At 42.0% G+C, this 60,948-nt stretch overlaps 3 protein-coding genes across 6 annotated transcripts in view; all 3 read right to left on the minus strand.

Annotated features, from left to right (window-relative positions):
• The window catches only part of LOC113141449 (oxysterol-binding protein-related protein 7-like), a 17,008-nt gene extending 11,318 nt beyond the window's left edge, over nucleotides 1–5,690 (minus strand). For 2 of the 3 annotated variants that reach the window (XM_026325866.1, XM_026325864.1), the window contains exons 1-4: nucleotides 2,049–2,238; nucleotides 701–917; nucleotides 246–392; nucleotides 1–41 (exon numbers count right to left, since the gene is read on the minus strand). The exon at nucleotides 1–41 is cut by the window's left edge and continues 13 nt beyond it. In XM_026325866.1, coding sequence (XP_026181651.1) covers nucleotides 1–41; nucleotides 246–392; nucleotides 701–868 — 356 coding nt within the window. In that variant the 5' untranslated portion in view covers nucleotides 869–917; nucleotides 2,049–2,238. Of the gene's footprint in view, nucleotides 42–245; nucleotides 393–700; nucleotides 918–2,048; nucleotides 2,239–5,645 lie in introns of those variants that run through there. The other variant, XM_026325865.1, reaches the window with a different exon arrangement.
• A 20,246-nt stretch (nucleotides 5,691–25,936) lies between these two features.
• Nucleotides 25,937–36,164, minus strand: ube2z (ubiquitin-conjugating enzyme E2Z). The gene is made up of 7 exons (XM_026325314.2): nucleotides 35,275–36,164; nucleotides 34,836–34,908; nucleotides 31,992–32,179; nucleotides 31,056–31,167; nucleotides 30,281–30,393; nucleotides 30,100–30,190; nucleotides 25,937–26,836 (listed from the first exon to the last, which is right to left on the minus strand). The coding sequence occupies exons 1-7, from the start codon at nucleotides 35,730–35,732 to the stop codon at nucleotides 26,654–26,656; spliced, it is 1,218 nt and encodes a 405-aa protein (XP_026181099.1). The 5' UTR covers nucleotides 35,733–36,164; the 3' UTR covers nucleotides 25,937–26,653.
• Nucleotides 36,165–41,415: 5,251 nt separating this feature from the next.
• Nucleotides 41,416–50,097, minus strand: atp5mc1 (ATP synthase membrane subunit c locus 1). 2 transcript variants are annotated; one of them, XM_026325657.1, is made up of 5 exons: nucleotides 49,958–50,097; nucleotides 48,659–48,706; nucleotides 47,609–47,689; nucleotides 46,762–46,940; nucleotides 41,416–41,877 (listed from the first exon to the last, which is right to left on the minus strand). In XM_026325657.1, exons 2-5 carry the CDS (start codon nucleotides 48,695–48,697, stop codon nucleotides 41,763–41,765), a joined length of 414 nt encoding a protein of 137 aa, XP_026181442.1. In that variant the 5' UTR covers nucleotides 48,698–48,706; nucleotides 49,958–50,097; the 3' UTR covers nucleotides 41,416–41,762. The 2 variants fall into 2 exon arrangements, with proteins under 2 accessions (XP_026181442.1, XP_026181443.1); XM_026325658.2 differs by lacking the exon at nucleotides 49,958–50,097 and adding an exon at nucleotides 49,840–49,934.
• Nucleotides 50,098–60,948: the final 10,851 nt, after the last annotated feature.

Consider the following 60,948-nt stretch of genomic DNA (forward strand, 5'->3'; position numbering starts at 1 on the left):
TTCGAATACTTGAGAATTCCTTTCTCCAGCATGAAATATCTCTGAAAAGGACCAATCACAGTCAGATGTTAGAAAGAAAAAGACTGAAGAAAAAGCTCCAGTGGGAGATTGGGTTCAAGGTTAAATACCTCTGTTTCAACTAAAGTTTCATGTTAACATTTGCAATAGATGTTTTACAGTAATAATATATAAGACCTGTGCAGATTAGAAAAGTTCAGATGTTGTCCAATCAGTGCCATGCTCACCTTATGCCAGCCCTTGAGTGGGTACTTCCTTCTCTTCATCAAGTAACCCTCACAGATCCCAGGGATGCTAAGATCCCCCACAGAGGAGCCAGGGACTGAACCCATATCCATGTGCTGTAAGTCATCCATCACTTCCCAGTCACGAGACTAAAAACACAAGCCAAATCAAAGATGTCTTCTGTGTAGTTGCAGAAGACTCTTTTCCATAATATGATTTTGTGGGGATGTGTTCATTTTGAGTAATTTGACACAAACAAAAGCATTCTATTTAATGAATTATATTTAACCTTTTCAATGCCAGCTGAGAGGAAACCTGTTTAAAGACCATAACACCAAGCGCAGAAATACTTGTACTCTTAAAAAAAAATCCCTACTCTATAATCATTAACATGCAGTCAGCAGAGACTGAAACAGGAGTACAGTCAGACTGTGTACCTGCAAGATGTAAGAGTTACCTGCTTTGCAAGTTTGGCAGAGCCAGTGCTGCTGTTCCTTGAGTGCCCAGCTTTGAATGTGCTGATTGGAGATTTGTCATAGCTGCTGATCACCGACTGGCTGCTGCTTAGAGGGGGCGGACACACCTGAGGGTCCATTGGTAAAGTGTGATGAGGAAATCGCTGCATGGTGTCAAAGAAGCTTCAGGGGAGACTGTCTCATGACAAGGTACACAAACTGCAGAGGTGAAGACGAAGTGTCAGTAGTGCTCTAAATACCTTATTGCAGTAAGAACTAAGAAAGCTGGTCTCAAACTTTTTAGATGAGATAACAGTAGTCAATTAGCAAGAAGAAAGATGAAACACTGAAATTTCTACTAAAGGAAAAGAAAGGTGCATTGTCCTTTAAGTCACAGTGTAATAATCATTGCAACCATGGCACAAATATTTCAGTCTTCTATAAACAGCTCTTGAACCTGTCACACAGGTCACTTCTATCTTCTAAGATAATGGAAGTAATGGAACTGACCGACCACTTATAAGATCAGGCTGGACAAGTTAAATATAATGCACACATTTCCAGTATACATGTGTAGTAACACTACCACACTAGTGGTTGTGTAGAATGTATGAAAGTCAGACTGCTGGGTGGTCTAGCCAGACAGAAAATGAAACTAGTATGAAACTATAGCCATCAGAAATGGCTCTTCATACTTGTCTTAAAACAAACAAGCACAAACAACCAACAGCCCTGCTCAACTGCTGGCATTCCCATTTCTCAATCAGCAGGTGATAACAGTTTGTAAAAGGAAGTGTCTGCAGTGGAAATTCCAGTCTAAAGTTTCAAGACGCCCGACCGGGTCCTTGTAACAAAATTATACTTCCCAACAAAATCAGAATATTTTTCACTTCAGTTTAAAATGACCTTCATTCCACCAAAAATCAGCTGTTTTCGAATTATTCTACTTGACAAATAGATAATATGTAAACTATCATCTATGTCTGGAGGTACATTCTGAAATAATCCTGTCTCAGAAAACACTGATTAAGGGCTGCTTCCCAGACCCATAGGTGTTCAACTGGGTACAGATCTGGTGACTGTTAAGGCCACAGCATATGATTCATACAAATCCAAATCAGTGAGCCCTTCAGAGAGACCCCTCCAATCAGAGCTGGTGGGCCCAAACCATATACAATATAATAGCCCATGACAGCAAGTTTTATCAACACAGTATCAGCCATGTATAACACTGAAGATAAATGCAAAGCAGGTGGTAATACTGTAATTCCAACACATGAAACAATAATTTAGAAATATAACAGCAACAAGTTAGGAATGTCTGATAATACAATATCAAACGAAACACACCTGTGGGTCCTTTTCGCAAGCAGCTCCCCCAGTGGTCCACAAGAAATTCCTTTGCCTTTCTCTCAAGAACAAATGCAGAGCTGCAAAATTCCTCCTTTGTGTTAAAAGAAAGAAAACATGCCACTGAAGAAGATTCTCCTATTAAGAAGCCTTCAGCATCGAACTCTCATCTGTGTTGCACTGAGAGTAAAGCCACACCTGACTAACGATGTGCCTGTCAGACAGGTGCATATCAAAGCCAGCAGGTATCTGGGCGGGGCTAAAAGTAGAGCGACACACACTCCCTGACCGAACAAGCCCGCCAACTTTGTCATCGCCTTGATGACAAAGACCTGTAATACATTTGTTGCCACTAGATGCATAACAGAAACATAAGGAACTACACTATATACAATAATCAATTCTAACCTACAAAGTACAGAGTCCTCATACATGTACAGTATCCTGCTCCCACAAACATTCACTAGATCACCAAAGGTTAAATATTCCACTGCTGAAAACAGTCTAACATATGCACTATTCCCTTTTGAGTCAAAAAAAAAAAAAAAAACTAGTGTCCAACTGGTTTAAGAAATTACTGAGCATTTTATCCATCGATTTAATGAAAACTTGCAGCTGTGGGGCATAAAGACCATAAAAACCTTTTCAGTAGGAATCAACAGGCCACAGACAAGTCAGGGTGAGTAAAAGTACTGAGAGACAGACTAACCCATTATTGGTTTCCTGGAAGCTGGTAACAATAAGAAATACAGTAATTACCATGCCAGGGCAGCACAGCATGGTTTCCTCCCACAGTCCATAAACATGTATATCAGGTTGATTAGTGACTCTAAAATGCCCATAGGAAGCTGTGACTTGACCCTTGACATCATTGCTAATTGCTATTGCCTGCTTTGCTTTTGGTGATTCTGTGGAGGAGAACAACATTCTGAGTTACATCCTAGTTGCCAAACATCCAGTGAATCATTTAGTTTCATAAAAGGAGTTCTCATCCCTCAGTGGTCATAAAATCACTTCACTTTTTACACACTTTATTGTGATGCAGATTTCAATTTAAGTGAAAGAGGGCTGAAGTGTATCTATGAGCTTGTTGGGAAACACCTTCTGATGAACAAAACACCCTCACTGTCTAGCATCTATCTCTGGTGGACATACGCACTGGCACATCTTCACAAAAATACCTAACAACTGAGGTCATAGCCCAGGACATCTATATGCTGAGTCACTAGCCAGGCCAGAGGAAGATGTTCACAACAAGCATGAGAAGTATGTGGTTTGACCAGTAAACCAGAGAGCAGGGTCTGAGAAGCTAGCCTGAGTGAGTCAGAACTACAGTGTTACCTTTGACAGGAACAGAAAGCTAGACCAGCAGTCAGAAGGAAAATTTGTTGTTTGAAAATCAACATGTGCCCTGTAGGGTGACTGCGGCTTTCACAAACAAACAATAATCTGGGCCTAGGACTGAAGGACCCATCTGACACAGTATCTGCCAGTGTTGGAACATTCCTGCCATAGTTATATCATATTCATCGTATCTGAGAGTATGTCATGCATGTCAGTAAGGGTGACTGTAGTCCAGCTGTAAACTCTTTAAGGTTTTGGAATAAATGTAGTTTCAATGCCAGTTTTTAAATATAGATTGTATGTGGACTTAACCTGTTTTAACATTTCAGTTACTCTGTTCAACTGTACTAGGCTACTTGTTGAAATACAATCAGGAAACACTGAACGGTAAGATTTTTAAATATAAAACAGACATCCAATATTGTACCCTACAGACCTTTTCAACTGCAAATCAACACATGGGGCATATTACTGGGTCACACTGTGAGGTTCCTTATCTGATTGATTTCATCCACTGCTGCTGGAAGGAACTTTTGTCCCCTAAAAATGTACGATCACAGCTTAATCAGTTAGTAATTGGAATTAGTAAGTAAATCCTGATACCCTACAGGATGATGAAACATATGACTTAAAGGTCACCCAAGGAACATGGAGACATGAAACAAGGCAAATGACAGCAAATCTTATTTGATCTTATTTAATCTCATTATTAAATCTTAGCCAAAATTTCTAGTCTACAAATATAGTACAAGCTGACCGAAATACATATCAGATTCATAAACAGATGCAGAGTGTGTGGCCCTGAACAGTCATTTCAGTCAGGAGAGAGCTGAACAGGCTGGTTCTCTTTCACTAAACATTCATTTTTCACTCCCTCCCTACTTCAAAGAATGTGCTAGAGCAACATGACTAAAGTTCTCTCTATGTTTAGCTACATGTCCATTTGGACTGAGATTAATACCCAGTTCTGTTCTGGTACAGACCAAATTGTGTCTGTGGTAGAGATGAATAAAAACTAGTTAGCATTATTTAAATGAGTCAGTTAAACCTAGAGTATGTCAGATCACAACACGCTCATGATCATTTCCAGGAGCCCAAGGTGATGAGTATTGTCGTGGTTGACCAATAAGGATATTTACCTTACAATGATACAGAACAGAGAGTGTGTATAAATCTCAAAAAGGAGGAGGAGTAAGCAGTAAAACTGTTGCTGAATAATTTTCTACAGGTTAATTGACAGCTGAGGTGTTTTAGTGTGAGCTTGATTTAAAGCTAAAATTTGGGAACTATTTTATTATTGGGATTTATGAGTGTCATTTATATGAGAACTATAGTGCCACTTCGTGCATTTATAACTGTTACATCCATGTCATAGAGCTAAACATCCAACCTTTCTAAAAAGATAGCCCCTGCAATATACGAATAACCCCAAAGTCATCTAACCAGAAATCAAAACAGCCCCTGCTGTTGTTTTATAATGGCCAAATATTAACCACTGGGAACTTGTTTCCATATCCAAACACAGATGGCAGCCAGAAATCACATCTGTATATGTGAAAATGTCAATCTTCTTTTATAGGACGCCATGCGGTTTGTTTGTGTGTAACAGAAAGAGCAAGGGCATGTCGTGTTACCCCGATTAGTTCACTTGCAAAACGGGTTTAAACAAACCTGTTTGTGTGCCAGTCTTCCACAGCACTCATCCTCACACACTCTCCTGGGGATGCTCCGCTTTGACCACTGCCTGTCGCTTGGGTGTGTTTGAGCTGGCAGATTTCTGCACTGCCCTGTGTGCAGCTGAATTACTCTAACCCTAACCCTAGTCCGAGCCCACCGCTCAACTGCTACTTCCCAGAGATTCTCCTAAATTAAGGCTTTGGCATCTTTTGCACTGACATGTAATTTAAGTGAACACCACCCAAATGACACCTCGTTACAGCCTGACAATCACAGCACCACATAGTCCATCGTTATTTGGCCCGTAAATCGATTTATTCTAACGTTTCCTTTCGTGTAAACGCGCAAATCAGAAGGCTTCACGCAGAGAAAGCTACACTCCAAAATGCCGCCCAGCGTGGTTTCTGTGGGTTTTCTTAAAGCGAAAGACATTTCCTAAGTCATTCTAACACAGAGTCCCCTGGCCACACAAAGCCCACAATCACTAGCAGACTCTTTTCTTTCCTCGTAGACACAAAAACAGTGTCAAATACTTGACTAGACGTCAAATGAACCAAATGTTTGTGCAGGACTCACCTGTGCCAAGCTCTTCCTGTGGGGCTGCGTCCTGCTAAACTAATCAACACAGGTGCATCATGGGAACACCTATTTCCTTCGTTTGATTCTTTTTTACTTTACAACCAACTCAGATTTATAAAATCTATGGCATATCACTGTCACTGATTGTAACCATAATTTATAGCAGATTGTTAATAATAAAAAACAAAGACAATGAGCTACTTGATAAAATCACTCAAGTTTGAAATGAATCGCCCTCCTTCATTTAATTAGATCACACTTTTTCATGAGAATAATGAGACTGATTATTAGGCCCGATTATTAGGGGATTAGGGATTATTATAGGGATTATTAGGGGAAAGGGATTATTATAATCACTCAATGGGCCAGGAGTGCAATACTGAGAGGGGTCCCTCCAGGTAGCATGGGGCACTGACCCACACACCCCATGACTTGGGGATGTGCGAGACATTTTGAAAATGTATATATTATGATTGACAGGTGGACGTGGGCCTGAAAAGCGTTAGGATTATTATTTTTTTTATATATCATTATTCTTTTTATGCATAAAAACCTTTAATTTGCCATCCTGAACATATTCAAAAACTCACGAAAACATTCATTTGAGCTGCCAGGCGCTCATGGAGGGCAGTTAGCTTCTTTAGCCAGTAGTTGTGGATCATGTCAGGCCCCGGTGCTGTCCAGTTCTTCATGTTTAAGACCCTTTCTCGGATATCTGCCGTTGCGATGGTTCCTGGTTCCTGTTCAGGGAGGTTGCTGTGGTCTGCTCTCAGGTCTGCCAGCCACTGGGCATTGGTGTTATGTGATGCCTCCCTCTCCCATATGTTTTTCCAGTATTGTCCAGTCTTCAGCCTTGGTGGGTCTGCTCTCGTGTTACTGCCCCCCCCCACTGAGAGTACACTTTGGATGGTTCGGTGGAGAACATTCTGTTTATTCTCTGTGCTTCTATTTCTCTGGTGTACCTCTTCAGGCGTGTGGCCAGGGCTGTGAGTCGTTGTTTGGCAGTCTCCAGGGCCTCAGGTATGGACAGCCTGCTGTATTTCTTACCCAACTTCATCCCCCTTCTCTGCAGTTCTGATAGTTGGCTAACTTCTCTCCGTGTTGCCCTTATTTTTGCCTCTAACCTCCTTCTCCATGCAGGGTACTGCTCCTTGGTGGTGGAATGTATTTTGTGGCCAAGCATCTCAAGGATCACTGTTGCCATGGTGTATATCAGCTTGTTGGTCTCGGTGATGGTCGCAGTGGGGATTGTTTGTAATGCTGCATTCACATCTTCTAGTAGACTTTCAAAGAGTACTTCACTTAGTCTTGGTAACCGGCTGCGGCAGTTCCAGGTGTCCATCTTGCCTACGATCTTCACTCTCAGGTTAGCTGCTCTTGTGTTGAGCGTGTCGGGGCTTGTCATTGGGGCTTGATACCCAATCTCGGGTGGAGGTGGTGTTGTTTCCCCCCTGACCTGGCGTCCTGGCTCCCCCTTGCCGTAGCATTTGTGTTGTATTTCTTCAATCTCTAGTTGTGATAGCAGCTGCCTTTTGCGGATGTTGGAACACTGAGCTACTAGATGCTTTGGCCCTAGTGTGGATGGTGGGTTTCAGAGTTTCCATAGGTCCCACATCCTCTTCATGTAGCCCCTATCGCTGGGGTTACTCATGTAGTAGCATTCCAACAGTTCTCTGTTATCAGCCCTTGTCCACGAGTGTCTTGTTCCAGTAGCCCATTTCTCATCAGGTTGCCCTGGTGCCCTATCACCTGACGCGGACCTTGTTGACCCGGGCGACGTCCGAGCCGGTATGACTCCAGTATCTGTATCGCTCATTTGTGATGAGGTAGGCTAGTAGTGTTAAGGACCTTGCCTAAGGGCCCACACTGGTGATATGTTCAGTAGTCTTATATATATATATATATATATATATATATAGAGAGAGAGAGAGAGAGAGAGAGAGAGAGAGAGAGAGAGACACTATAGACACTAGTGTTTTTTCAACTTTGTGTCAGCTGTTTGTCTTATCTCTTTCCCCATTCAGCGTGAAATGACTGGCCTGCCCAGATCCCTGACCTCAGTCCCATCCAGCACCTTTGGGATAAGCTGGAACACTGACTATCACTGACTATGAGCCCAGCCTGTTGACCCTCACTAATGCTCCTGTGGCTGAATGGAGGCAGCTTATGAGCCACAAGACCTGGTAAGAGAACAGACTACAAAAACACACAAGAAGCAAAACTCAATAGACACAGGACAGAGACAGAAAGACAACATGAACACTAAGGAGAGAGAGAGAGAGAGAGACAAGGAAGATATGAAGCAAACTAAACCTCTGAATCAGGCACCAACAGCCAGAGGAGGGAGAGTGGGCTCAGGATGGCGGAAGGTCTAGCAGAGAGAGCATGAGTGAAATGAAAGGAGAGAGAGACAGGCACACAGCTTGGATGCTCATGCACTTTATAAAACAAACAGAGCTTTAGAGACAAGCAGAGGTTTTCAAGTGGTTTTCAGAAATCTCATTGACAGGACAACATGTTCTGCCCAGCACACAGGTTTAATGGATCCTTTGAAATGTGGAAATACTTGGTATTACCAGCGTCCAACTGGCCCACAGTAATGTGGTCAGGGTATTTCAGCTGATGTTGGAGTAGACTGTTGTCAGCAGCTATTTCTGGAGTGAGGCTACCCCCTGGTGTTTAACATTCAGCACAACAGTTGTGGCGACTTCCCTCCATTTACAACAGCAACAGCAGGGGTTACCACCAAATACATAACACACCCACACACTGGTAAAAAAAAATACAGAACAGTCAGAAATTTCTGCCTGCTGACATGGTCTGGTTTATGTTGGACACATAATTGAATTTTTAAGGTTCATAGATTATTATTACATTAAACAGGGTGTGACCAAGGCTCAGCTGTCATTTATGTCCAGGGGAATAAAAAAACTGTAGTCATCCTTTAAAATAGACATGCTTGATTCATTCTCTTTGGAACTGAAACTGTGGTGCTTCCTCTAATTGATCATACCTGTTTGATGCAGAGCTTGCACTTTCTTGCTTTAGCTGTGTGACTGGCTGATTTGCTCTAATACCTACTCAGCCCTGCTATTGGACTAGGGTCAAACTCCTGACATCAACTGGGATTGGCTGACTTGAAAACAATATGGCACATTTATAGTAGCACCTAGTTCAAATACTGAGTATCCTATTTTACTCACATATACTGTATATGCAAACTGTTTGTGTCATAAAATAAAATAAAATGAAAGTGTACAACGAGCATAATAACAAACGCGAACCGCCGGCGCGAGCGACCCCAGGCCGGCGAGAGGTCAAACCGCTCCTCCCGCGCGAAGCGGCTCGCCGGAAGTCCTTCGAACAAGAGCGGGACTCAGAGCCGGAAAGCCGAGGCGGGGGATTTTTTCCGATCAACGTTTGCCTGACAGACAGACAGACAGACAGACACCAAAACACTTTACATCTCAGCGGTAACCAAAGCAGCAGTCGTAATCGCAGAGGCACACATCCAGACGTACTGAGACACAAAAACGCACAGACACACATATGAAGACATTAAAAAATACATTCAGCCACACACACCATTGCACACACCCGTGGAGACACATAGAACCAGCAAACCTACATTTGAGGTGTAGGATTTTGTAAATCACTCCAGAGGCTACAGTTGGGACCGAAAACACACATTTTTCACAACATCACAGTGAAAAGAGTCTTGTCTCATAAAAGCAAAGGATTTATTCAATACCAAGGTCAACAAGGCTATCGCCTGCTATCGCCAAGGCAACATCGTGTAAAATAGAGCATGGTTCTTACTGGCTTTTTTGATTGGGATGCTCTAAAGGATTTTTGTGCAAAATTTGGTACAGTTCTGACAAACTAAAATGTGGCTCTCCATGCAAATGTGAAAGCCCTTACAAAGGGGCGCCACTGTGCCTACTTTGTTCGATCACATGGGTTCAGGCCCGTGGGGAGTGTAAGTGATTAAAATTTGACAACACAGCAGCTGCAGATATTGCTACAGCATTTGCATCTTAAGTTTAAAACTCCCTTTGGAAAACAATGGTTCAATTCAATTCAATTCAATTTTATTTGTATAGCGCCAAATCACAATACAAATCATCTCAAGGCACTTTACAAAAACTAAAACTAAAAACCCAACAATTCCCTTATGAGCAAGCACTTGATGACAGTGGAGAGGAAAAACTCCCTTTAACGGAAGAAATAACCTCCGGCAGAACCGGGCTCAGTTTGGACGGCCATCTGCCTCGACCGGTTGGGGTTAGTGGACGGAGCAGAGAGAAAAAAACAGCAACAATAAACAACAACTAGAAAATGCATTTCCTGCGGAATATGCGTGTGAATGCTGAAAGCTGAATGAAGCTGCCCAGCAATGCTGAAAATGGCTGAAATGCATTGCTGAACAAGCTGAAGGCTGAAATGCAATGCTGAAGAATTGTGGAAGCTGAAATGTAAAAGTGGAGTTGGAAGCTTAACCTGTTTAGCTAAAAAAACTTTTGAAAATTGTTGAAAATGGCTGGAATGCATTGCTGAATAAGCTGAAGGCTGAAATGCAATGCTGAATAAAGTGAAGGCTGAAATGCAATGCTGAAGAATCCTGGAAGCTGAAATGTAAATGGATTTTGAAACTTAACTTGTTTAGCTAAAACACTATTCCACATTGCTGAAAAGGCTGGAAAGGAAATCATATGATGTAGAAATTGCTAAAGAAAGAAGTTAAACTAACATGAAAAAAGACAGTGTAGTGAACGATGGAAGAACTAAAGGATTTGAATATATGAGTTAAAAAAGGGAAGAATGAAACAGCAAAAAATTGAACTTGTAGAAAGACTGTAGAGACAGAAACAATGTATAGTTTAAAAACTAATAAGTATTGCCGAAAAATAAAGAAGGTAAAGGCTGTGTAAGCAAATCACGAGTATTTGAAGGACGGTTTTCTTAGAGAAAGAACAGAAGATGGAAAAAAACCTGATAAAGGGAAGATATGAAGCAATATGAAGTAGTATGAATAAAGAATAAACAGATGTGCAGTGAGAAAAAAGGCTGAAGGGAAAAATGTGCTGGAAAATTCAATTCAATTCAATTCAATTTTATTTGTATAGCGCCAAATCACAATACAAATCATCTCAAGGCACTTTACAAAAACTAAAACTAAAAACCCAACAATTCCCTTATGAGCAAGCACTTGGCGACAGTGGAGAGGAAAAAACTCCCTTTAACGGAAGAAAAAAAACCTCCAGCAGAACCGGGCTCAGTTTGGGCGGCCATCTGCCTCGACCGGTTGGGGTGAGTGGATAGAGCAGAGAGAAAAGAACAGCAACAATAAACAACAAATAGACACTGCAAGTTGGTGGGGCCAGTAACTGCACATCAGCGATAAACAGCTCCAGGACCAGGGACACCTGCAGAAGGTACAGAGAGAGAGAGAGAGAGAGGGAGGGAGAGAGCACAAACTAGGGGAGAGAGAGAGCACAAGGTTAGTAACATTCAATGGTGGAATATACATGAGGTGGGAGAGAAGGGGGGGGGGGGGGGGTAGGGTAGGGGAGCTCAGTGCACCAATGGTCCTCGGGCAGTCTAGGCCTATAGCAGCATAACTAACTAAGGGATGGTTCAGGGTTGCCTGAAGCCAGCCCTAACTATATGCTTTGTCAAAGAGGAAGGTTTTAAGTCTAGCCTTAAAAGTACAGAGAGTGTCTGCCTCCTGAACACAGGCTGAGAGCTGGTTCCACAGGAGAGGAGCTTGATAGCTAAAGGCTCTGCCTCCCATTCTGCTTTTGAGAACTCTGGGAACCACAAGTAGGCCTGCACTCTGAGAGCGAAGTGGTCTATTGGGATAATATGGTACTATGAGGTCTTTAAGGTATGAAGGAGCTTGATTATGAAGGGATTTGTATGTGAGAAGAAGGATTTTAAATTCTATTCTATATTTTACAGGGAGCCAATGAAGAGAAGCCAATATAGGAGAAATATGATCTCTCTTGCTAGTTCCTGTCAGGACTCTGGCTGCGGCATTCTGGATTAATTGGAGGCTTTTTATTAAGATATTAGGACATCCAGATAGTAATGAGTTACAGTAATCTAGCCTTGAGGAAACAAACGCATGGACTAGTTTTTCTGCATCATTTTGAGACAGGATGTTCCTAATTTTGGAAATGTTGCGCAGGTGAAAGAATGCAGTTCTAGAGATTTGTTTTATGTGTGAGTTAAAGGACATGTCCTGGTCAAAAATAACTCCAAGGTTTTTTACAGTAGTGCTGGAGGCCAGGGCTATGCCATCTAGAGTAGCTATAATTTTAGAAAAATTATTTCTGAGATTTTTCAAAAGAGCAAATATTAGCATTTATCTTCTATTTTGAAAACATGAAATACAAATGCTTTTATTTTAAAAGGCAGCCTGCTGCAAGACTCATGTAACCATGACTTAAGATCTGAACTTTAATTTTGATTATTTGTTATTCTTTGGAACACTGCATTAACTTCCTGTAAATAACTGTAAACTTTTATTGTGAAAGTCTGACCACGTCCTGGTCGCAGGCACCATGGCTGATACTGAAAATGGCCTCACTTGGTGCCTGAAGCTGTATGACAATAGGCCGTGATTAAACCTGAGATGATTCATCACACTTGTGGTTGTTTTCTGAGAATTAGCAACTCTCAAACTTAAAGAAATTTCTACCACAATTTGGCGACGAGGATGGGATGGGCAGGCCACTGACCGGCACTTGTTCTGGACCGAAGGAACCACCGGTGGTAAAATTTAAAAATGAAGGGAAAGTTCCGCTCCGACAAACGGAGGGCTGGAATCCCGTCTGAGGTCAGAACGGGTTGCGGACAGTGGATGCTCCATTCATTTGATAAGTGAGTACAGTGTTATGAATCATTTCTTGTGTATGCCTGTTAAGTGTTGATTTATGTTTTTGGTATGTTTTTGGTCTGCGGCAAAATGAAAAACCCTAGGTGTGTGTGTTTGGTAATCACGTGATCTTTGTAATCCCTCCTGGTAATGAGACCAGTGTGTCTGAGGGACAGACGCCAGATGATGAAAAAATAATCCTAAAAAAACAAAAAACAAAAAAGAAGAAAAAAAAAGAAACAACGAGAAAACCCCACTGGCTGAGGATTACAAACGTAAGTCTTCCTTCGGGAAGCCATATGGTTTATTAAGGAAACGACCCGTACGTGGAAAACATGAAAAAATTAAGACAGTACTGAAGAAGTAAGCTCTATGAGAAGTTCTATAATGTTGTTAATGTGAACTAAGCTGTTAAATGAGAAGTAAGCTATTGTTGTTAATGAGAAGTGCGCTATTGTCTATGAGGAGTAAGATGTTATTGTCTATAAGAACCACCTTAGAAATTGTCCCATATCATGAACTGGGCATATGAATGAGGTGATAATGTCATAAGCTTTGTGGTGACTCCTTCAGTGTCTTGTATGCACAATGTGTGTACAATAAGGGGACGTTGCTCGGAACGAATGTGTCATACAAACTACCTGGCTGAAGAAAGTTATCCAAAGTTAGTGTTTGTCTGATAAGATCTGACCATACGATGAGATGGGAAGATCAGTGTGAATGAGAAATTATTGTGTGTGTGTTATAAGCCCAATGAAAGTGTAAGCACCAGCCCCAGTGCTAAATGATGGTAGATAAATGGGTTAAAAATGTGGTTATAGAATGTTGTTGAGAAGGAGAAGAGGAAGTGAAAGAAGGAAAACAAAGAAGGAAGAAATAAATTGGCACTCTTTTCAAGAGTTAAGAAAGGGAGGCAGAAATAGAAGTAAGAAAAATCTGCTGCAGAATTAAGGGTAAAGTTAGAGAAGTGATGTTGAGGAGAATAAGAAGGTAAAAATAAATGTAGGGTGAGAAAGTAGAAGTTATGTGTTACAGGTTTGTCAAACTCCGATGGGGACACATCAGACCCACAACACGGCACCAGTGGGATCACAACAATTCACCGCTACGATGGACACCTTGGATGAAGCTGTGCGGACTGCAATTCCTCTGAGAGTCTGCTGGTTTCAGATTCATGATACTGGACAAAAGGGGGATGAGTGAGTCACCAGCTGATTATTGCACCCGCATGGTAACTGTATTCGCTGCACACTCCGGATAATGCAGCATACAGTCACCTGTGGAAAACTGCATTAATAAATGTCTCAACCTGGCCCAAGGAGCTGCGTCATGATGTCATGTGTCGGCTGGGAAACAAAGACTTTGAAAAATGTATGGACACATGGCTTACATGCAGAAAGGAACCGAGAGAAGTCAGACATGGACCAGATAAAAAATAAAATTCTCCAAACTGCTCACCAGCAGGAACCTACACCACCTCGCAGAAGGAGCCTGTGATCTCGACAGAACAACAGAAGGAGACGTCAGAGGAATCAAGAATTTCTGCAGAATCAGCTTCAAAGACAACAGTTTCACACTTTAAAGGACATGGACACATATCCTATAACTGAATCAACAAAGACTGATGAAATACAATTGAATGATTGGACCTCAGGAAACCCATATGATGACAGTGCTATAGAAATACCCTGACTAATAATGTAATGTAATGTGTTTTTTTCCCTCTGATTAGTAATTATAATTGTGTTGACACTTTGTGTCAAAAGGGGGGAATGTGAGGATTTTACAACAGAGCAAATGGTCACCAACTTAAACCAATGTGGGGGCTGAATGTTTGCTTGACCCTTTCATGGTATGTGGTTCTGTCTGTTTTATTGGTTTAGTGTTTTAGGGTAGAAGGTTGTAAATAACTGCCAACAATAGCTGCCTACAAGAATCTGGACTTTATTTTGAATATTCCTTATACGTAACAAAAATGTAATATCTTCCTTTAGATAACTGTAGACTTTTATTGTGAAAGTCTGAGCATGACAGAAACCATGGCTGACATGGAAAATGGCCTCACTTGGTGCCTGAAGCTGTATGCCAATAACCAACGTCCGTTTTAATACTGAGTTGCTGTTTCAGGGCTTTTCTATTGAGAATACGCTATTTCAGGGCTTTTATTTTGAAAGGACAAAGTGCTGCAGGAGACTCTTGGGACCTTGTACAAGAATCTGGACTTCATTTTGAATATTCCTTATAATTTACAAAAATGTAATATCTTCCTATAAATAACTGTAGACCTTTATTGTGAAAGTCTGACCATGTCAGAAACCATGGCTGACATGAAAAATGGCCTCTCTTGATACCTGAAGTTGTATGCCAATAAGTAACGTCCATTTTAATATTGAGTTGCTGTTTCAGGGCTTTTCTATTGAGAAAATGCTATTTCGGGGCTTTTATTTTGAAAGGACAAGGTGCTGCAGGAGACTCATGGGACCTTTTTCTAGAATCTGGACTTTATTTTGAATATTCCTTACAATTTACAAAAATGTAATATCTTCCTATAAATAACTGTAGACTTTTATTGTGAAAGTCTGACCATGTCAGAAACCATGGCTGACATGAAAAATGTCCTCACTTGGTACCTGAAGCTGTATGCCAATAACCAACATCCGTTTTAATATTGAGTTGCTGTTTCAGGGCTTTTCTGTTGAGAAAATAATATTTCGGGGCTTTTATTTTGAAAGGACAAGGTGCTGCAGGAGACTCTTGGGACCTTATACAAGAATTTGGACTTTATTTTGAATATTCCTTATAATTTACAAAAATGTAATATCTTCCTATAAATGACTAGACTTTTATTGTGAAAGTACAAACATGGCCTGCTGGGAGATGACACCATGGCTGACATGTAAAACAGCCATGGGGTGGGGGGTGGTACTGAGTTCTCACCAAGTGTAACAGCAGTGGACATTTGGCAGCCAGTCATTCTTGATTACCAACCACAGACAGATGCTATGCTGCTATCGCTTTGTGTTGAGCTGTTGCTATGATGACCTATGCCCAGAGTGGAGGTGAGGGTGGGGGGTGGGTGGTACTGAGTGGTCACCAAGTGTAACAGCAGTGGACATTAGGCAACCAGTCATTCTTAATTACCAACCACAGACAGCTACTATGCTGCTATTGCTTTGTGTTGAGCTGTTGCTATGGTGACCTATGCCCAGAGTGGGGGTGAGGGTGGGGGGTAGGTGGGTGGTACTGAGTGGTCACCAAATTTAACAGCAGTGGACATTAGGCAGCCAGTCATTCTTAATTACCAACCACAGACAGCTGCTATGCTGGTTTTGCTTTATGAGCTTCTTTGTGTTGTCTGTTGCTATGGTGATCAAAGCCCAGAGTGAGAGGGGGAGTGACAGCACTTTACACACGCTGAGTGGAGAAACTGAGAAAACTTCACCTCACAAAATGGAGGACTACAGAAAAACTATAAGTGCTATCAATATAATTCTTTCACTAACAGTGCCAGGAGGCTTCAACAAAGATACTGATCCACTTTTTGTGAAGATATTCCAAAAAATGAAGGATTGGTGGCGAGTTAGAAACAACCTTCATTTGTGTTTCTCTCCAAAATTTGTAGAGGTCTTTATAATGGGAGTGAATGAGAGATTGAGCAGTCACTCTCTGTCTGTTTGGCCACGTGGTGGAAAAACCGTAGGTCCTATGAAAATGAGAACAGCATTGCCTGAAAGTAGACAAAAATCTCTACTACTTTTGAGAAAATGGTGTATGAAGAGTCAAAATTGTGGCCGTGACGGCGAGTTAGAGAGAAACATTTTCCTTAAACTTAACAGCTTCTCCCACTCTAGCGATGACATCACGCACTCTAGCTCTCTCCCATAGACACCAATGTAAAATTCAGAAAATTCCTAAAAAAACCATAAAACTTAAACTGCGATTAAACAAAAACCGTAATAGATATCAAAAAGCTGAGTACAAGACTTAGAGATTAATGCCTTCTGACCCGTTTAAAGGTCGAATGGTGTTTCTAGCTGAAAGTATGCTGAAGTAGTTAAAGCTGAAAGAGGACAAAGTTTTAGAGGATTTGAACATTTTCTCCATTCATTTCAATGGGACAAAAAATTTGCAAAAAGCTGAATATTTCAAAAAATATGAAAGATATCAAAAAGTTGAATACAAGCCGGAATGTCCTTAAAAAGCTGAACATTTTGATACCTGAAGGGTCTTTCTAGCTGAAAGTATGCGGAAGAAGATAGGGGCCAAAAAATGTACGGAAGAAGTCAGAATAATAAAGATTAGGATAACAATAGTGTGAATGCTGAAGCAGCATTCACACTATAGCAGCAAATAGACACTGCAGGTTGGTGGGACCAGTAACTGCACATCAGCGATATACAGCTTCAGGACCAGGGACACCTGCAGAAGGTACAGAGAGAACAGAGAGAGAGGGAGAGAGCACAAACTAGGGGAGAGAGAGAGCACAATGGTGAGGCTCAGTCATCTCCACATCAACAGCGTTGAAAATAGAGGGTGGGACCAATTGGCTTTTTTGACCAGAATGCCCTAATGGATTTTTAAGCCAAGTTTGGTGGAGTTGTGACAAACTAAATTTTGGCTCTCCAAGCATTTTCATCCCTCAGTACAGCTCTGCCATTGGAAAACAATGGTGGATTTAGGTCATCGCCAAGGCAACAGTGTTGAAAATAGAGCATGGGTCTGATTGGCTTTTTTGATCAGGATGCCATAAAGGATTTTTGTACCAAAATTTGGTAAAGTTCTGACAAACTAAATTTTGGCTCTCCATTCAGATTTTTGCAAATTTTCAAATTGTTATACAGGGGGCGCTATAGCGCCTATTGTGATGTTGTTCAATAATTTATAATAATAATAATAATAATAATAATAATAACTTTTTCCATCCATCCATTTTCTATACCCGCTTTTCCTGAATCAGGGTCACGGGGATCTGCTGGAGCCTATCCCAGCTCTCTCTCGGGTGGAAGGCAGGGGTACACCCTGGACAGGTCACCAGTCCATCGCAGGGCCACATATAGACACTCAAAGACAGACAACTTCACACACTCACCTACGGGTAATTTAGATTCACCAATCAACCTAACATGCATGTTTTTGGTCTGTGGGAGGAAACCGGAGTACCCAGAGTAAACCCACGCAAGCACAGGGAGAACATGCAAACTCCACACAGAAAGGCCGAGTTACGAACCCACGTGAGGCAACAGTGCTAACCACTCAGCCACCATGCTGCCAATTTAACTTTTTTAAAATTATTACAATAATTTAACTTTTTTAAATTTAATAATAATTTAGTTGGCCTCCCATTGGCGTAATGTATTATCATTTTTGTCAGGGGGGCCGAAGAGCCATTCTTTTATGAAACGTATAAAATATAAAATTTTCAGGCGATTCTGATATCTGGGCAACTTTGGAGAGTTTTCACACATGTTCGGGGGGTCAAATTTGAGGTCGTTTCGGAGAAAATAATAACAAATATAGCCGCAAGCGGCGATAAGCGCCCTCGCCTCGAGCGGACCGCCTCCCCCGGCGCACCGCCCCCGCGAGCGAACCGCCTCCCCCAGCGAGCCGCGTCCACGAACGAACCGCCTCCCCAAGCGAACGGCCTCCCCGAACAAAACGCCTCCCCAAGCGCCCCCGCCCTCCGAATCGACCATCCCCCAAAAAACGGCGGCCCCCCCAAATCCCCTCCCCTGAGGAGACCGCACCTCCCCAAGTAGACCACGTCTCTGAGTGGACCCCCGCTGAGGTCTGTGCCAAATTTGGTACAGTTCTGACAAAGTAAGTGCAAGTACATAGGGGGCGCCATCCACCACCCCCACACCCCCCCAAGTAGACCATGTCCTCTCCTGGAGCCCCACGGAGGTCTGTGACAAATTTGATACAGTTCTGACAAAGTAAGTGCGACTGCATAGGGGGCGCTATCCGCCCCCCCCCTCTCTTTCTCCGTCTCACTCGCCTGTTTCTCTCCCTTTGTTTTCTACATGTATCGCTCTCTTTCTTTTTCTTTGTACTGTCTTTTCATGCAGTGTTGCCAACTGGTCAGTAAGGAAAGTAGCTATTGGCTGTCCTAAAAGTCGCTAGAAGTCGCGGAATGACGTCATCGCGCAATTTGCATAATGTCCATGGCACATGCTTTAATTTAATTGTGCTTTTGCCAACTTCAGAAATGGAAAGTAAGAGACAATTGTGATTCTTTATAAGAAATAAGGGACAGAATAAGGGACACTCAAAATATTTGTACTGTGCCATATAATGTAGCATGACGGCCTGCAGTTAATAAGTTCTCAGAACTAAATACAGAGCGGAGGGAGCAGAGGGTCCAGAGCGGCAGGGACTACAATTCATCAATTGGTCCGATTCCTATCCGACCATGCGTGTGAGAGTTATTACAACTTGAAGAAACGGCGGCGAGCCAAAAACCTGCGTCAAATTGCCGCGCCCGCCAAAGGAAAACCGTAATACTTATTCAAAGAATTTGGATAACTTTTGCAGCCCCATGGGTCTAGGTGACGCTGGCCAAAAATGAGCTCGATCGGTCAAAAGCCCAAGGAGGAGTTCGAAAGAATACGAGGTGAGCAAAATCAACGAACTCAATGACCTCGAGATAAACCCCCAGCTGGTGGACTGCCTGTCGGTCACACGACCTGGACACGATAAGCTTTTTTGCTTGGCCTGACATGAAGAAGAGATGTGCCAGGTTTGGCGACTGTACGATGACAAAAGTGTCAGAGGAGCTCCCATAGGCGTAATGTATTTTGACCTTTGTCGGGGGCGCCGCAGAGCCATTCTTTTGAGGTCGTTTATGGAACCCATAAAATATCAAATTTTCACGCGATTCTGAGGGGGGGTGCAAATTTTGATGAGTTTTCACACACGTTCAGGGGGTCAAAATTGAGGTTGTTTCGGTAAAAGAAGAATAAATATAGCCGCAAGCGGCGATGATCGGCCCTCGCCTCGAGCGGACCGCCTCCCCCGGCGCGCCGCCCCCGCGAGCGAACCGCGTCCACGAACGAACCGCCTCCCCCAGCGAACGGCCTCCCCGAACGAAACGCCTCCCCAAGCGCCCCCGCCCTCTAAATCGACCGTCCCCCAAAAACTGGCGGACCCCCCAAAACCCCTCCCCCGAGGAGACCGCACCTCCCCAAGTAGACCACGTCATTCAGCGGACCCCCACGGAGGTCTGTGCCAAATTCGGTACAGTTCCGGCAAAGTACATGCAAGTACATAGGGGGCGCCATCCGCACCCCCCCACACCCCCCCCAAATAGACCACGTCATTCAGTGGACCCCCACGGAGGTCTGTGCCAAATTTGATACAGTTCTGACAAAGTAAGTGCAAGTACATAGGGGGCGCTATCCGCCCCCCCCACACCCCCCCAAGTAGACCACGTCCTTCACTGGACCCCCACGGAGGTCTGTGCCAAATCTGGTACCGTTCTGACAAAAGCTGGACATGCTTTGGTTTGAATGGCAATTTTCAAATCGTTATACAGGGGGCGCTATATGGCCTATTTGTATTTAGTTTAATCAGATGGGTCCAGGGCGGCAGGGACTACAATTTATCAATTGGTCCGATTCCAATCCGACAATGCGTGTGAGAGTTATTACAAGTTGAAGAAACGGCGGTGAGCCAAAAGCCTAGGCCAAATTGCCGCGCCCGCCAAAGGAAAACCGTAATACTTATTCAAAGAATTTGGATAACTTTTGCAGCCCCATGGGTCTAGGTGACGCTGGCCAAAAATGAGCTCGATCGGTCAAAAGCCCAAGGAGGAGTTCGAAAGAATACGAGGTGAGCAAAATCAACGAACTCAATGACCTCGAGATAAACCCCCAGCTGGTGGACTTCCTGTCGGTCACACGACCGGGACACAATAAGCTTTTTTGCCTGGCCTGACATGAAGAAGATGTGTGCCAGGTTTTGCGACTGTACGATGAAAAAAGTGTCACATGACCTCCCATAGGCCCAATGTATCTCGACCTCTGTCGGGGGCGCCGCAGAGCCATTCTTTTGAGATCGTTTATGAAACCCATAAAATATCAAATTGTGACGCGATTCTGAGGGGGGTGCAAATTTTGGTGAGTTTTCACACACGTTCAGGGGGTCAAATAAGGCTGTAAACGCTTCTTCATCCCTTGCCCATTGAGCGATTATAATAGTCCCTGCGCTGGGACCTCGGTCCCTGCTCGGGCCTAATAACGAAAAAGAAGAAGACGGAAGAAGAAATATAGCCGCAAGCGGCGATGATCGGCCCTCGCCTCGAGCGGACCGCCCCCCCCGGCGCGGCGCCCCCGCGAGTGAACCGCGTCCCCCGGCGAGCCGCGTCCACGAACGAACCGCCTCCCCCGGCGAACGGCCCCCCCGAACGAAACGCCTCCCCCGGCCCGCCACCCCCGCGAGCGACCCGCGGCCGAAGCCGAGCTCAAACCGCGCAGCCGACCTGAAACAGCAGCAGTTGAAAGCACAGTTGCACATTTCCAGACGTACCGAGACACGGAGGCGAGGTGTGTGGGATCTTAACCGCTGCAGAGGTCACATCAGTGATACAGGCACATACAGACACACATTCAAACTTGATTGCCCTTACAAAGGCAGCCTATCGTGACTTTGATCGGTCACGTGGGTTCAGGCCTGCGGGGAGTGTAATTGATTCAAATGTGACAACACAGCATCAGAGCCCATCTCCTGAGCCTGGGTTTGTCAGAGGTTTTCTTCCGTTAAAGGGAGTTTTTCCTCTACTTTGCCAAGAGGTTTCTACTTTGCCAAGAGGTTTTCTTCCGTTAAAGGGAGTTTTTCCTGTACTTTGTCAAGAGGTTTTCTTCCGTTAAAGGGAGTTTTTCCTCTACTTTGTCAGAGGTTTTCTTCCATTAAAGGGAGTTTTTCCTCTACACCAATAGTCAGTGCTCAAGGAATGAATTGGTTACTTTAGTTTCTGTATTTTGTACATAATGAAGTTGACTTAATGAAATAGTTGAAATTGTTGTGGACTCTGTCATTTACAGTGTTTTTCTTTGTCTTGTTGAGGCATATAGTGCCCATCTCCTGAGCCTGGGTTTCTCAGAGATGTTCTTCTGTAAAAGGGAGTTTTTCCCTCTACAGCAGTAGTCTCTGCTGAAGGAATAAATGAGTTACTTTTGTTTCTGTATTTTGTACATAATAAAGTTGAGTTAGTGAAACAGTTGAACTTGTTGTGGAGTCTGTCATTTTTAACATGAAATCATTTTGATATTTCACAATGTTGCATATTGGCCGTATTGCCTTCTACTGTGTCACTTTAAGTCACAGGATGCAGAGGCCACAGTTCAGATGAAAAAGTGAAATGTTTCACCTATGTTTCACCTCATCACAGTGAAAAGAGTCTTGTCTCTTATAAAACCACAAGATTTATTTAATAGCAAGACCAAACTGTGATTCTGAGTGGCCAATGGCTGATTTCAGAAGGCATGGGTCCGATTGGCTTTTATGATTAGGATGCCCTAAAGGATGTCTGTGCCAAATTTGGTCCATTTGTTTAAAACTCCCTTTGAAAAGCAATGCTGGATGTCACAGAAAGTGTGGAAAATAGAGCTCTGCTGCCATCTGGTGGCAGAACTGAGGATGTGCTCCCAAACAACACTGAAGTCAAAAGTCCCATAGGAAATGAATGGTGGGTGTGTGTCATCTCCAAGGCAACAGCATGGAAAATAGAGCATGGCTCTCATTGGCTTTTTGCTCAGAATGGCCTAAAGGATTTGTGTGCAAACTTTGGTCCATTTCTGACAAACTAAATGTGTATTTCTCAATACAAATGTCTCCAAATATTCACATTGTTATATAGGGGGCGCTATAGGGCCTACAGTGATTTTGTTCAATCACCTGGACTCAGGCCCCCGGGGTCTACAATTCATCAATTGGTCCGATTCCAATCCGACCATGCGTGTGAGAGTTATTACACGTTGAAGAACTGGCGGCGAGCCAAAAACCCGGGCCAACTTGCAGCGCCCGCCAAAGGAAAACCGTAATACTTATTCAAAGAATTTGGATAACTTTTGCAGCCCCATGGGTCTCGGTGACGCCGGCCAAAGATGAGCTCGATCGGACAAAAGCCCAAGGAGCAGTTCGAAAGGATACGAGGTGAGCAAAATCAACGAACTCAATGACCTCCAGATAAACCCCCAGCTGGTGGACTTCCTGTCGGTCACACGACCTGGACACGATAAGCTTTTTTGCCTGGCCTGACATGAGGAAGATGTGTGCCAGGTTTTTCCGACTGTACGATGAACAAAGTGTCACATGACCTCCCATAGGCCCAATGTATTTTGACCTTTGTCGGGGGCGCTGAAGAGCCATTCTTTTGAGGTCGTTTATGAAACCCATAAAATATCAAATTTTTACACGATTCTGAGGGGCCTGCAAATTTTGGTGAGTTTTCACACACGTTCAGGGGGTCAAATTTGAGGGAGTTGCGGAACGTGAAGAATAATAATGAACAAAAAAAAAAAAAAAAAAAAAAAAAGAAAAATCCTAACAATTTCCAGGCCCACGGCCACCTGCCAATCATAACATATACATTTTCTGAAAGGTCTAACGCCCAGTAACGTCATGGTGGGGTGTGGGGAGACACTAGATGATGCCTGAAGCCGCCCCCTTGCGAAGTCGTCCCTTGCACGTTGAGCGATAACAATAGTCCCTGCTCGGGCCTAATAATAATCCTAACAATTTCCAGGCCCACGGCCGCGCGACAGCGACATATTATACATTTTCGGAAAGGGAAAGGTCTAACGCCCAGTAACGTCATGTTGGGGTGCGTCGAGCAATAACAATTGAGCAATTATAATAGTTCTGCGCCGTGACCTTCGGTCGGTGCTCGGACCTAATAATTTCTTTTTCCTATGCGGCCCGAGACCAAATGACCATCGGACCGGAACCGGTCCAGCTCGGTGGTTGGGGACCACTGCTTTAATGCAGTAGAGTTACTGTGTGAGAAGAGATATATACTACATGTCAGGTCTAACAGCAATAGTTTCTCTCCACCTTATTTCACTATGCCTGACAGGGCTATCTCAGAGTAAATGATCCTCCTCTCCATCACTGCAGCTCAAGATAACATGAGGAAGCTTTATTATATCAGTTTATCTAATGAACTTAGATCATGAAATGCACTCAAAGTATTTTAAAATTAAAATACTATATACTATGTGGTAACCTTTAATCAATATAGACAACACATCCAGCAGGCAATTTTAAGATGTTTCTTCCACACATATTTATGAGCCATGGTGTATTGTGTATTTTACTAATATAAGTAAATTATTTTGGCCCCACTGCTAGATTGGTCAGTCTCTAAAACAATGATGGTGAACTAAATACCAATATCAGAAATCAGTGTCTGACTGCAGGAAATAAACACTAGATACATATTTCAGTACTGAACATTTTATTCTGTACTTTGCCAGAACATCTTTACAATACCAGCATTTTCAAGACCTGGAAATGATCACATTGTCACTGAACCAGGCTTTACAGAGCCACAGGAGAACCCTGCTGTAGGCACAACACAACACAATCAAACAGGGATATGATCTCTGTACGGCTACTTCAACATGCCTGTTGCAATCAACATTATGGCAATTACATATTTCTTGCTAGAAACTGCTTCTCACATAACCTTTCTATAACATATGAAATAAAAAGAAATGCCCCTTATTAATAACTCCACTTCAATTTTCAGCAAACTAATCTCTGCCAGTGGACCAGCATTTGACATAACACTGGCAGCAGAGATGAAAACTGCTCTTCTCTCCATCAACACGGCTACAGGGAGCTAAAGGCAGACACTGGAGAACAATGAGTGCAGAAAGGAACCAGTCATTCACCTGTCCGAATCCTTTGTCTCACCATTTTGATAAATGTCTTGAAAGTAGTATGAGCAGAGGAGTTCAAGAGACTGTATTTAGAGCGACAGGCTCAACATTTTGGAAAATGCTGGTTTGTGGTGGTGAGCTTGGCTGCATTCAGAGTGTTCACTCTGCATTTGGAAAAAAGCAGCCTCTCTATCTTATTTCATTCTCTAACCAGTACATCAGAAAGCCTTCCCCAGTGCATCCCCCTGCATCTTTTCCACACGGTGCAAATCTCAGTCTGAATACAGCCTTACATGAGAAGATACCACCCTCATACTTGTTAAATGTACAGCAACAGCCATCAGTTAATCCACCTAGTTGATCTGGGTCTCCTCAAAGATAACTAAACCAACCAAGTGCACTCTGCCGTGCACTAATTATATTTTCTTTAATGAATACAAAAACTGAAGTGTAAAAACAACATTTATGAGGGTTGTGTGGCAGATAATACCCAAGTTATCATTTTTAACTGTATGGAGATATGCTCACATGTTTATTATTGGGACTTTGAGGTGCTTTTGACAGTCATTATGCAAAGCTAAGAGGCTACTTCATATTTACTGTTCAGACAAGTGAGCTGTATCACTTGAAGATCTAGCATCATTAGAATAAACTCTCCCAATACAAAACTCACATGTGCTGTGTATACTCAAGCAGTCACTGCTCACAGTAACAGTTCCTCCAACACATACTAACTGTGGAGAGATACCTTAGTAATGTGTTCTACAAAATATACATATGCACCAGAGTGTTTCCTTGCTGAGCTGCAGATCTGGCCAAAAAAAAAAAAAAAAAACACACAGAACACCCACTTGGTTTGACTAACTTGCATCACTGAAGCATCATTCACTAACTAAACTAAGTACTGCCTTAAGAAATCAGAATCTACCATTTTAGTGTTTCACCTATTCAAAGCCCTACAACCTTCTGGTCTTTTCTTAGATATCACCCCTCACAGTGTTCAGAGTGCAGGTAACACTGACTGTCTTTCCTATGCTGTTGAGAAGTTAAATTTAGACAGTGTGAATCAACAGAACTGTCAGCCGATGCCAGATTTCAAAGCTGAATTTCCCCTATTGAAGTGATTTTGTAAACCAAACCTAACATCGGTTGCAAGGGATGGTTCTGAAACTATTAACTTTACTATTATCAAAAACATACTCCTTATTTTAAAGTGTTAAATCAAGTTATGTAGGAAAAACATAAGACTTGATTTGCCATCTGTGCACACCTCTGTATAGATGCAACCACAGTCTTTAGTCAGGCCCTCCTTCAGTTATTCGCAGTGTAAATACACGGATCGTTCTCCTCCTTTGACTACATCTCCTGAGCCCATGTCTTACTAAAGCACAGAATGGTTTGGTTTGTATCTTGAATGGTTACACCTAAGAGCCAGCAACCTAAAGAAAAACAAGGTTTCAAAATAAACAATGCACCCTACAGACTGCAAATTATCATTAGTTCGGCACAACAAGAAGAAAATAAAGGTATAAAGGTGGATTGGAACGGACATTTCCCTAATGGGTTCTTGTCCAGTAAACAAATTTATTGTCAGCTCAACAGCTTTATTAGAACTGAAAGCTACGCAGAACTGTTTTGTATATTACACACAAATCATTGTATTATCAATCACCTGCTGCTGTTGTTGATGCCAGGGTGTTGAAGCAGCTGAGGTCCAGGCTGAAAGAGTTGTGATGTGCTTTCACCTGGACCTTGTTACACTTTCTCCAGCTTCAATTCTTCCTCCCCTCTACAATTAAAAGTGGAACGACTGTTTCAGTATGTCGTCATATGTACTTTTGTCCTTTGCGTGGTTTGACACATGAAACTAGTTTTTCACAAGCAACACTGGCTGGTTAATCCCAGGATATGTGGGCAGCCATCTTGTGTTTTAGAATTAATCTGGACATCAAAATAAGAGCTGGTCAGCTACAAACGTAGTACAAAACATGGCTCCTGGTCAAATTTGCCAGCACTTGACCACCAGATGGTGTTCATTTATCAGTGTCCAGAGAGAATCACCATTTCTTCTCTCCGCAACATCCACGCCACAGAAGCTTGATTCCAATCCTGAACCCTGGAGTAACTAAAGCCAGAGATGCCGCATTCTCTTCTTGTGATTTTGTACCTCCACTGCAAACAAAACAAAAAATGTCCCCTTGTCTTTAGTCCTTGAAGTGCATTAAAGTCTAGCACTGTCCAGGAAGTCAGGGCTGGGAGCTGCCTTGGCTGTCTGGGTCTGTCCCTGAAGAGCTGGTGTCTGAATCTGAATCGTCATCATTGTGTTCATCCTCAGCTAGGCTTTTCTCTCGTATTCGCCTGTGGGTTGCACTGAGGCGAGCCAGCAGGCCCTGGTAGTCAAAACGTCCACGCTTCTCTCCAAATGGGTCCTGTGGTAGAAACAGAAAAACAGAAGGCTGAGCCAGGTTTGGGCATGTCCAGTTGTGTACCACCCAGAAAAAGGGTTATAACAAGATGTGTTCATCCCAAACAGTTCAGTACAATATTAATGTAACTGGGATAACTTGCTCACAAAACATTTCTAATTAATTTTTTAAATAATCTATTTTAAAAAATATATATACTTTTAAGTTAATTCTTTTAGCATTTGTGCCACTGAACACCTGATAGTATGGATGCAGAGAGCAGCTATGCAGTGCTGCAGAGGCCTTCGCCATGGTATCTGCCTTAACCATTTAGTTATTGGGGTGTCCAAACAGGTATTTGAACCTTCTCCCAAAAAAGGCAGTAAAACGGCATAATTGTTAAACATCTGAGAGGAAATGAATGTTGACAATAGAACATGTTTTAACAGGGTGAAACTGCAGGACAGGTTTGGGTTACAGTAGCCAGCTCCATTGTGGATCTGGTTCCAAGTTTCCAGGGTGGTAAAATATCTGTATTTGTTAAGTCACAGTGTGAACATGCTGTTGTTATACATCTGGAAGGTATCACCAAGATGTGCCTATTGGAAGATCTGTCAGCCAGTCAGTTGTATCTCCCCTGTGCAGATATCCACAAGTTAGCTGTTGCTAAGCAGCTATCAGACCACTTACACAGGAATGAACTATTTGAAGATTTCCAATCAGGATTTAGAGCACATCATAGTACAGAAACAGCACTGTTGAAAGTTACCAACGATCTTCTCTTAGCCTCAGATAATGGACTTGTTTCGATACTTGTCCTCCTAGACCTTAGTGCAGCATTCGACACCATTGACCACAACATCTTATTGCAGAGACTGGAGCATGTGATTGGTATCAGAGGAACAGCGTTAAAGTGGTTCCAATCCTATTTATCGGACAGATTCCAGTTTGTTCATGTCCATGATGAACCTTCCACACGAACAAAAGTTAGTTATGGAGTTCCACAAGGTTCTGTGCTAGGACCGATTCTGTTCACCCTGTACATGCTTCCTTTAGGATATATCATTAGGAAGCACTCTATTAATTACCACTGCTATGCGGATGACACTCAGTTATATCTATCTATTAAACCTGTTAACACAAACCAGTTAACCAGACTTCAAGCCTGTCTAACTGACATAAAGGCCTGGATGACCAGTAACGTTTTATTTTTAAACTCGGAGAAAACAGAAGTCATTATATTTGGGCCTAAAAATCTCAGAAATAACTTTTCTAAAATTATAGCTACTCTAGATGGCATAGCCCTGGCCTCCAGCACTACTGTAAAAAACCTTGGAGTTATTTTTGACCAGGACATGTCCTTTAACTCACACATAAAACAAATTTCTAGAACTGCATTCTTTCACCTGCGCAACATTTCCAAAATTAGGAACATCCTGTCTCAAAATGATGCAGAAAAACTAGTCCATGCATTTGTTTCCTCAAGGCTAGATTACTGTAACTCATTACTATCTGGATGTCCTAATATCTTAATAAAAAGCCTCCAATTAATCCAGAATGCCGCAGCCCGAGTCCTGACAGGAACTAGCAAGAGAGATCATATTTCTCCTATATTGGCTTCTCTTCATTGGCTCCCTGTAAAATATAGAATAGAATTTAAAATCCTTCTTCTCACATACAAATCCCTTCATAATCAAGCTCCTTCATACCTTAAAGACCTCATAGTACCATATTATCCCAATAGACCACTTCGCTCTCAGAGTGCAGGCCTACTTGTGGTTCCCAGAGTTCTCAAAAGCAGAATGGGAGGCAGAGCCTTTAGCTATCAAGCTCCTCTCCTGTGGAACCAGCTCTCAGCCTGGGTTCAGGAGGCAGACACTCTCTGTACTTTTAAGGCTAGACTTAAAACCTTCCTCTTTGACAAAGCATATAGCTAGGGCTGGCTTCAGGCAACCCTGAACCATCCCTTAGTTAGTTATGCTGCTATAGGCCTAGACTGCCCGAGGACCATCGGTGCACTGAGCTCCCCTACCCTAACCCCCCCCCCCCCCCCTCATGTATATTCCACCATTGAATGTTACTAACCTTGTGCTCTCTCCCTCCCTCTCTCTCTCTCTCTCTCTCTCTCTCTCTGTACCTTCTGCAGGTGTCCCTGGTCCTGGAGCTGTTTATCGCTGATGTGCAGTTACTGGCCCCACCAACTTGCAGTGTCTATTTGTTGTTTATTGTTGCTGTTCTTTTCTCTCTGCTCTATCCACTCACCCCAACCGGTCGAGGCAGATGGCCGCCCAAACTGAGCCTGGTTCTGCTGGAGGTTTTTTTTCTTCCGTTAAAGGGAGTTTTTTCCTCTCCACTCTCGCCAAGTGCTTGCTCATAAGGGAATTGTTGGGTTTTTAGTTTTAGTTTTAGTTTTTGTAAAGTGCCTTGAGATGATTTGTATTGTGATTTGGCGCTATACAAATAAATTGAAAATTGAAATTGAAAATTGAAGTTATCCACTTATGCTACCTTTATTAGTAGGTGAGGGCAAAACACAGTTACAGCATTTGTTTTCAACTAAGTCTTTTGGATAGTGCTACATTACATTTAGTAAGCAAATGAAAACCTGAATAGGTAAAGGGGGTTCAGCCTATTTAACAAGCTGAAAAGGTACTTGGTTTAGTCATCTGTTTTCAGTCATTGTGTGGTAAGATTATTGAACTTACTGTCCTGTCAGTCTCAATCACTATACCTGGAGAAGTTTTACATACTATACTGTACTTGACGGTTGTGTGCATGCACACTGTACTCATGATGGAAAGATCATTTGTTCTAACTTCAACTGTGAAGCAATTGATTATTTGTTATTTTTATAGAATAAATACAACTTATTACTAAGCTTTGTTTTACTTTACCTTTACATGTAAATTACCAATCAAAAGTCTTGCATGAGAAATAAATAACCAGAAGTGTTAGCATGCGCGCACAAAACCTTTGTCATCCTCTCGCTACAGTGCCTGCAAACTTTTCTAGGAGAAAAAGAACAATCTGTACAAAGCCAGAACTAATGATGTGCACACCAAGCTGCAACCTCTAAATGTGTGGTAGCACCAAATGAATTAAATTAGCATTTTTGACATGTGATGTCAAATATCTCTATTTGAAATGTATATTCGCAAAACTTTGTATCAATAATATACATCTCAGAATTCCCTTACGCTCGAATTAAACATAACCTTCATCTACAAATAGAAAATTTAAAACATAGCTGACTGCAAATTGAATTAAAGTAGGCACAAATCAATCACCTGCATGTTCTGCCCTTGTAGATGCAGTCTCTCTTTGCAGACGCCCTCATAGAAATCATAGTATTCCAGAAAGGACTTTTCCATCACACTCCTAAAAAACACATTCATACACTGATCAGCTGAGGAGCACCGTGAGAACTGAAGAGCGAGAAAGGCAGAGGAAATTAGATGTTAGTCTCACCACAGAGCTTCAGGACAAGTGACTTTGCCTTCCAGCATGTCACACACTGCCACCCTCATGGTTTCATGGCGGATGCACTCGTTATAGTTCTTACTGTCCCCTGGATGGCGCTCCTGATACACACAGAGAAAGCCTTATCTAGTAACATAAACATATGTCAAACTATGATTTATACTGGTGATGATAATGATAGGTATGACTACACGTTCCTGGTATCAGCTCACAGATAGAGCAGTTACGAAACTGACATTATTGAAATTGGTTCATTAAATATCCTATTTTAGAGCAAAGTGTGACAAAACTAAAGACATTTATAGATACATCAAGTCCCACGCAGTTAAACTCTTACTCCTGGCAGCAATGTGAGCGTGGACACAGACTGTACCAAGCTGGTGCATTCTGAAATGTCTGAATTACGAAATGTAATGCTATTGCATATGGTTCTTTGCTATAAACACTTACATTCACAGCACAACTAAATCTGCTATTGGTATAACTACATTTCCCTGTAGCAGTCATTAACATTTTAATTATTGAAATAACACTATTTAGCAAAATTAGCAATTGTTGTGTGTTATTGTGTGCAGATATGTATCCTGTCCTGGTTTTTCATTTTTAATACTATTTATTCAGAGCTTTCCAGTTAGTAAAACGCTCTGAGACTAGCTCCTGTTAGAAAAAGGATCCTTTCCCTTCCCAGCTTTGAACATTTACATAAAACATGTTTTAAGGTGTGTTTTATCGATGCACACATGAGCACACACACACAGTGTACCTGTTCAAAGCCAGGTTCATTGTGATAAGGGTTCTCTGTCATTAGAGACTGGATGGAGATGAGAACAGATGAGATACTCTGGGCTGGACTCCATGCTGGGCCTGTCCATGTCCTATACATACACATATATAAACACACACGATACACATTAAACTTAAGCCAGGTGTCACACAGGTGTTATAAAGGGAAATCTGCAGCACAACATGGTTAAAATAAAAACTTTTCAGTGGTCATTTGTAGGATCCAGTGAATTGGTTTCTTCACATTAGAAAGCAGAAGTTCATACTGACTCTTTTAAACTAATGAAAACCAATGCAGGTTGCTCTGTTGCCATCCAATCTCAGTCCAGCTGTTCAACAGAAAGTGACATTTTCAAATCAAAGCTACTGACCGATCTGCTGCCTGACATTGTCCTTTGAAAGCATCACTACTTTGCAGTTACGTCTTTGCTAACTTCTGTTAATTTACTAACTAATATGTAGGGTTCCAGTGCTGCACATCTGAGCTTGACAAAGAGGAATGGTGCAAATAAGTGCACAATTCAGTGCGTCTAATAGAATGATGAGAGTGTTTATGTCTGGGTTTCCTGACCTCACAGCTTCTGGACACAATGTTATGTTGTAGCTGAATAGAGATGTTATGTCATTAGAGCATGTGAATGCACCATTATCAATGATTCACAGATCATTATTTTAACAGATCAGATGAGTGTTTCATTATGATGCATTAGCTATGTAAAGCAAGTCTCTGTGTGTTAGATAAGAGTGCTGAAATGTGGAACCACTGAGACCCTACTTACTATATTTACAACACTCACTTTAATTGTGGAACAGCTCTCAGTAACGTGACTTGTAAAACAGAAGGATTTACTGGACTGATCCTTTAAGCCTTCTTGGTGAGAGAAATGCAGAACATGACAGGAATGAACCGACTCACCCCAGGATACTGAGGCAGACCTTGCCGTTGCGGTAGAAGTTGGGGTTGAAGCGGACAGTGTTGTGTCCCGTGGTGATGAGCTTGACTCGGGGTGGGTGGATGGGGTAGTCTGGGGGACAGCGGAAGAGGAAGAGGAAGAAGCCACCCTCGTATGGCGTGTCAAAGGGCCCTGTGATCAGGGCGTGGATCTGCAGGAAATTAAAGGAAAAAACAGTTATGTTAGGAGGGAGAGACGTTAGATTAACAGACGAGAGGGAGGAAGGCTGTCGGGGGAATGGATAATAGAGAAAGTCTCTGAGAACATCAGCTCAGAACAAGAAGTGTCAGTGATGGAGTGGCCCAAAAGGTTCTGTGTTTTTTTTTTTTTTGGGGGGGGGGGGTTTAAATACTGAATTTTCAGCCTGGTTTCAATTCCAGCCACACTGGAAAACCCTGCTCTGGCAAAGTGTGACACATGCTGGAAAACACCCTGATTCTCCCGAACATGAACAAAATATTCATTTATTATTCACTATATATTCACATATAATATTCACTCTCTGTACTTTTAAGGCTAGACTTAAAACCTTCCTCTTTGATAAAGCGTATAGTGAGGGCTGGCAGGTAACCCTGAACCATCCCTTAATTGTTTTTGTAAAGTGCCTTGAGATGATTTCTATTGTGATTTGGCGCTATACAAATAAATTGAATTGAATTTAGTTCATTCATTCTACAGGCAACCTATCACATGTACTACCTGCTGCATTTTTCAAAGTTTTTTTTTTTTTTTTTTCAAATAATCGGACAACTGTAGTTATGGTAACAATTTTTCATTAGTCTGCATGCTGGACAGCTTGATATAGGTTTACTTACATACGTTTTTTTCCCCCCTGGAGCTTTCACATGTAGCTCTCAGTCTTCTTCTGAAGATGGAGTTTGCCCAGTTGTCATGGAGATGGCTCATTAAGTGTACAGCTTCATGACAACTGGGCAAACCTAGTCTGCAGAAGAGGCAATGAGATGTGGTTGAAAGCACAGGCAAAGAGTGGTAAGCAGAGCTTAACATAGTAAAAAATGTGATTGGATGTGATGTTTTAAAGACAATTAATAGAAGAGATTAATATAAATGTAACATGCATTCATATTCAAGTCTACGTTGTCAGTTAGCTGGATTAAAAACAAACAGATGTTTACATGTGTAAAATGAAATACCTCACCTGACTGTGCTTTCTCTGTGATCATATTCAACCGTGTTGGGTTGGGATCCAATGGTTTACAACCTCGGTCTAAGATGTAATTTCAATAAGCTATGATGAGGCATGCAGACTGGTGAGGGTCCAAAAAAGTGACCAAAAATGAAAAAAGTAAGCAGTGCATGGGACTTGTGTTCCTCAGAAGTACACTTAAACCATAGCATACCTTAAGATAAAGTAAGTGGCCATTGAGGGAACAAATAAGAAAAAAAGGGCAGGATATGTTTACATATATATTTGGGGGTGACGGTATCAGCAAATGGACAAAGTTAGAGGTATGGATAAAAACTGAATGTCATTTTTTAAAGAAATAATATTGATATGATAAATTATATATATTAAAGACAATTTGTGTAAACACAGAAGTAAACTGATTTTTTGGTCATTGAAATCACGATTATTTTACACGATTACTCCTTGACTTTGGAAATATGTTGCACTTATTGAACACAACAATGAATTCTCCTTAAAACAAATAATATTAAATATATTTAAATGTATAAATAACAAAACCAATACCACCACGTAGCAAATCTTGCACATATTATGTTTTTGATCCACGTCCGCTTCTTCGAATCCAAATTGTTCCCAAACAACGGAATTGCTTCTGCCTCTTTTGTTGACTTCTGTGGCTGCTCTCTTTGCATAAACTTAATGTAATTATCAATAAAAGCTTTTGACACTCAGGAAATGCTTATAATTATACTTCAACTATAGAAACTTCTGACAAGAAGATCTAACAACACTGAAGCAACAAACTGAGAAAATTCTCAAAACTTTTGGCCACAGCTGTATGTTCAATTGAAAATGACTAAAGTTAGCCTATGAACAACTAAACTTCGAAAACTGTAGGTTAATAAGACAGTGACAGGCTAATTACTGTTTCCAACCATTCATCTTCGATTAAATAATGTAAGTTCACTAAAAAAAAACACAAACTCTGTATATGGAACAGCACAAAATATTAAATGTTAATTAAATCTACAAACACAATAAAGCCTAAAGACATTGGCACACCTTTTAAGCCAATATCCATTTGCTGCAAATTCTCAAGGTCCTGATACTGAACTAAAAGTTGATCTGCTTCACTTAGCACATAGCATGAAAGCGATCAGCTCAAGGCCTAGAGAAAACCTCTCATCCTGTTTACATTGTCAGAAGTACAGAAGTGCGTAATTAAATCAAAGGACAACAGGTTTCCTTTTGGTGTTTGACATTTTAACCAGGAACAGCATCAGTCAGCCAGGCTGCTTGTGATCAGCACTTTGAGAAGCATTCTAGGTGTAAATGATCCATCTCCCTAACATGCACATGTAATACGTAGTCTAAACACCTCCTACACTGTTTGTGCATTAGTAAGCACTTTGTGGAAGCAGCATCTACAGGGTGTGTCCCAAGCAAAAACTGCTCCTGAGCTGAACACTGAAACTGGCTATTGCTGTCTCCGTCTCATTAAACATCATGCGATTTCAACACGTGACAGAAGCTGCTCCCAGCTGCAGCTCTTATCTGATCCTTAAACAGTTCATTCCAGGGTACAAGACTTGTGAAATAACAAATTGGTTATTAAATGGTGACATCCTGTTTTGCCAGATGGGCTCCGGCATTTTACCTTGGTCATGTCTTGGGGGTCGGGGACGACAAACATCCCTGGTGGAGGTTCCTTGTAGATAGACATGATGTCCCTGCAAAGCCAGACAGACAGAAGGAGGGAAACAATTGATGGTGCTGAGACGGAGAGAATCTTACATAGACATGTTGCTGAAACTATTCATAAACGTCCTCCACGGAGACGGTCTTTGGCAGAACCTAGCGCCAGGGTTACTGTGACACCACAAGTGGTAGGTAAAACAACTTTTTCTGACTTCTTTCTTCAAATAAACTGTGGGTTCAACATGTGGTGTGTTTACTTATAGCTTCAATAGATGCTAAAGTTCCCTGAACTCCCCCGCCTCCTAAGGTTCCAGTGGAGTCAGAAAGCTTTCACTTTTGATCTTTACTCAGATAATGGAGAATTTAAAGCCGAGCTGTGTTTCAGATGTTTGTTTTACCTCTTTATCCGCAGGATGCACTGCTGCGAAGCCTTCTCGTTGTCCCAGTCCGTACTGAGCGTCGGGTCCCAGGAAGTGGCGTGGATCTGGGACAGGAGGCCCGCTCCTGCCACACCGGACATCCCGCCGACCCCTAGCCCAATAGCGGGGAGAGGCGAGGAGGCGTGCACGGTTGGAGACACGGCGACAACCGGAGGCGAGGAGCCCGGGGTGAACGTGTTACTAAACCCGGCTGTAGTAGCGACAGCGGACATGGAGGCCACTACGGCGGTCAGGCCAGTCTGCGCGGCCGCTGCGGGAGGAGGCGAGGCCGAGTTGGAGCTGGAGTGAGCAACGCTGGCTGCCGAGTAGCTCCCCGGCACAGAGCTGGTCAAAGTCGGCAGCAGTGCCGCTCCGCTGCCGGTACCGCCCGAGCCGAGGGCGCCGCCGCCGGACTCCTCTTCGAAGCTGTCCGCCATGGCTCGGAAGCTAGCAGGCTGGAGTAAAACCGCTGGTGCTGGCTGTAATGCCCACGTTTATCGGTGCTGACAGGTGGGTGCGGAGTGACCTCCGCGGGTTTGTCGCCCGGTGGGATCAGAGAGCAGGCGAGTACGGAGGAGAGGCCACAAAAACAGGCGTTTCTTCCCGCGACATGGTGGCTACTTGTCGCTAGCTTAACTGTGGATTTCCCCGGGCCTCCGGAAAGTGTCTGGCCATCGGCAGAATCACCTCATCCGTCTCGGTTCGCCTTACAAACGGGCTCAGTGCCTAGCTACCTCCGGGTTAGAGGAGAGTGGGTGACGGTGTTTTGTTTTATAGTAACCGAACCGAAGACCTAGTCTCTGTGCAATAACACAACTTCAGGTCCCGATTCTTATCAAGCCACACGGAAACAGAACACACGGCACATCCGGGGGAACTTTGAAAGTAAAATGCCCGTTTGATTTTCAAAAAGTACCTAAAAAAACAAAGAATAAATGATTAAATCAATCATTTTAAATAATTTGAATTATTTAATGAGAAATATAATGTATATAGAACATAAATTATGTTCATATCAAGCCCAAGCTACACAGCTGAATTTTTTATTTAACAACTCTGTGCCAATTGTTGTGTGGTATGTCACATGAGGTTGCTGAGAATGTATCCACCCTATCCTGTTTCAGTAGGACCTGTTCTCACAGACACACCCTTGGACTCTAGTTGTCTGTTCAGTCACATTGAGTTCATATGCTATCAGGGCATATGCTTGCCACCCACTTTGTATTGCTTTTCTCATCTTACACAGTTACTCATCACAAGCTCAACAGTTACTGTTCAGTGTGGGCACATGGTTTTGAATGCAGTACATAGCCTCCAACGCCTTATACAGAGTCCTGCATGGGTCCAATCTGCTCACCATTAAACTATTAAACAGTTGCAATTATAATTATGTAACCCCCAACTGCAAATTAGGTTCATTGGTAAAATGTCCAAACTAGCAGCTGTTTGCAATAAACAAAATTAAACAAGAACAGTTGAAAAAGCTCAACACAACTATTATTACAAATGGTTTCTCTAAATTCAACACAATATACCACTTTTTCATGACTACTATAGTCTGAAAATTCTTCAAACTCTTCATGACAAGCATCTTTATTATTATTGCCCACTGATGCCATCTCCTCTATCAGCAGCCATACAACATTGAAGTATACCAACACCTCCAATACCTCCTCCCCTGCCCTCATCATCTGACTCCTCATCAACACAATACACAGGCCCAGCCTTTGCCACAGAACAGATGAGGAAGGAACTTGCTAAACTAAAGACCAACAAAGCAAAAGGACCAGATGAGATCAGTCCCAGAGTATTTAAGGTGTGTGCTGGACAGCTTGCAGAGGTTTTTCAGAGAGTCTTCAACCTCTCTCTGAGGCTCAAAAAGGTGCCTAAGTTATCGAAAACTTCCTGTATTGTCCCATTAGCAAAAACAGACCGTCCCAGTCCCAGAAGATGCCATCATTTTCTTAATGCACAGAGCATACTCCCATCTGGAGAGGCAGGGCAACACTGTGAGAGTCATGTTCTTTGACTTTTCAAGTGCTTTCAACAGTATTCAGCCCCACCTGCTAAGTGCAAAGATGCAGGATATGGAAATTCCCACAGACATGGTGGAGTGGATCAAAGACTACCTCACTGGGCAGCCACAGTTTGTTCGCTTAGATGGCTGCATATCTGATGTGGTGATGAGCAGCACCGGTGCACCCCAAGGAACTGTACTGGCACCATTCCTGTTTACACTCTACACCTCAGACTTCCGCTACAACTCAGGAACCTGTCACCTCCAGAAGTTCTCTGATGACTCTTCAATCATTGGATGCATCAATAATGATAACAATGAGGAATACAGATACGTGATAAAAAGCTTTGTTGATTGGTGTAACAACAACTGTCTATATTAAGAAAACCAGAGAACTGGTGGTGGACTTTAGGAGGAGCAGGAAGACCCCAGTCCCTGTCTCCATCCTTGGAGACGAAGTAGAGATTGTGGACTCCTACAAATACCTTGGCGTCCACATTAACAACAAACTGGACTGGTCAAACAATACAGATGCACTCTTCAAGAAAGGACAGAGCAGACTGTTCTTCCTCAGGAGACTCTATTCCTTTGGCATGTGCAACAAGCTACTGAAGACGTTCTATCAGTCTGTAGTAGCGAGTGCACTGTTCTTTGCAGTTGTATGCTGATGAGGCGGCATCAAGGCTGGTGAGGCCAACAGACTAAACAAGTTGATCAGGAAGGCAAAATCTGTTGTTGGACTGGAACTGGACAGTCTGGAGGCTGTGGCAGAGAGGAGGATGGTGGACAAAATCAACTCCATACTGGACAATCCTGCCCACCCACTTCATGAGGAACTGTGGCGAATGGGAAGTTCATTCAGCCACAGACTAATTCCTCCTAAAGCCAAGACTGAGAGATTCAGGAAGTCTTTGTGTCCACAGCCATAAGACTCTATAATTCCATAATATAAACAATAACACACACACACACACACCACATACACACACATGCATGTACGCACACACATACACACACACAAACCCCCCAAAATAAATAATTACTTTATTACTTTTCTACATACAAGTTAATTTCTTTATTACTTTATTAATTACTTTATTGATTTATATAATTTAAATAATATTAAATTTAATAACTTTAAATGAGAATAACTGCTGTAACAATTTAATTTCCCCTTGGGGATTAATAAAGTACTTCTTCTTCTTCTTTAGTACTTAGTAGAGCACCCTTTTGCTTTTATGACCTGCTGAAAACATGATGCATAGTCAGACACCAGCTTCTGGCAGCGCTCCTGAGGAATCTTAGCCCATTCCTCATGGACAAAGGCCTCCAGTTCACTAATGTTCTTGGGTTTGTGTGCTGTAACCGCCTTTTTCAAATCCCACCAGAGATTTTCAATAGGGTTCAAGTCAGGTGACTGATGGCCACTCTAGTATCTTCCAGGACCTCTTCTGAAACAAAGCCTTGGTGGACTTTAAGCTATGCTTGGGATCATTGTCCTGTTGCAAGGTTCAATGATGCCCAAGCTTCAGCTTCCTCACAGATGGCATGACATTATCTCCCAAGATTTCCTTATACCTGATTGAATCCATCTTGCCAGAAAGTTCCAGTTTTGTTTCGTCGGTCCTCAGAACTTAATCCCAAAACCTCTTTGGCTAATTTATAGTTTTGAGCAAATTGGAGTCGACTTTTCTTGTGCATTTGGGTCAGACGTGGTGTACGTCTTGGAATTCTGGCATAGATCCCCTCAGTGTTTAGCATGTGCGTTACTGTGGAAAATGAAACCACAGTGCCTGATGCCAGCAAGTTTTGCTGCAGGTCTTTTGCTGTCAGTTGAGGGTTTTTGACCACCTGTCTCCTCAGGACTCTGGTGGTAGCCATTGATAGCTTCCTCTTTCTGCCACGCCCAGGTAGCGTAGCCACTGTTCCTTAAACTTCAAACTTGCAAACTATGTTTCCAATGGTATCTCTAGGAACATTCAGTCCCTTTGTTATCTTTTTGTATCCTTTTCATTGTTTATGCAAGGCAATGATCTCTGAACTTTATGGACAATTCTGCTAGCCATATTCCTAGCATGCAATGAAACATCAGTCCAGGTATTTCAGGTGTTCTAACTCAAGCACACCTGATGCAACTAATGAAACCCTTGATTGGTTGCATCAAGTGTGCTTGAGACCGCACCTGATTTGCAAATGTGGAATTCTATTCAGGGGGTTGAGTAATTTTGAGACTGCAGTAGTCATTTCAGTGTAATTTTTTTTACTGCAAACACCTGAAAAATGTTATATTCATATTATACAATGGAGGTTGAATAATTTTGATTGCAACTGTATGATTTTATACTATTCACATCAACACAGGAATGAAAGCAGTTGTTTGAAATGCATCAGAAAATACAGTAATCTATGGTCCTCCTGGAGATCCCTATCAGTTGTGGCCTGAGAAAGAATATTTTCATGAGAAACAACAAAAAGGCCTCAGAGTTTCAAAATAATGTGTTATCTTTAGAAAATGTGTTCAGTAATGTGTGGCCAGTCCAGAAACAGACTAGAGCTCCCTCCTCAAAGAGGGAAAAATAGGACATGTTCCTATAGTTCTCCTCTTCAAACTTCAACAAACTCTTTAAAACTCATCTACCCTGTGTAAGTGCAAAGCTTGCATGATTACTAACCTGAGGCTCCTCCCAGATGTGTGGTCAGCTCTCCCTTGGTTATGTAATACAAAGTGATAAAGATAATTTTGCACTAACATTCTGTGCATACAGTTGACCAAAGTGACCCCCTTTCTTTCAGTCTGTTGCATTTCCACTTGAAAGTCTTACAGCATGAACATTAAATGGAAACCAACAGAGTAGGGCATTGTTTACATCTCACTAAATTGATGTATAGCTTTGTTTGTTACTGTGAATTTATCAGAAAATCAAAACAGGCTAACTGAAGAGACCATCTTTCCTATGATTGTTTTATTGATATCTGCCCATTTTGAGTATAAAGCTACTGTGTTGTAGTCATATGAAAAGCTGTTTATTTAAAACAAATCTTAAAAATTACCTATTTTCAATTGGCTTTGACTAGTATTGCTCACAATATTTAGCAGTAATATTGTTTTAATATATTTTACAGGTTGTCTGTTATTTTACTATAATTGTACAACCATGTCATTTTTCCCTTATTCTGCTGTAACTCCTATTTCATGTGTTTTAAGGTTTTGCAGTGAAACGCACTATAAAGTTGAAGTTTCTGATACTGTTCTTCATTAACTACAAGAATACAATTATAGGATCTAAAATGCATGAATAGCAATTAACATATAACACAAATCAATTATGCCGATGTTTGTATTTAATGTATTAATCATAACTTAACCTCTTGTTGGAGTGGAATTGTCCTGTATTTCCCACTGAAGGCAGCAACCACCTGACCCCCAAACAGTTAGCTTATTTACACACAAACCAAGATAATGACAAATCCTATATTAGAGACATGAGAATAAAAGTAATTCAACATTGTCACCACAAAATGAATCACCTATTTTTGCAGCATTGTATAACTTTAGCCATTGCTGCTCTCAACCCATGGTGGGTCTGTTTGGAACTCATTTGTTTAATCACATTTTCAGTTTAAAAATACTAAAAAATCCTATGTACTGTTTATGGTTCAATGAAGCATAGGTCTGTTTGTTTTTATTTATGAGCTCCCATTCATTTCCATGACTTTACTGGTTTGAGAAATTTACTGCAATGAGAGATACTAGAACTGAACAGTAAGCTGAGTCCACAGGAAACTAATTTGATAGATCAACTAGTTTCGCAAGGAAGAATTCACAACAGTAAAAACTTGCTGCCTGTCATTTTATACATGTGTAAAATATGTTCAGGGTTCAGACTGTAAATCCTGTAGCCCTAAGGAAGTGTTATGTTGAGCTTCAAGCTTCTGCAAGTTTTTCACAGAATACTGAAAGGTATACAAACAACCACTGCATGTGCAAAAGCCTGTCATTTATAGTTCATTGCTAAAATGTTTAAAATACAAAAGGTGGCCCTTTAAACACAGATCACACAAATGACCACATATAAAGAAAAGAGTCGCATTAACAGAACATCTGGTAAGGAACATTTTAATGCCACCAGTGGCAATGCATTCAGTTATTTGTAGGAAGGAAGGACTATTTAGTTATCCCAACCATTTATTTTGGACAGATCATTTCAATCGAAGTGAGATCTTACATAAAACTTCAGAAAAACAAAAGTGTAGGAACATAAAAATGTTGGAGATGTAAATATTTTTCCTCTAATATTTTTTCTGTGCATTGGAATGGCCTCTCAACACGTTCAGAGTTCCCGTTCTGGACCCCTCCTCTGGACAGAAGAAGTGAGGGCCAAGGGAGCAAGGAGGGAAAGAGAGGGAAGGGAGGTAAAGCAGAGAGGGGAAGAGAGGTGTGTTTCCAGGTTTACATGGCAAACAGGATGAGGAACGCCACCATCAGACAGAACAGACCCATAGCCTCAGACAGAGCAAAGCCCAGGATGGCGTAGGAGAAGAGCTGCTGCTTCAGAGAGGGGTTCCTGTGGGAGGACACAGAGATACACTAAGTCAACAGCTAATTAAGTGTTACTTTGCAAGTCTTGCAGAACAGACTAGGCTGATGATGCTCCACATTAGCAATGTTTCTCACGCACCCTTTAAATGCAGAACTGGTGTAACTGGGCGTAACTGGTGTAAACTAGTGTTTTTCCATGATGCCTCGCTACAGCCAATCACCAGCGTTTGATTTAGGCATGTCAAGCATGCTCCATGCTTATTGGCTTGGCTCACTGACAGGATTAAACCCTTAGGTATCGAAATTTGGTACCGACCAAAAAGACATTTTTTGATACTCAATAGTATCGAGGCAATTCGGTCGGTGCTTAAAAAGTATTGAATTCGATACCCAGCCCTAATGCTAACATTAAGTGAATCCCAATTCCCTTATTAGGCCCGAGCGCACTGACAGTGCAGGCAAGGGCCTATTGTAATCGCTCAATGAGCAAGGAGTACAAAACTGCCAGGGGTCCCCCCAGGTATCATGGAGGACTTACCCACACCCCACCATGACGTGGGACTGTGCGAGACCTTTCCAAAAATGTATATATTATGATTGACAGGTGGCAATGGGCCTGGAAATCGTTAGGAATATTATTATTAGGCCCGAGCAAGGACCAAAGGTCCCAGCGCAGGGACTATTATAATCGCTCAAGGTGCAAGGGACGACTTCGCAGGGGTGCGGCTTCAGGCATCGTCTAGGGTCTACCCGCACCCCACCATGACGTTACTGGGCGTTAGACCTTTCTGAAAATTTATAATATATGGGTGTCGGGTGGGCATGGGCCTGGAAATCGTTAGGATTATTTTTCTTCCCTATTATTATTATTTTTCAGTGAAACAACCTCGAATTTGACCCCCTGAACGTGTGTGAAAACTCACCAAAATTTGCATGCCACTCAGAATCGCGTGAACATTTTGTATTTTATGGGTTTCGACCTCAAAAGAATGGCTCTTCAGCGCCCCCCAAAAAAATCAAAATGCATTGCGTCTATGGGAGCCCCACTGACATTTTTTCATCGCACAGTCACCAAACCTGGCACATCTCTTCTTCATGTCAGGCCAAGCAAAAAAGCTTATTGTGTCGAGGTCATGTGACCAACAGGAAGTCCACCAGCTGGGAGTTTATCTTGAGGTCATTGAGTTTGTTGATTTTGCTCACCTCAAACTTGAAACGAACTCCTCCTTGGGCTTTTGACCGATTGATCTCATTTTTGGCCAGCATCACCTAGACCCATGGGGCTGCAAAAGTTATCCAAATTTCTTGAATAAAGTATTACGGTTTTCCTTTGGCGGGCGCGGCAAGTTGACGCAGGTTTTTGGCTCGCCACCATTTCTTCAACTTGTAATAACTCTCACACGCATTGTCGGATTTGAAGCGCCCCCTATGTACTTGCACTTACTTTGTCAGAACTGTACCAAATTTGGCACAGACCTCCGTGGGGGACCACTCAAAGATGTGGTCTACTTGGGGAGGTGCGGTCTCTTGGGGGGAGGGGATTTGGGGGGCCAGCCAATTCAGAGGGCAGGGGCGCTCACTGAGGCTGTCCAATTCAGGGTGGCGCACAGGTGGAGCACTCAGGGTGAGGTGGTCTCCTCACGGGGGTGGTCCGTTCAGGGGAGGCGGTTCATTCGGGTAGGTGGTTCGCTGGGGGACGCGCTTAAACTTAAAAGGAGCAATGGCTGCATCGAGGATGGCTTTGGCCGCGGGTCGCTCGTGGGGCGGTGCTCCAGGGGAGGCGGTGCGCACGAGGCGAGGGGCGCTTATCGCCGCTTGCGGCTATATTTGATCTTTAATTCTCAGTTGACCTGGAAGATTGTCTTGTCCGCCATGACGAAAGACCTAAGCAAAGCTCTTATTTTACCTCTGAGAACTGAGAAGTGAAGAGGCGCTACAACCAATGATACACAAGTGTGTCATTCACGCTAGTCTGTTAACCCTCTGGGATCGACACACGTACCGGCGCGTTTTGACGCATCTTTTCCTGATAAGGCCGAAACAAACTTAAATTACTCCGTCAATTCTGATCGTACAGATAAAAGTATATCATTCAAATCTGTAAAGGGTCTAGTTTTTAGTGGTATACCATCATAATAACAACAAAACGTGCTTTTTTTAAATAAAGAAAGCCGACAGGGTGCGCTCTCGGCCTTTTCTGTCTCTGCCATTTCTCTTCACAGACGTGTAAATAAAACAACCAGAATCTCAGCGAATACTTGGCTCATAAAAATAAGAATTATATGGCTAGAAAGCTTGAAATGTTTTCTTTTAAGTGAAACAATTTAAGTCGAAAACAAAATCATCACTTTTTATTTAATCCGTATGAACGTAAGGAGAAGTCCGTTTTTTCCTGTCTCACCTCATTACAGGTAATGCGGTCCCGCCTTGTACACTGTCCACTGTTCACATGTAAATAATCTCAGGTGAACCAGGTAAATATGTGCACACCCCTGAGAAATGACATAAAACGTCAAAATTCATCATAGAATTTTGACCCTCTTTTTCTGCGCGTTTGGATGATGGCGCGTCACAGACGTGAAGAAGCGCTTCTCGTATTCCACACAGAGACAAATAGTTTAGCTTGTCCTCAGAGTAAAAACACCGATTTTAACTCAAATGACGATCGTTTGGCTCCTCATTGTTTTGTATTGTGCTGCACTAATCCGTCCCATCTACATTGACTGAAAGGCTCATTATGCACGTCTTTGTCTGGTCGTTCAGTGCCCCTTGTGTGTTCTCAGGTAAATCACGACTATTCATCCTCAGACACACCCTCTTGCATATGGCCTTTCTGGACAAAAAGTGTCTTAGAAAATTTAAATCAGTGTATTGTTTACTGTGAATGTGTGAACAAGATGACATTCACAGCACTCTGAAGTAAACACTTTAGCCTACAACATGCAGGTCTCCAAAGTCTTGTGAACCAATGTTCTGTTTGTGTTTAATGGTTTTATTTCAATGAGTAAAAAATTGTAGTTTTTCACTAACCACGCATAAACACTTTTTTTCTCAAAAACACAATCATGTATAAACTTGCTGCTCACATATTATTGTAGCCAATTTTGTGCTGATTACAGTGTTATTAGACTTTAGACATTAATATGTTTAAAAGACACTGAAAAAAAGCACAAATGTCAGGACATGTCAAAATTTGTCCAGGCCCCCAAAACCCCCTCAGGGTTAAAGATTGACACACCCCTTCCTCAGAAATCAGTGTGTGATTGAACGCTTCACATTAAGAATTGGAAGAAAGGATGTCTCCCAAAATATGTTTCCTGGTCTTGCATCTTATGTGAGCAAGTGTGGAAAATCTGGATGCATTTACTGAAATTGGGATTTACCCACTGCTATATTTTCAAGACCCCATGAGCGACACAACCTGAGAACAATATAAATCAATTATTCAGACTGTTTTGAGGGAAGCTTGAGTAAGAACTGGAATGTGCAGAAAAAAATGCCATTTCTGCTCTTTTAAGGACAGCTGCTCATTAATAATGGTCAGTTTGCCAGTTTGTTCAGGTCTGCTGCATTTTGTATCAGATCTAGTTGCTGTTTCAAACACTTGATTTGTATGCAACTACTGGGAGGGGGGGGGGGGGGGGGGGGTTGCCATGGCAGTGCATGCAGACAGTCCCTCCTTGGGACTGACTAACTGACATTAACTGACTGATTTGCTGCATCCTTATTTTTGTTTTTGAATCAAGCTGGCCAGGTGAACTTACTAGACAAAGAAAGACTTGTCACTGATCATAAGACTTATAGGAAGTGTTTGTTTAGATTCAATTGGCAGTTTGACCCCAAGCTATAAACAAATGCAGTATAATGCAACAACCCTACAATCAATCTTATCTTCAATAAGCTCAGATTTTAATGACTGTTTAACTGACATTTTGCAGCTTCTGGACCTACTAAACTGTACCGTATTGTGCAATGAAACATTTGTTATTTAAGGAATCCTGACTGAAACCGGGTAAATAACAGAAACACCCATTAATTGAACACAGAACCCATACTATAAGTACCATATTTTCTGGACAATTAGTTACACTTTTTTTCTACTTCTCTGGCTTGTTGTGCGACTTACACAGCAATATGTGTTAATTTACATGTGATTTTTGTCAAGTAGTCATTAGCATTAGAATGCACTCTTGACTCAATTGAAGATAATACTGTACTGCCAAAAAAGTAAACGCTTGTGTTCATGCTAAACTAACTCCTAGTGTAACAAGTAAAAATGCCACACAAAAGAAAGTGCTACACTGCAGACTTCACACTGCCGGTTTGTTCAAATGTTTTTTTTTCAGTTAAACAAGGACATATTTACTAAGTCTTATTATTATTATTATTATTATTTACTTATGGTCTGGAAAATACGGTAATGGAGAATGCTGATGCCGTTTTAAACCCGATCTTTGCTTATGGTGTTTATGAACATGAGGTACAGGTCGTACCATGGAGGTTAAAGCAATAGCAGCAATCAACATTGTTGGCGGCTTTAGTCAGCTGGTCAAAATACAACAAGAGAAAATACACTGGATTTAGTTTACATCCATGCTGTTACTATTAAGCAATAACTCTCAGCCAAAGACTATACAATGTGGGTGTGTTCATTTTCACTCTACAAGCATTTTGGTTTTTTTTCGACTGGCTTTGTTGCATTGTTTCCTGCATGCATCTCGTGGATGTGACAATGCAGAAGCTGAACAGAACCTGTGAAGTTGCTTTCTACCTACACAATCTCAGTGACACTCAAGAAGATAACTGCATTAAAGTCCATTTCAGAGACAGAAGTCTTATAAATCACTGAGCAAACTTTCAATGCGTTGTGGATTAAATCATCCAAATGGCTGACATGTCAAACTGTTACCTGGCATAGCCAATGATAAGGCTGCCAAACACTGTTCCAATTCCAGCTCCTGAGCCGGCCACACCCACTGTGGCAGCACCAGCACCAATGAACTTGGCGGCAGTGTCGATGTCCCGGGAGACAGCACTAGTCTGAAAGGAGCGGGTCAGGACTGCACTCTGGCTGGCTGGCAACAGGGCCTGGGAGATATCAGGGAAGAAGAAGAGTACTTTATTAATCCCCAAAGGGAAGTTCAATTGTTACAGCAGTTATTCTAATTTAAAGTTATTAAATGATATTTATTAATAGTAATTAATAAAGTAATTGAAGTAATGTAATTAATTTGGATGGAGAATAAAGTAATTATTTATTTTTGGGGGTTTGTGTGAGTGTGCGTGCACGCGTGCGTATGTGGTGGGTGCGTATGCGTTATTGTTTATATTGTGGAATTATAGAGTCTTATGACCGTGGACACAAAAGACTTCCTGAATCTCTCTGTCTTGGCTTTAGGAGGAATTAGTCTGTGGCTGAATGAACTTCCCATTCACCACAATTCCTCATGAAGTGGGTGGGCAGGATTGTCCAGTTATCCAGATTGTCCAGGGAGATAAAACAATGTACATGTCTGAACCAAGGGCCAATGATCACACACACTAATTGCTGTAAATACAGACAGTTTATTTAAATGTATTCACTCAGTCAGCTAGATAGTAAAGGCAACATAATACAGATTCTAGACATTTAATAGACCATCTATCTATCAAACTTTTGTACTGTCAGACTTGTACTGTAAACGCCATCTCTAAGCATACCTCGGTATTTATATGTGTGTTGACAAGAAAACGGCAGTGAAAATGAAAGGACTGACCTGCTGCTCCACTGTGGCTTCAGGTCTGTTGAAGAGGGAGACTGACACTGGCCGGGTGAGGACTCTGGACCCACCACGCAGCTACAGACAGAAAAACAAACTGACCACAACCAAATGCACACTGCAAAACTGTACATTATCAACACATCAGTCATCCTAGTATTACTTTATACAAAAGAAAACAGACCATCTCAGCAAAAATCAAAGTCCCTGCAGGTACTCCAGTGGTTCATCAACCTCAACTGTGGCCCAGGAGGTAGTGCAGGTCAGCCACGAACCAAAGAGTTGATGGTTCAATCCCTGGCTTCCCTAGTCCACATGTCGGTGTCCTTCGACACCACAAGGTGTGTGATTGGTTGAACGGATGGGTGAATAGGCCAATAGTGTAAAAGTGCTTTGAGTGCACTACAGTGTAGAAAAACACTACAACAAGACAATTAAGCAATGCAACTCCAGCCTTTTCAAGCTTTATGTATTATACTCATTTGGAAAAAAAAAATACTGGGGCTGTTGCTTGAAAAGCATATTTTACTTCTTTATTTAACAATTTCAGCTCCAATACCATAGTGTAAAAGCATGCAAAGCAAGAAACAAGTGAGCAATACTAATCTACGGCAAATCTTAAGTCACAATATTTTTGCATCAATAATGTATCGATTCAACCCAGCCCCAGAACAACATGACTATCACACTTGCACTCTGCTTGTCCTTGTGCCCTCCACGACACCTCCATGGCTGAGATGCCAAAAATGCAGCTGACATGGAAATGCCATGAAGCATACAATTCATCTTAAGTGGACCAAACATGTTGCCCCTGAAGTCAAACAAAGATGCCAAAAAGCTCATGCAGAAATAAACCCTCTAACTGAAGTCAATTGAGGGTCATACCACCAAGATTTGGGATTCCACTGGCTGGTTAATTTACCTCTTAAAAAACTGATTTATGAGAGAACAGCTACACTACAGACAAATTATTCACATTATATAAAACACCATGGGCAGCCTTAGCAATAAAGATTATAATTGCCCAAAGTATGACAACTGACCTACCAGAGCAAGAGAAGTGACGAACTTGGTGCACGCATACATGGTTGGAACCTGCAGAAAGGAAACATTTTACATTTTAGTCTGATTTCCAACACAGTCCTTTCTGACTGGTCAGACAGATATGACATGGTTAATCGGTTAACAGGAACTCTGTGGCAACAACACCTGTCAGAGATTCTGAACACAGGAAATATGGATATTTTGTGGTCAAACTGGAGTTCAACAGACTGAATCTGTATAACACTGCATGAGACTGCATATTGCAACGTAGAAGATATGTAGCATACTTAATCATAAGGATGTATTTGTAAGTGACAGCCTGGAACAAAATTGATAGACTCAAATGTGGAGGCTGCAGCTCTGTGTCAGTCCACTCTTTACTGACTGATCACAAAGGTAACTCTGGCACATGTAATGGTCAAATCTAACAACAGGTTGTCTGTCCAAGGACGACTGCAGCTCTGATCCCCTGCTTATGGCCAGTTCAGACAAGAGGCTAATCCAACCACATCAAATACTGCAAGGATCAGCTCTCTCTCACTCTCTCTCTCACTCACACACACACACACACACACACACAGATGAGTCCTTCAGGGCATTTCTGCTAGGACACTTAGCTAGTCCAAGATGTGAAATTAAGTGAACATATATATATATATATATATATATATATGGATAACGCAAATCCTCTTTAAAATCTCGCACAGCTAAGTGAAAGATAATCTTGGAAGACCTGCCCAGAGCAGGGTTTGGCTGACTGTCGTCCTGGGTCCCAAGCTAATTTGCTAAGCTAACCAGCCTGCAACCGTGAAGGTCAAAAATGAGCCACATGCAATCACGGGGGGCCTGGAAAAGAAGCACGATTGCCGCCTGCTAAGATAGCTCAAACACCGCAGTAGGGAAACGACCAAGGAGCCCCAACACCGCAGGTCTCCGACGGGCTCTCCTCGCAGCGGCAGACTACCACAGCACGCTAGGCCCGGAGTGTCAGACATTTTACTCCCCCGCCTGTCACTTCATCGCCGCGCCATGCCCGGCGTGTGACCCGCTACGTCCACCATGACCACGGCTGGCCAAGAGCCGCTCTGCAGGTCACTACTGCCCATTCTCCATCTCGGACACGAAGAAACCCGCACAGAGCGGGAGGAGAAGCTATAAGTCGCTGAATGGCCGACCTAGCTTACCGAATGGTAGCAGCTAGCTTTCCTGTCGTACAAAGACGCAGACCTACACACACGTGGATTTAAAATAGTCCAAAGCGTGCAGAAAGGAAACGCGGGAGTGAATAAAGGCAAATGTTACCGATTCGTTGGGGCTTTTGAGGGTCCGAGACAAGCGGCTTTCGTACTCAGCACAATCAGTGAAGATAGAAGGGCCGAGTGTGTCACCTTGTCGTTTATAAACTCAGCGTCTACGTCCTAAACGCCTATTGGTCAGAGAGAGGCTTCCTTCGTTCGTAATTGGTCCATCACTACGGTACAGGCGGCGTTCCAGCCAATCGGATACAGGTTTATCGCACTACAAAGTTTCTGACTGGCCGGAAGGTTTATGAGGGCGGGATCAAAGGGATCTCCATTAATTTTATTGGACAGTAATGCCGGGAACTACGAGCGGAGACCTTTGAAAGCACATCCAGTATCCTAGGCAGCTATTGCTGGATCAGAGGAAGTCCCGCCCACAGGAGGGAAGCGTGTAGTGATGGGCAAGTGAAGCCTCATGAAGCTCTGAGGCTTTCCTGACAATTGTGCCGAAAAAGATTCAAAGCTTCGAGACGTCAGTGACAGTGACATCTGGTGGACAACTGAAGCCATAGCAACCTCTAAAGAGCACGAATGAAGCACTGGCACTGTTTCAATCCCATGACAGCAATAAAAGTTCAGACCTCTTGAGATCAAAATGATCCCAAACTTTAGAACGTCGCTTATTGGTGGGACTCGCCGTGAAACTTGCCAAAATACTCTCACTCACTCTCCAAATCCTGAAGCAGAATGATGCATCTTATATAGCTGGTATGGCACCAAACCACTCAAATCTGTCAAACCTGTCAAGCTGTCATTGCCTCAGAATGCATTGAAACGCCATGAGCCAATGACACACACTGAAAGACTATGAGCCAATGAAAAGCTTTGAAACATTTTGAAGCAATGAAGCGCGAAGCGAAACAGCGATGACGTCCGACACTGCTTGGAATCAGCTTCAGGAAGAGTGACACAAGCTCCGAAGCCTCGGTATCATTTGCCCATCACTAGAAGCGTGTTACGTTCAGGGTCTTTAATGCCGCACGTGCTCTGTCACCACAGTTATTGCATTACACGCTTTATTGGCTATAGGCCTTCGTTTGTTATGGTAACTGATGAAGGATGACAATAAGACAATTTGTCTTAGGAACACTGTTTTTTGACTAAAGAGAGATTGCTTAAAGTTAATATGTAGGCTTCACACACTACACTGGAAAATAAGGGTTTGCATAAATGTGTACACAATATTACAGCTGTATGCCCAGATAACATATAGCTTTAGATCCATGTATAGCACTCCCTTTTCAGATTGCCTCTCTCTTACCCCTTGTCACAGAGAACATGATTCATGTCCTCATCCCTTGGGCCCTTTGCAAGTCTCGGTCAACCTGTATGTAATATTACTGCCAGTGCAATCAGCAGGTCACACACCGGGCACTTTGGTCTCAGTCTAGAGTAAAGTGGAGGACTGACAGTTCTGTCAGTGTGTATTATGCTACCCACCAACAGAGGGCACTGTCTGTCAATTCAATTCAATTCAATTCAATTTTATTTGGATAGCGCCAAATCACAGTACAAATCATCTCAAGGCACTTTACAAAAACTAAAAACCCAACAAATCCCTTATGAGCAAGCACTTGGCGACAGTGGAGAGGAAAAACTCCCTTTAATGGAAGAAAAAACAGCAGAACCAGGCTCAATTTGCCATCTGCCTCGACCAGTTGGAGTGAGTGGATAGAGGAGAGAGAAAAGAACAGCAACAATAAACAACAAATAGACACTGCAGGTTGGTGGGACCAGTAACTGCACATCAGCGATATACAGCTCCAGGACCAGGGACACCTGCAGAAGGTACAGAGAGAGAACAGAGAGAGGTAGAGCACAAGGTTAGTGACATTCAGTGGTGGAATATGCATGTGAGGGGGGAGGAGAGGAAGAGAGGGGAAGGGAAGGGAGGGTAGCAGTAGGGGAGCTCAGTGCACTGATGGTCCTCGGGCAGTCTAGGCCTATAGCAGCATAACTAAGGGATGGTTCAGGGTTACCTGAAGCTATACGCTTTGCCAAAGAGGAAGGTTTTAAGTATAGCCTTAGAGTACAGAGAGTGTCTGCCTCCTGAACCCAGACTGGGAGCTGGTTCCACAGGAAAGGAGCTTGATAACTAAAGGCTCTGCCTCCCACTCTGTTTTTGGAAACTCTGGGAACCACAAGTAGGTTCTGTCCTGTCAGGACTCTGGCTGCAGCATTCTGGATTAACCGGAGGCTTTTTATGGAGATACTGGGACATCCAGATAGTAATGTAGTAATGAGTTACAGTAATCTAGCCTTGAGGTAACAAATGCATGGACTAGTTTTTCTGCATCATTTTGAGACAGGATGTTCCTAATTTTGGAATGTTGCACAGGTGAAAGAAGGCAGTTCTAGAGATTTGTTTTATGTGTGAGTTAAAGGACATGTCCTGGTCAAAAATAACTCCAAGGTTTTTCATAGTAGTGCGGGAGGCATAGAGGGCTATGCCATCTAAAGTAGCTATAATTTTAGAGAAGGTATTTCTGAGGTTTTCAGGCCCAAATACGATAACTTCTGTTTTCTCTGAATTTAAAAGTAGAAAGTTACTGGTCATCCTGGCCTTTATGTCAGTTAGACACGCTTGAACTCTGGTTGTCTGGTTTCTCTTAACAGGTTTCAAAGATAGATACAGGTGAGTGTCATCTGCATAGCAGTGGTAATTAATGCTAATTAGTGCTTCCTAATGACATAGTCTAAAGGAAGCATGTACAGGGTGAACAGAATCAGTCCTAGCACAGAGCCTTGTGGAACTCCATAACTAACTTTTGTTTGTGTGGAAGGTTCATCATGGACATGAACAAACTGGAATCTGTCCGATAAATAGGATTGGAACCATTTTAATGTTGTTCCTCTGATAGCAGTCACATGCTTCAGTCTCTGTAATATGATGTTGTGGTCAATAGTGTCGAATGCAGCACCAAGGTCTAGGAGGACAAGTATAGAAACAAGTCCATTATCTGAGGCTAAATCCTGATTGAAAATCTTCAAATAGTTAATTCCTGTGTAAGTGGTCTGATAGCTGCTTAGCAACACTCTTTCTAGGATTTTAGAAATAAATGGTAGGTTGGATATTGGTCTATAATTAGCCAAGACTCCTGGATCAAGACTAGGCTTTTTGAGTAAGGGTTTGATTACTGCAGTCTTAAAGGCCTGTGGTACGTAGCCTGATACTAGAGATAAATTTACTAAGTATAATAAAGATGAGTTCATTAATGGCAGGGTGTCTTTAAGCAGTCTAGTCGGAATGGGGTCTAAGAGACATGTTGATGATTTAGATGAAGCAACTTGTGTAGTAGAAGATTCATTTATTGCAAGTAAGTGAAAGTGACTTTTATGGCCAAGTATGGTGACCCATATTCAGAAATTGTGCTCTGCATTTAACCCATCACAAAGTGCACACACAGTAGTGAACACACACACCCGGAGCAGTACCCGGAGCAGCACAGCCAATGCTGTGGCACCTGGGGAGCAGTTAAAGCAGTTGGGGGTCTAGTGCCTTGCTTAAGGGTCTCAGTCGTGGTATTGAAGGTGGACAGGGCACTGGCTATTCACTCTGTGTGACCGACAATTCCTGCGGGTCAAAACCTGCAATTTTCAGGTTACAAGTCAGACTCCCTAGCCATTAGGCCACAACTGCCCCACATATCGCAAGCTATGGGAGAGAAGCAGTCTGAACATAACTGAGGTCTTGCAGATGATTCAAGAGCTACTGTAGTAGAAGATTCATTTATTGCAGGTATAGGAAGCATCTGATGAATTTGATCTCTAATAGTTGTGATTTTATTTGTAAAGAAACTCATAAAGTCATCACTGCTGAGAGCTAAGGGAACACTGGGCTCAACAGAGCTGTGACTTTTTGTCAGCCTGGATACAGTGCTGAAAAGAAACCTGGGATTGTTCTTATTTTCCTCTATTAGTGATGAATACTATGTAGTTCTGGCTTTATGGAGAGCTTTTTTATATGTTAGTAGACTGTTTTTCCAGGCTAGAAAAATTTCCTCTAAATTTGTGGAACGCCACTTCCTATCCAGCCTTCGTGATGCCTGCTTTAAGGTACGAATATATAAATTATACCATGGGGCTAGTCTTCTCTGATTCACTAACTTCTTTTTCAGAGGGGCTACAGAATCAAGCGTTTCACACAGTGAGGCTACAGCACTGTCAACAATATGATCAATTTGGTAGGGAGTAGGAGTGAGGCAGCTGCTCTCCACTGTGTTGGTACCTGGCATAGATGTAAATAAAGATGGAATCATTTTCTTAAATTTATTAACAGCGTTGTCAGATAAACATCTGCTGTAGTGGAATTTTCTTCCAAATGCTGCATGATCCATCATCTTAAATTCAAAAGTAATTAAAGAATGATCTGACAAAACAGGATTATGGGGAAAAATTATTAATTGTTCAACTTCGATGCAATAGGTCAGAACAAGATCAAGGGTGTGATTGAAACAGTGGGTGGATTTATTAACATTTTGAATGAAACCAGTTGAATCTAATATTGAATTAAATGCAGTGCTGAGACTATTATTTTCAACGTCTACATAAATGTTAAAATCTCCCACTATAATGACTTTATCTGAACTAAGCACTAAATCACAGTCTGAAAATTCAGTTAAAAACTCTGAGTAAGAGACAGGTGGACGGTACACAGTGACAAGTAGAACTGGTTTTTGTGTTTTCCAGTTTGGATGTGAGAGACTAAGATGGCCAGATTTCTAGAAATGAGAGCTGCACCATTCAAAGTCGGATCCCTCGCTACCTGACTGGGTTTTCCCCAGAAAGTGGCCCAATTGTCTATGAAGCTCACATTTGCCACCATGCAGAAAGTCACCTTCTGATCTATATAGAATACATTTAAATAAACTGTCTGTATTCACAGCAATTAGTGTGTGTGATCATTGGCCCTTGGTTCAGACATGTACATCCATCCATCCATCCATTTTCTATACCCACTTATTCCTTAACTAGGGTCACAGGGATCTGCTGGAGCCTATCCCAGCTGTCTTTGGTTGAAAGGCACACACTCACACTCACTCCTATGGGCAATTTAGAGTCACCAATCAACCTGACATACATATTTTTGGACTACTCACGCAAGCACAGGGTGAACATGTAAACTCCACACAGAAAGAACCCTGCTGGGTTTCACACCAGGAAGCTTGTTGCTGTGAGGCAACAGTATTGCCCAGTACTGATACAGACATTATGTATTTTTTTATACTGTATTTTGTATATGTTTTAATACGTGAGGTTATTTACTTTTAACTTAAACATTTTGTAAAAAAATTTCAAAAAAGAAATTTTAACATGACTTGGTTCCTTGTTCTTTTTTTAGCAGCACTCTGGGAACATACCACAATGAATTTATGAATTTCATATTATTTATATGTATGTGAAATATTTCAATATTCACACTCATTTCTGTTCTCTTCAGCCCTTCTTTCATCTCTCAATTTAACCCATCACTGATCTCTGCTCAGTTTACTGAACTCTAATGTTGTTCAACAAAGTGCTGCTTACTCCATCAGTGCACCCATTTCATCTTCCTCCAGATGAAAATGTCAGCTAAATGTTAAAAATGTAAATGTACATAATTTAGTGCCATTTACTGCCACCACTGAGCAGAGGAAGTGAGCTGTCAGCAGATTTATGCTTACTGTGCTGTATTTTGATTGGCTAATATCAGATAAAGCCCCTGCTCATAAATATTCATCATATCCCGTAAAAAATTATAGATTCCTCTGTAAGAATACAGAAACAGATGAAGATCTTTAATTTACACTCCATAGCAGCAGAGGGTGCCAAAACATAAGCTGTACCAGTGTATTTTGGAGACTAGATTTTGGTATATCATTTTATATAATTAATCAATAAACATCTGTTTTATGTGTAAATTATATATATTATTTCAAATGAAAAAAGAAAATCTTTGGATTTCTGGATTCCTCTTTAATTATGACTTATTGCTCTGTTGTTTGAGGCTGTGGTGTGGTGGTGACCAGTGTGTCAACAAGAAATCCTTCCTCACAGTAGCCATCAGTCATACGCAACCCACTGAACAATAAAAAATATCATGCAACCTCAGTCCACTGTTGTGTGTATGCATACTATGCATATTTATTATACTATGTTACTATGTACACTGAACATCTCTATTAAACTATTCCTACAAAAAAAAAAATAAACAAATAAATAAATTATGCAGCTACTTGAGCATTATTTGATTATTGTTTATAGATCAGTCCTGAAGCTTGCTAAAAGAATGTAATCACGTAGTATTACAGTGTAGCCTCTGGACAAAAAAACAACTGAGGAGCTTTTGTGGATAGAATGAAATGATGTGTGCTGGAGTTCTACAGATACCCAGTTTGTCACAAACAAGGGGAGAAGGTTTGTTCATGCTCCTCTCTTTCGTTGCAGTCAAACTCTTTTGCAGCTGCCCAGCACATGTCTTCCAGCTGCTGAACATGATACTGTGCTGAGCTGAAGATGATTTTTGTTCCAGTCACTAGACCCAGATGTAACAGCTGACTACACACCATTTTCATTACGTTTACACAAAAATGTCCTGAATGTGTCTTGATAGTTCTATGTGAATGACCCACTAATATCTATCCATCTTCTACTGTTTATCCTGGCTGCAGCCAATCCCAGTTGACACTGGGTGAGAGGCAGGGTACACCCGGGACAGACTGCCAGTCTCTTATAGGGCCAACCCATAGAGACAAACATTCACATCCACATCTATGGTCAATTTAGAGTCACCAATTAGACTAACCCCAATCTGTCTTTGAACTGTGGGAAGAAGCTGGAGTACCTGGAGAAAACTCATGCAGACACGGGGAGAACATATAACTCCTCAAATGACCCAGCAACTGGATAAAGATATTGTCTTTTTTTTAACTTCTTGCTGCTATACAGTAAGTAGCCGCAGGGATAAATGTGGGTGGTGTTACATTCATTAATGCACCCATGTGTTGGACCCCAGCTGGGTACCAGTCTATGTCGCTGCTGGGACTGAGGTAATATTACAAAGTAGTTTTGTAGCCTGCCCATGCAGATATTGCACCAATGAAATGACAGTGACGTCAGTGCCATTTGGAGCTAAAAACTGACACCCCAGGCAGAACAATAATGTAGAGGGCACTGTCTCTGCAGAAGAAATAAATCAAACTTGAATGTTTGTCAGTGTTTTATTTTTTTTTCTGATCAGAAAGTTTGAACTCTCCCACTTCTCTATATATATCCAGGCAAGACACACACACTGACTGAGAGAGGCTGCCATCTTCATTAGTGCTGAGTGCCAGTGTGGCCCCTGGATTCACTAGCAAACAGGCAAAGCAGACATGTCTGCACACATACTCAAACACACACACTCACACACATACACACACGCCTCCTCAACATTCCACTCCACAGTAGCCTGGTAATAATGACCAACCTCAGTGGGATCAATAGACTAGAGACAGATGGGCCACACACAAAAAACACACACATGGTCTTTCTATACTTGTGAGGACCGTTATAATGGTTGCCCTAACTGACCCTTAACCATCACAACTAAATGTCTAATTATAACCCAAACCTAAGTCTTGACTATTAAATACATATTTTAAGATGTGAAGATAAGCCCCAATGTCCTTATAATGCAAATATGTCCTCACTGTATTGGTATCAAACTGAATTTTGTCCACAACCACACTTTCATTTCCTCACCAAGCTCATCTTGTCCAAGCTTCAGGAGAGATGGATAGCTCTATTCACTCTGTAATTATTAATGTTTTTACAAGATTGACAGAAGTGTGGTAGTGTGTATGCACGTGTGTTTGTTTGAGAGAGAGCTCTAGTATGATGAAAGCATGGCTGGATATTCCCTCCCTCATACAGATCCATCCATCCATTTTCTAAACAGCTTCTCCTATTTATGGTGAGATTATTCTGAAGTGTATCCCAGCATGCAATAGGAAAGACATATTGCTTCTGCTGCCTAGACCTAATCACATGAATCAGGATGTTTTGCTTGGCAAACAATAAAATGAAGTGTAGCACTATTTATACTGTAAATTAAAGAGTTCTGTCATATGGTAAGGAGTGTTAAAAAGAAACAATTATTTATAGCAGTACCATTTACGTTGCCACACACTGTATATGCACTTTTCAATGTGTTTTTTTACTTAGAGCTGTTCATTCAGATGCTATTATTAATCTGTGATCTGTGTGTTCTGTCTACACTGTGTGTGTGTGTGTGTGTGTGTGTGTGTGTGTGTGTGTGTGAGTGAGAGAGTATGTTGGGTAGTGTAATAAACCCTTTGTTGGGTAGCTGTTGGGCTCTGATGTCACCAGAGGCTAAGACAGACTATCACTGCCAAATAAAATGTGCTAATAAGACACACTCAAATAGTCCCATTATCAGGATGGAAAACTCCAACACCGAATGTTCCCATTAATCCAACAAATCAGATGATAATAGTAATGAGATACTAACAAGGAAATATATGTTTCTGATTCACATAATCTGAAGAAATAGTGGGTATATTGAAATGCACTGAGATAGTGTAATGTATATTAGACATTCATCTGTAGGTTAGAGTAAAATAATGAGACAGTCCCACTATCCATCCCAGTGACACAGTCCTCTGGTGTAGTGCATGATGGCTCCTGCATGGCTTACTGGACGCTTGTGATGGATCAGAGCCAACCTTAATGTTATTAGTTTCACATCTGCTTTATCCAGTTCTGGACATCTTTTGAAAACTCAACCACACATTAAACCTTTTCTTCAGTACACATGCCATGCTTTTTTGATATTTTACACTGAGGAATGTAAACACCCTTTTGCTTTGATAAAAAAGCCAAAAATATGTAGCTGTTTAACAACTATGCCTAAATAAAACAGCAGCAAAATAGTAGCAAGCTAAGGAAGGTAGGCCAGACATCTCAGGCCAGATCTGTACCTCTCCAGGTTGTGGATGTCTTCAAAGGGAGAACCATAGGACATCTTAATCAGGTGCCCTAAGTATCTACAGAAGAAGGCAGTTGAGATAGTTTGGGCATGTGATTAAGATGCCCCTTCCCTGCACTCTAAAAAATAACTCATGGAACAACCCTGTGAAAGGCACATTTCCAAGATCAACATTCTGATTTACTGGCTTTTATTTTTAAAATTTAAAAATGTAATTATTAAAACCTGCATTGGTGGGGGCAGCTGTGGCCCAGTGGATAGAAAGTTGGACCCAAAAGTTGCAGGTTCGAGTCTCAGCAGCGGCAGGAATTGTCGGTGGAGGGAATGAATAGTCAGCGCCCTCTCCACTCTCAATACCATGACTGAGGTGAGCAAGCCACTGAACCCCCAATTGCCCCCTGGGCGCCGCAGCATTGGCTGGCCACTGCTGTGTGCTGTGCCGTGTTCATTGCTGTGTGTGCACTTTGGATGGGTTAAATGCAGAGCAAAAAATTCCGAGTATGGGTGACCATGCTTAGCCACGAAGTCACTTCACTTATCTCCATTCATGGTTTGAGTTGAAATAAAAAGGTTGGTAATTATACCACCTTAATTTTGTGTGCTAAAATTTCTGCATTCATTAATGTAAAATGCGGTAAAATAATAAAATATCTCAAATTTGTTTAAGTGCAGGATTTCAAGCCCCCTCCTCCATCTTTACACAAAACAAGTTGAGACTGTGTGTTAGGGAACCTGCTGTACACAGCTCAGAGATATAAAAGATGTTTTCTAGGTGTGAATGATTTGATTTACAAAGAAATTCTACTATTGGAGTGTTTTAAGTACTGGACTGATAGGGACAAACACTTGTTGGATATAGGATAGGACTGATAAAGTGCCATTTGTGAAATCTGCTAAATCTGTTCTTCAGTGCCATGTTTTCAAATTTTGACAAACTGCTGTTGACCAAATTTCAATAGCATTTTTACTACTTTATGATATGAGTGGCAAAACAAACAGCTGCAGGAGATAATATGATAATGATATGACTCTTGTAGTGCTTTTTAGGATTTATGTTTGTTGTGATGTGTTCCAGTTTTGTATTTCTCATGGCCTTAAAAACTGTATATTTTATGCCAAAATGTGCAAAATATGTGCTTTTTGTTAGTATTTCTTCTCTTGGGTATGTTCACTAAAAGCATATGTTATTCTAGTCTGATTAGCGTTTTGTATTAGCCCTGTTTTTCATCAACATGGCCTAAGGCTGCAATATGGGAATTTGTTACCTCTAGAAAAACAGAGCTCTTAAAACGTTGTAGGCTGTGCCACTGTCACTGTGGTTGCAATGCCTTTACCAGGACTGCTTTTCTTCCTTCAAAACAGGGGGTAGCCTCAGATCACATTAATCCAGAAATCACCCTAAAGAACCTCAGGAAAGGGTCCAATCTTCAGAAAATCTCTCTTTCACTTGTCGGTGTTCAAGCACAATATCCACAGAAGGAGAGTTCACTTTGGTCGACATTTGAAAAAAATAAACAAGACTGTCATCCGTGTTTTTTAAGAACTGTGATTTCTACACTAAAATTTATGGAACATTTGCCTCCCGCAGAAGTCAAAAGTGTACACCTCACTCCCTGCAAGACTTTAAAGAAGACCTACTGAAAAGATATGCAAGTTCTTCAAATATGTATCATTGCAGTTGATATCTTGACTTGGTTGTTCAAGTTAGTGGACCTTCTGTTGATAATGATCAGTAGAATAAGTAGTCTCATTTAAACAACGTCATTTAGAGTGACACTCCAAATGTCAGCAGTAATTCTCCAATTCATTACCTTTAACCTCTTTTTAAAAGTATTTGAACGAGTGTGTGAGAGAGAGAGCACAAACTTATGTTACAAGTGTCACAGTGCCTGTTCATAACTGGAACATAATGAACACCATTCCTCCCTTAGATGACCAGGTTCTAAATGTGACTGGAGACAGTATGTGAGAAATAACATCTTCAGGGTTAACCCTCACAAAACAGTAGAGCCAGACAGGATTCC

The sequence above is a fragment of the Mastacembelus armatus genome, chromosome 8 (genome assembly GCF_900324485.2).
Source record: "Mastacembelus armatus chromosome 8, fMasArm1.2, whole genome shotgun sequence".
Taxonomy (NCBI): Eukaryota; Metazoa; Chordata; class Actinopteri; order Synbranchiformes; family Mastacembelidae; genus Mastacembelus; species Mastacembelus armatus.

Bases quoted from the DNA above. Each gene is read 5' to 3' on its own strand.
- ube2z (XM_026325314.2), bottom strand. From the start codon at position 35,732: ATGGCGGACAGCTTCGAAGAGGAGTCCGGCGGCGGCGCCCTCGGCTCG. The intron at 31,168-31,991 runs GTGAGTCGGTTC...GTGTATGTATAG, and splicing joins GTCTGCCTCAGTATCCTGGG to GACATGGACAGGCCCAGCAT. The intron at 30,191-30,280 runs GTGAGACTAACA...TGTGTTTTTTAG, and splicing joins ACTTGTCCTGAAGCTCTGTG to GAGTGTGATGGAAAAGTCCT.
- atp5mc1 (XM_026325657.1), bottom strand. From the start codon at position 48,697: ATGTATGCGTGCACCAAGTTCGTCACTTCTCTTGCTCTG. The intron at 47,690-48,658 runs GTAGGTCAGTTG...TTCTGTCTGTAG, and splicing joins TCGTCACTTCTCTTGCTCTG to CTGCGTGGTGGGTCCAGAGT. The intron at 46,941-47,608 runs GTCAGTCCTTTC...GATATCTCCCAG, and splicing joins AAGCCACAGTGGAGCAGCAG to GCCCTGTTGCCAGCCAGCCA.